The sequence below is a fragment of the Temnothorax nylanderi genome, unplaced genomic scaffold (genome assembly GCF_030848795.1).
Source record: "Temnothorax nylanderi isolate EJ_2023f unplaced genomic scaffold, tnyl_v1.0 TNYL_tig0628_pilon, whole genome shotgun sequence".
Lineage (NCBI taxonomy): Eukaryota > Metazoa > Arthropoda > Insecta > Hymenoptera > Formicidae > Temnothorax > Temnothorax nylanderi.
In genome coordinates, this window is record NW_027249690.1 from 5 (window position 1) to 72,093 (window position 72,089).

General features: G+C 40.0%; 2 protein-coding genes and 3 pseudogenes across 3 annotated transcripts in view; 2 read left to right on the forward strand and 3 right to left on the reverse strand.

The window, feature by feature from the left end:
- Positions 1-2,156: 2,156 nt before the first annotated feature.
- On the forward strand, positions 2,157-9,834 carry LOC139784437 (uncharacterized; annotated as a pseudogene).
- An 8,946-nt stretch (positions 9,835-18,780) lies between these two features.
- Positions 18,781-29,431, reverse strand: LOC139784441 (uncharacterized). The gene is made up of 6 exons (XM_071723629.1): positions 26,634-29,431; positions 24,709-25,030; positions 24,409-24,603; positions 23,053-23,135; positions 22,887-22,959; positions 18,781-18,786 (listed from the first exon to the last, which is right to left on the reverse strand). The coding sequence occupies exons 1-6, from the start codon at positions 29,429-29,431 to the stop codon at positions 18,781-18,783; spliced, it is 3,477 nt and encodes a 1,158-aa protein (XP_071579730.1).
- Positions 29,432-32,788: 3,357 nt separating this feature from the next.
- LOC139784442 (uncharacterized) lies at positions 32,789-36,334 on the forward strand (annotated as a pseudogene).
- Positions 36,335-62,836: 26,502 nt separating this feature from the next.
- LOC139784438 (uncharacterized) lies at positions 62,837-65,595 on the reverse strand (annotated as a pseudogene).
- A 3,759-nt stretch (positions 65,596-69,354) lies between these two features.
- The window catches only part of LOC139784439 (retinol dehydrogenase 12-like), a 4,202-nt gene continuing 1,467 nt past the window's right edge, over positions 69,355-72,089 (reverse strand). Inside the window, exons 5-6 of one of the 2 annotated variants that reach the window (XM_071723627.1) lie at positions 70,308-70,515; positions 69,355-69,598 (exon numbers count right to left, since the gene is read on the reverse strand). In XM_071723627.1, coding sequence (XP_071579728.1) covers positions 69,451-69,598; positions 70,308-70,515 — 356 coding nt within the window. In that variant the 3' untranslated portion in view covers positions 69,355-69,450. The other variant, XM_071723628.1, reaches the window with a different exon arrangement.

Here is a 72,089-nt window from a genome sequence, read left to right on the forward strand (position 1 = left end):
AAGGGGTAACGCCACTCTAGAGTCCCAAAAAGAAGCCAATTTTTGATAATTTTTTTCAGAAATACAATAATCATAAATGAAAATCGGTTTAATTCTATTTATTATTTATATATTAAAGTATTAAAAAAAAATTTTTATTAATTTTTTATTGACAAAATGGCGGCGCCAGAGCCATTGATCCAAAGTGCCTTTTTGCGGAAGTCGTCCAACGGGCGGAATCGAAGCTCCTATAATTTCTGAGCTGGAACAAAAATTCAAAGATTTTTGAAAAATATATAAGATTTTCTATAGAAATACGTATAGGAATTGCGAAATATCATTTTTTGTAAAAATGGTGCATGTTGGAAAAAAATGTTTAATTTTTCGCTAAAAAAATTTCGCACAAAATTGTTTATAAAAAAAGTTTTGTTCAACTTATCGCAAAATCCATACGTATTTCTATAGAAAATCTTATATATTTTTCAAAAATCTTTGAATTTTTGTTCCAGCTCAGAAATTATAGGAGCTTCAATTCCGCCCGTTGGACGACTTGGCACTTTGGATCAATGGCTCTGGCGCCGCCACTTTGTCAATAAAAAATTAATAAAAATTTTTTCTTATACTTTAATATATAGATAATAAATAGAATTAAACCGATTTTCATTTATGATTATTGTATTTCTTGAAAAAATTTTCAAAAATTGGCTTTTTTTGGGACCCTAGAGTGGCGTTACCCCTTAAGAAATCTACAAGACATAACTAAAAGACATCGATCGGTTTGGGTTTTCAACTTTCCATGCAAAGCAAGGTCTATCCCACCCGACCCCTGCTTATAGAGCAAAACGAGGTATATTATTGTTCGATTCGGGTTTTTAACTTTCTATGCAAACCGAGGTCCACCCCACTCTACCCCTGCTGCAGGGGGAGGGTCTACCGCCCCTCCGATTTGTTATATCTTCTAAAACAATACCGTCTCCCACTTTTTCTTGCGGAGAATTACTCAGAAAAACCTCCCCTACAACATATTTAAGTAGCGTTAAAATCGGTAATGTGTAACCTTCTATGCAGTTTTATCCAAAATATTTTTTTGTATTTTATTTTGACATATTTTGACATAGGGGAGACCGGGGCGAAGTCGGCCCCGGGGCGGAGTCGTTTTTGCAATTATCTCGAAATCGGTATGTTGTGTGAACTCGCCATTAAGGATGTATTACCTATACCTTCCCAGCCAAAAGTACAGTAATCTGAGAAATCCAATTATATCGGTTGTATGCATACTTTAACGGCTTACTACTATTTAATATCATAACAAGGACATTAATGTTACTGATTTCAGTGATTTTAACCAGTTTTTATGATTATTAACAGCGTATTTGTAAATATTCTTAAGGATGTATGTCCGTTCAGTCAAAATAAAGGGATCAAGCTAAAATTTACAGAGATTGTGCACTTATATGTCCTAAAAACCTGTGTTAAATTTCAGATCGATTGTCTGACTCGTTTAAAAGATATTAATTTTTTAAACTTAAATTAACTAAAAAACAAAATTAAAAAATTAATATCTTTACTGTCATGTTCAGACGTTGTGTTCAGACATCGGTTTACAAAGTGTGATATACATATATATAATAAATAGAGTATTCAGAGTGTGTCAAGAAATCAAACAGTTTATTTCCTGCCCGTCTCGTCACATCCCGAAGCGTTCTGAGAGATATTTCCAATAGGTTATGGGCCCAGGGCACGATTCCTCCGCGCGGGAAAGCGACACGTGCGTGCATAGTGTGTGAGACGCCGGCGAAGGGCATAAGAAGAGAAAATTAGAAGTACTTAGAAGATTAGAGGGTAAGTAAATAATACTTCTCGTTGCTGACGAGCAAAACGAGGGAATTCCCAGCTAATAAGAACGTTCGATAAATGCCGTTAGAAGCTAGAAGGAGACAAATTCTTTTTGTCTTTTGAGAGATAGAGATAAAGTATAATATAATATAGAAGTAGAGATTCCCAGCTAATAAGAACATTCGATAAATGCCGCTAGAAGTTAGAAGAAGACAAATTCTTTTTGCCTCTTGATAGAAGTAGAGAATGATGAAATTAAAAGAGGATATGTACAATAGAAAGAGATAGAAAGATGCCGCTTGGTAACAAGCCGGCGACGTGCGCATGCAAATCCGATCGTGTACGGCGAGAGTCATTTTTTTAGCGCGCGGAACTTGTTGCTGGGCGCGCACTAACACATCATCGATTTCGACTAACAATATGGCATCGATGCTAGATGGCTAGATTACGATACATGTGTATGTATGTGTATGCGTATATATAAAACTCTATATGACTCTATATGAGTTTATTTTTTTGAAATCGTTATGTATTGGGTCGGTATAATCGAGCAGGACTTGCTGTGCGGTGTAGCTTGATTACTGTTCAGGGAGGCCGCGTAAATCTGTATGGGCCCCGTGCGTGTGCGTGATCAACCCGAGCTCCCATAGATCTTTTCAGCAGTGCTGGGGATCGCAACGGAGAGTGGTGTGCGCGTACGGATAGCCCTGCAGAGGCGCGTGGTTCTCTCGCTTTGGGGCTGTTGTGAATTGCGTTCTATATAGCCTCATAAGCATCGAATTTTTATCGCTGAAAGAGATTGGATGATAGAAATTGTAAATAATTATTTATCAATTGTATAAATGTTGGTTTATCTTGTCAAAAGAAGAATGCTAATAACAAAACTGAGAAGTTGAGTCGCCAGCAAATAATTAACAATTAGCACAGGAGTTTTGTTCGACCAAACTGGCAATTTTATTATTAAAAAGACGCTACGTTTCAACCGCAAAATTCGGTCCTTTTCAAGCGTGTATGACTCGCAAATATTAATTAGTTGGACATAGTTTCCAAAATACGCCGAATCTAAAAACTAAACATCAGATTTTGTAGAACGTAGCAGATAGAATAAGTCTAGGAGCATTATATAAATCAAAAACTTACATATTAGAGTGTTATTTCAAGAAATAGAAAACGGTTTCACTACATTTCCGTTGTCCGTAATTATATCAGAGGGACGAGTCCCTGTCGTGCGATGGTGAAATTGCGACTAACAAGAAAGGACGAAACAATAAACAATGACTTCGAAATGTGGCTGAAGTAAAAAGAGGGAAGCAGATGAGAAGGGGATATTACGTTTCCTTTATGATATGTTCGTAGAGAGCATTAAGACTCTCTGTGTCCTTTTGCATATTAATGGTATTATCCGATTTTTTGATGAAGAACATCTCCGCTAATTCCCTCTTTCTCATCAGCCTCTCCCTATGCATTATCTCTGGATTCCCCCAATCAAAGTCATGTCCACGGGATATTCGATGTTCACTAACTACAGAGTGTTTGCCGGCTGGTTTTTTGATATCCTTCTGGTGTTCTTTCAGACGCGTGCAAAGATGCCTTTTTGTTTGCCCTATATATATAGCATTACAATCCTTACAAGTGATCTATTTCTATTTCTTGAAATAACACTCTAATATGTAAGTTTTTGATTTATATAATGCTCCTAGACTTATTCTATCTGCTACGTTCTACAAAATCTGATGTTTAGTTTTTAGATTCGGCGTATTTTGGAAACTATGTCCAACTAATTAATATTTGCGAGTCATACACGCTTGAAAAGGACCGAATTTTGCGGTTAAAACGTAGCGTCTTTTTAATAATAAAATTGCCAGTTTGGTCGAACAAAACTCCTGTGCTAAGAATGCTAATGTTCAATTGATATTTAAATCCCGATTTAGATGGAAAAAGAGACAGAGAATCTTCTGATGGAAAAAGAGACAGAGAATCTTCCGATGGAGGAAGAGAGTCAAGACGCATTGGTAGACTATGAAAGCGAAGACAGTGTTGTCACTGTAATAGAGAGAGAAAGAGATAGCGAGGAGACAATAAGAAAAGATAGAGGTAAGAGAGTATTTTTTTGAAAATAAAGCAATCTAGAAGGATAATATATATGTGCATACAGAGAAAATAAAAATAGTAATTTAAAACTTTGTATAGAAGAAAAAGAGAAAAAGAAGGAGACTAAAGGAAGTGGTGCAATACCAAAACGCAAAGAGATGCCGAAAATTAGAGAAGATGTAACTTTAACCAGAGCATGGGTAGAAGATCGCCCTATATTACCTATAGAAAGCCGAATGTTATATGAAAAACAAGAACATCTGGTAGCGAAAATGGATGCGGTATCTAATAAATTAGAGACATCGTTGAAAACACTGGAGAAAGTCATGGCCCAAGCTAATTCAATGATGGAAAACATGGTAGAAGTCTCCCTTGCGAATCTCGAATAGGAGAGAGTAAAACTTAAACGTTTAGAGGTAATCAATAAAAATACGCGAAGTTCAGTAGAGAATAATATACAAACGGTTAAAGAATTAGAAGTAGAGTCTAAAAAGAGAAAGTTAGATGAAACAACAGTCTGTTCAGCCGATAAAAATAGAAGTTTAGAGACAATCAAAAGCGCTTTAGAGGTGGAATTAAACAGCCAAAGGTTGCATATTAGAAGAGAATATAAGCTGACGCAAAAATCCAATTTTGATCTTTGGATGGATTATTTAAAATCAGAGTTAATGAATAACGATTTGTTAGATGTAATAGATTCAAACATTGGAGGTCCAGAAAATCTTTCTGAATTAAAAGTTGCTAAGAGAAAGTCTAGTTAGAGATATAATAATCAATCATTTAGATGAAAATTATCATAAAAGGATCTTACATGAAAAAGACCCGAAAGAAATTTTAAAGAAACTAAGAGGATATAAAAAGAGTGAAATAAACGTTACTCACCCTTACGAAAAAGTAGTACTAGCAATCAGTACTCACAAGGGAACGGTCGGAAGTGTCCCTACCCGATTTGGATGCGCTTTGGATATGTTGTTGAGCATAAAAAAAAAACAGACTCGTATTTTTTTTTGTTGCTTATCTCGACGTTTAGGGGTTGAAAAAACCCCTAAAAAATAACGACCGATTTGGATGCGCTTTGGATATGTTGTCGAGCATCAAAAAACATTAAACACGGGTTTTTTTTTGCTGCTTATCTCGACGTTTAGGGGTTGAAACAACCCCTAAAAAATAACGACCGATTTGGATGCGCTTTGGATATGTTGTCGAGCATAAAAAAACATTAGACACGGGTTTTTTTTTGCTGGTTATCTCGACGTTTAGGGGTTGAAACAACCCCTAAAAAATAACGGATTTTATAGTTTTTAGCGAATATCTTCGAAAATATAAGGCGTATGAAAAAAAGTTTGGTACAAAAGGTTTATGGCTTTTTGTGCTCTTTACAATGGCGTAATCAGATTTTTCAAATTTGTCACATTTTTTAATTTAACCCCACTCCCACCTATTATTTTTGCCAAATATAACAATTTTTCCAACGCAAATTTAAGAGCGTCAAATGCCAAATACATCCATGTGTATTTTTATTATGATACCATTATTAGATTTTTGGCAAGACGAGATGATATGTGGTATAGGCGTCGCCCTGTAGGTAGGAGTTGCGTTATTTCTGTTCAGTTGCGCCGTACGCTTAAAAATTTCCATTTCAACTCCGGGATGACCGAAAGCGCTGATGCAAAGGCCAGCGCAAGGCACTGACAGCGAGAGGTTAACGCTATTTCGAGAGTCCTAGACTAGCAACGGAATGTCGACTTCGACAAATTGTAAGATCGGGCGGGCAGTCGCAAATCATAATCTGAACGAACACGTGCGTCACATTAACCGCTACAATAATATACTATCCCGGTTACGGCACAACAAAATCAACAACCAAATTCACGCATTTGAATATCATTTGCTTGTGTCATAATTCCGAAAAGCAAGCATTTCAGATCATAAGTCTAAAGTGTAAAAAACTGTGTTGTACGCTGTCGTTTTGTGAACATGTAAGTGCATTTTTATTGTTAACTTTTATTGGTTTCTTACGCTTGTTACTTTTTTCTTTGATATTGAATATAACTTTTTATTCAGCTCTTACTCAATCTTTGCCAGTCTTGCCAGTGACTATATAATATTTTTTGTTCATAAAATGTCACGTTGTAAGCACCTACTATAGTATATTATGCACCAAGGAGAGAAAGCAGCGTTTTTCAGACGAGTGTGAAGTTTGCCACCCGATCCAAAGGCGAGAGCGGCAAATCACACTCGTCTGAAAAACGCTGCTTTCTCTCCTTGGTGCATAATATACTATAGTAGGTGCTTACAACGTGACATTTTATGAACAAAAAAGATTATATAGTCACTGGCAAGACTGGCAAAGATTGAGTAAGAGCTGAATAAAAAGTTATATTCAATATCAAAGAAAAAAGTAACAAGCGTAAGAAACCAATAAAAGTTAACAATAAAAATGCACTTACATGTTCACAAAACGACAGCGTACAACACAGTTTTTTACACTTTAGACTTATGATCTGAAATGCTTGCTTTTCGGAATTATGACACAAGCAAATGATATTCAAATGCGTGAATTTGGTTGTTGATTTTGTTGTGCCGTAACCGGGATAGTATATTATTGTAGCGGTTAATGTGACGCACGTGTTCGTTCAGATTATGATTTGCGACTGCCCGCCCGGTCTTACAATTTGTCGAAGTCGACATTCCGTTGCTAGTCTAGGACTCTCGAAATAGCGTTAACCTCTCGCTGTCAGTGCCTTGCGCTGGCCTTTGCATCAGCGCTTTCGGTCATCCCGGAGTTGAAATGGAAATTTTTAAGCGTACGGCGCAACTGAACAGAAATAACGCAACTCCTACCTACAGGGCGACGCCTATACCACATATCATCTCGTCTTGCCAAAAATCTAATAATGGTATCATAATAAAAATACACATGGATGTATTTGGCATTTGACGCTCTTAAATTTGCGTTGGAAAAATTGTTATATTTGGCAAAAATAATAGGTGGGAGTGGAGTTAAATTAAAAAATGTGACAAATTTGAAAAATCTGATTACGCCATTGTAAAGAGCACAAAAAGCCATAAACCTTTTGTACCAAACTTTTTTTCATACGCCTTATATTTTCGAAGATATTTGCTAAAAACTATAAAATCCGTTATTTTTTAGGGGTTGTTTCAACCCCTAAACGTCGAGATAACCAGCAAAAAAAAACCCGTGTCTAATGTTTTTTTATGCTCGACAACATATCCAAAGCGCATCCAAATCGGTCGTTATTTTTTAGGGGTTGTTTCAACCCCTAAACGTCGAGATAAGCAGCAAAAAAAAACCCGTGTCTAATGTTTTTTGATGCTCGACAACATATCCAAAGCGCATCCAAATCGGTCGTTATTTTTTAGGGGTTTTTTCAACCCCTAAACGTCGAGATAAGCAAAAAAAAAAATACGAGTCTGTTTTTTTTTATGCTCAACAACATATCCAAAGCGCATCCAAATCGGGTAGGGACACTTCCGACCGTTCCCTTGTCAGTCTGAGTAATCAGTACTCGTAGTATTGAGAGTATTAGTATGTTAATACTCATGTATACTGCAGAATGGCCAGTACTGTGTCTGTCAGTGCTTACAGTACTGGCAGTACTACAAGCAATAATACTCATTAGTACTTCAAAGTATTGAAGTGGTCAGTACTTTATCAGATTAATATTCGGAGTACTATCATGATATATAGTATCCCACGAGTATTCGATAAGTACTAAAAGAGTACTGGAGGGAGTACTGAAGGGAGTACTGGTGGGAGTACTGGAGGGAGTACACTGGGGGGAGTACTGGGGGAGTACTGGGGGAATACTGAAGGGAGTACTGGAGAAAGTACTGAAGGGAGTACTGGAGGGAGTACTAGAGGAAGTACTGAATGGAGTACCAAATGAGTATTGGATGAGTACTGGGAAGAAGTACTGACGAAGTCAGTATGGTCAAACTTAGTAGTACTTTGAGTACTTATGTCTCCAGTACTTTCACCAATACTTTTTCCAGTATTAAAACCAGTACTACTTTTTCATAAGGGCATGCATCGATACGAGCTAGACTTTATCAAATTAAAATGAGAAAAGATGAAAAAGTAAGTGATTTTTGTGAACGGTTTGATTCAATAATTAGAGAATATGAATCATGTGAAGATGCGGTACCTCTCACAGAACAAGAGATTAGATCTGCATTTTATCAGGCTGTGTCAATTAATGTACCAGAGCTGAGGAATGTAGATTTAATTAGAAGACAAACTAATCTTAAAGAAATGAACATAGATGGAATAAAATCTTTTATGATGCAGTTAGAGGCAGAGACTAAAAGTAAGATTGGAGAGAAACCAGAGAAACCCGAAATTAGAGCACGGAGGGCTGCCGCAGAAGAGGATATTAGACAGGTGAAATGTTATAGATGTAACCAAATGGGCCATATGGCAAAGGACTGCCCACTAGCGGAATCAGGGGCCTGGTTGTGCTATTACTGCCAAAAAGTACGAGGCCACAAGGGTGAAAGTTGTCCGAATGCCGGAACCTAGAAGAACAGATTTAGAGGAAAAAGGTATTTAGATAAAACCGTTAATAAGACTGTAAAGAAAAAGGGTAGATTTGAGCAAAAAGACACTAAAAGAGTAAATAACAAAGGGAAAATAACAAAGATACAAAAAGTCAAGAAACCTACACCAACGAAAACAAGAAAAGAAGGAAAATCAAAAGAAGATAAATTATGTATGGTTAAATTAATAGAAGATAGAGATAGTTCAAAAGAGTTAGTTAATTTTATTGCAGATTCGGGTGCTACGGATCATATTGTGAATAAGAATATTATTCTGTCAAATTTTGAAAAATGTAAAAATAGAGTTATTAAATGCGCGAATAAAAATGAGCTTGCAGACATTTCAATAGATGGTAAAGGAGATCTTTTGTTGATTACAAATGAAAAAGAAAAGAGAGTCATTAAATTAACAAATGTAATTGCAACAAAGGAAGTATCCGAAAATTTATTATCTCTAAGAAAGTTGGCTGATGCAGGGTTCAGTATTTATTTAGATGATAAATTGTTTAAAGTTTACAATAAACTGACAAATAAAATAATTTTTGAGGGAATTTATGAAAAACCTAATTGGATTATACAATTTGAGGTCAAAAATAATAATGTAGAGGACAATGACAATGTAGAATGTGCTGTGTATAGATGTAGAGCAGAAATTGTTCCACATTGTGAGCTTCCTGAAAAATCGCAAGCAAACATTCAGAACAATGAATTATCCATTTCGGAGGGAGAGTTAGATGAGAGGGATAATGTTGGCTCTGCGATTGGGAGGGAGAATGAAGGAGAGATCACAAATGTGAACGAAAACATAGAACACAACAATACCGAACTCGAGCAAGTCATTAAGTTAGAGGATATACAGAAAATAGAGAATATAGAAGAAATGTTTGAAAGCTCAGTAATTGAAAGATTAAAGAAATTAGAGAAAATAAATGAGGCGATGTTATGGCATGTTAGATTAGGTCACGCATCGTTAAAATATCTAAGACAATTACAAAAAGTAGAAAAGAGATTAGAGAATGTTAAGTTTGATAACTCCATATTAGAGTGTGAAGTCTGTATAATGGCAAAGATGGCAAAACTGCCGTTTAAAGAAAATAGAAATAGAGCACAGAGACCATTACAGGTAATACATACGGACATCATGGGTCCAATAAAACCTACATCCTATCCAGGACAAAAGAGGTTTATAATCACCTTTATAGATGACTATTCTAGATTAGCGAAAGCCTACTCTTTGAAGACGAAAGATGAATCGGGAGAGGCTCTAGAGAAATATCTAATATCCGCCAGAAATCTACTAGAAAAAGAAGAAAAGCTGTGTTACGTGAAATCAGACCAAGGCAAGGAATTCACGGGAGGTACATTTAGAGAGGTGTTAAAAAGAGAAAAGATAGAAGCCATATTTGCACCACCGTACACTCCGGAACACAATGGAGTTGCAGAAAGGTTCAACAGAACGTAGCAAGAGAAAGTAAGAACATATATGTTCGACTCGGGATTACCAAAGAGTATGTGGGAGTTGGCAGTTGACGCTGCTGTGCATGCGTACAACAGATCTCCACATAAAACTATAGAGTACGAGATCCCGTTGAAGAAGTTTTCATCAGAAACGAGTTGTCATTTTGAGCAAATAAAGAGATTCGGATGCATTGGATATGCAAGAGTACCAAAGCCTATGTCGAAGTTCGACAAGAGAGCTATTAGAGGTGTGTTGGTGGGATATACTGACACTGGATATATACTCTGGCATCCAAGCACAAGAAAATTTATAGAGTCCCGACACATCTGATTCAATGAAAAGGTAACATATAAAGATATATATAAAAACAGTCAAATAGTCAATGACTAGAAGTAAAACCAAAAGAAAACTAGAAGATAATGGAGACACTGATGTGCGGAGACCAATAGAAGATATTAGCTTTGCTAATTATACTACTGTGAAAAATATTCAACAGAATATAGAGAATAAAGATGAATTGAGTCGATGTCTTCTGGCATCATTACATAGAGAGCCCTCGACATATGAAAAGGCGATGACAAGCAGCGAAAGAGAAAACTGGAAAAATGCTGTAATAGAAGAACTTGAGTCTATGCAAACCAATCAAGTATGGACGCTTGTTGATAGACCGACAGAGATGTTAGATGGTAAACGAGTTAACATTATAGATTCAAGATGGGTATTCAAAAAAAAAAAAAGCAGATGGATCAACCAGATATAAAGCGAGACTGGTAATAAGAGGATGTAAAGACAAAAACGTGTATGATCTGAAAGAGACATATGCACCGGTTTCGAGATTGTCATTGGTTAGATCTATACTGGTAATAATAAACAAGTATAATTTATATATCTGTCAATTAGATGTAAAAACTGCATTCCTGAATGGAATTCTAGAAGAAGAAATATATATAGAAATTCCAGACGGAGTAGATGTGAGTGAAAACACCAAGAAGACCAAGGTGTGTAAATTAAATAGAGCTTTGTATGGATTGAAGATAAGTCCAAAAAGATGGAATAAGAGATTTTCAGAAGAGGCTCAGAAACTTGGATTAGAAAATGACTTACATGAGCCATGCCTGTTCACGTGGAGGAAAGAAGGCAAAATAGTGGTCGTACTACTTTATGTAGACGATATGTTGATTGCAAGTAATGACAAGGAGAAATTAGAGGAAATGAAAAAGAAGTTGAGTGAAACATTTGAGACGAAGGATCTTGGAGAACCGAAAAACTTTCTGGGAATAACAATAAAGCGAAACAAAGAAGAAAGATATATGAGCATTCATCAGGCGCGATATACTGAGAACATATTGGAAAAGTTTCATATGAATGAATGTAAGCCTCAGAATACTCCTATGGTCACCAGAAAAGTGAGCAATAAAAACAAAAAGAGTAAATTAGAAGAAAAGAGTATTAGAGAAGAAATTAGAAGGGTACCTTATAGAGAAGCTATAAGAAGCTTAATGTATCTGGCGAATGCTACACGACCTGATATCGCTTTTGCAGTGAACTATTTAGCAAGAAGACAACTAGAGCCCACAAAAGAAGACTGGCTAGATGTAAAAAGAGTCTTCAGATATCTTAGAGGAACTGTGAATCGAGGATTAGTATTTAGAGGTAAAACAGATGAGTTAGAGTCACTGACAGACGCGAGTTTCAGAGATTGCATTGATTCTACATCCACTGGAGGATATATAATCAAATTATTTGGAGATGTGATAGCATGGAGAAGTCATAAACAGACATATGTTACACTCTCTACCTGTCAAGCAGAGTATCTAGCAATGAGTGAGGCCTGTCAAGAAGTAATCAAGCAGTGTGTTGATCAAGGGAAGGTGAAAGTCGAATGGATTGAGACCAAAAAGAATTTGGCAGACATTATGACAAAACCTTTACCTTTAGAAGCATTTGCATATCTAAGAGACAAGATAATGAATATAGAGTTTAAACAAAGTTAGAGATTAATTTTACTCGATAACTAATTCTTGTTATGTTTCAGATAAAGAGGAAACTTAGAGATGCATCATGGATCGCTCGCACAAAGGGAGGGAGTGTTGTGAGAAGGCTTTAAACGAGCGATGTGCTCCCGCCCTTCCATAGGGCAGCTCGCGGTTGGTGGCGCGACTCGAAGCGCCTCGCGTGCGTGCGGGTATCATGGCTACGCATTCGAGCCTTGATCACTGTCGTGTTCAGACGTTGTGTTCAGACACCGGTTTACAGTGTGATATACATATATATAATAAATAGAGTATTCAGAGTGTGTCAAAAAATCAAACAGTTTATTACCTGCCCGTCTCGTCACATCCCGAAGCGTTCTGAGAGATATTTCCAATAAAATTATTTTCCGCTTTCCATTTTTCTACTAAAAAACAATGAATAAAGTGTATTCTATTATTTTTTATGATCAAAATTATGTATCTTTATTTAAAATCCAGTCCGAGAATGAAGACACGACTCCGCCCCGGGAATTTTGACTTTTCGATTTTTGCACCTTTGTCGTTTTTACTCTATACCGGTTGAACAAAGCGACGTAGACCAAAAATGCCTATATAAATTTTGTAGCCAAGGGTTCACTCTTTACAATGGTGTACTATATTTCACTAAAATGATTTATTTTGTTGTTAAAAATCGGCACCGAAAAAAAGGGGCCGATTTCGCCCCGGTCTTCCCTACTATGTCAAATATAAAATGTGAAATATATATATTTGTTTTTTACATTACTTTAATATCTTTATCCATAAAGCAATAAGCTAAATTAATTGTTCTAAAGAAAACATATAGTTGTACGTAAAACGGGCTAATTAAGAGCCAATTGCTGTTGATCGTGCGAAAAACGTTTATTCTTCTTTAGGAACGCTCATTCTTCTTTATTGAATATTAACGTACGTTTCGGTCCCTATTCGGACCATCTTCAGCATCTAACAAGGTTTAAACATTAGAGTTATGGACATAAAATTCGCAATTATTACATATTAGATATACATACTATGAGTAAAGATGTTAATTTAACGGGTTAATTTAACCAACGGCGACCACTCACGAATGACAAAGTATTTGTATAAGGTCTGCTCTAGGTTTTGTTTCTATTAGATAACTCTGCTATCGATGCTTCACATTCGGTTAAAACTTTTTTACAAGACAATCCGAATGTGCTGTTCACAAAGGCAATGTCACTGTAGCTCTTGACAAGGCAGATTATACGGAAAAAATGTCAAGATTATTAGGAGATACGAACACGTACACAGTAATATAAAAAGATCCCACTAAAAAATTAATTAACAATTTACACACAATGCTCACAAGATGGAAAAAGACACGAATACATGATATCATGTATAAATATATTAATTGTATCGATGGCTTATTACCAATAGCTTACGGTTTGCCAAAAATCCATAAAGATGGATTATCCCTAAGAATTATAGTATCATCCACGAATAGCCCACTATATGCGGTCTCTATTTTTTTACATAAAATTATTTATGGATTTATTCCTAAACCTGACAGTTTAATTTCGAATAGTTTCGAACTGGTAGAAAAACTAAAGAACAAATTTATACAAGATGATTACAAATTAATCTCGTTAGACGTGGTATCCCTTTTTACCCACGGCCCCCTTAGAGTTGGCTATCGATAGCATAAATGAACGTTGACATTACATTGAGAACAAGTGTGATATTCCTCGTGATGAATTTATGGCTGCACTTAAATTCGTCTTTGATTCTATATTTTTTACGTTCAATAACATCATTTATAGGCAAACTTTCGGCATGCCAATGGCTCTCTCCTCTCTCTCTAACAATCGCAGATACTACATTACAAGACTTAGAAAAGAAGGCGATTGCGAACTGTACGGTATCTCTCCCCTTTTATTTTAGATATGTTGACGATGTTGTAATGGCTGCACCATCCGACATGCTCGATTACATTTTACAAACGTTCAATTCCTTCCACCCTAGACTACAATTTACTTTGGAAGAAGGAATCGACAATAGATTAAATTTTCTTGACGTTACACTTATTTTACATAATAACTACGTAATTTTCGACTGGTTTCATAAACCTACACATTTTCGGGGAGATACCTCAATTACGAATCGCGACACCCTCTTTGTCACAAAAGAGGCACTGTAATTTCACTTATAGACAGAGCCTTCTGTCTGTCTCATCCAAGCTTCCACCAAAAAAATCTCGAGTTCGCTATCAATAGCTTATTAATTAACGGATATCCGCTTTAATTCATTTTTAACATACTAAAAGAACGTATCAAAACTTTGATCGCGTTACAGAACAAAAATACTATGAACATTGACACAACGATTAACGATCGACATCGAAGATACAGTACACCAATCATATTTTGTTATACCGTATATCCCGAAAATATCAGAACAATTTTCTAACATAGTTCGCGATTTAAATACAAAAATATCCTACACATGCTTGAATAAACTCAGAAGATTTATCCGGATACAAAAAGATGAAATATCCATAAAATCACGGAATAATGTGGTCTATAAAATTTCATGCAAAGATTGCGACGCGTCCTACGCCGGGCAAACAAAAAGATTATATTATTGCAAACGAGATTAACGGAACATCGGAAACATATTAACAAAAACACGGCACAGAAGTCTGTAGTGACTAAACACAGACTCAATAATCATGAGTTTGATTGGAATAAAGTAAAAGTTTTGGATGAAGAACAGTCTTACGGAAGGAGACTAATGCCTGAAATGATATATATTAAAAGACAAAAAAACGGCCTCAATTTACAAACAGATACAGACAGTCTCCACCATGCATACCTCCCCATTATAGACGAGCTATCTAAAATTTAACTGTGTGTGTGTGTGTGTGTGTGTGTGTGTGTGTGTGTGTGTGTGTGTGGGTGCGTGTGTGTGCGTGCGCGCGTGCGCGCGTGGTTGTTTATAATCTAATATTTACACGAATTCATCATGACTTTGATCTTATTACAAACGGACAGTTAGTTTCCGATGATCATGACTGACGGTTTGCTCCTTACGAACTGGAGAGGGTGAGTGGCCTCCATAAATTAATATAATATATATATCGACATATAATATATAAAATTAAAACGATATAACTTCATCACAATAGCGTTTCTCCATGTGGTTGGAATCTAGAGGAGGCCCTCTATACAAATACCTTGACATTCGTGAGTGGTCGCCGTTGGTTAAATTAACCCGTTAAATTAACATCTTTACTCATAGTATGTATATCTAATATGTAATAATTGCGAATTTTATGTCCATAACTCTAATGTTTAAACCTTGTTAGATGCTGAAGATGGTCCGAATAGGGACCGAAACGTTAATATTCAATAAAGAAGAATGAGCGTTACCAGGTAGGAAACACAAGTCATTTTGACGTCAAATTTTGGTCCTTTACTGACCATTCCTGACGTCACTAACTGGCGGCATAATGACGTTAAAATGACGGTCTAATGTCACAGACAATTGACGTCATTTTCTGACGTCTTATTGACGGCAAAAATAGGTCCATTGTACGACATACCGGTTTCTAGAAATGTTTTTTATGAAATTAAAATGTTAAAATGTCTACTTGATAAACGTTTATAAAAAATGTTCTTTTTCTTTATCTAAGAAAAAAAAACTTTTTTAGCTGTTACATGCCATGTGCGTATAGTCGCTCTCAAGGCGGTCACCCATCCTAGTACAGTACCGCGTCCGAGTCGCTTGACTTCGATGATCCAGTGGACAGTGACGATCTTCTCACCCTGATGCTTCCTTATTAACTGTACTTGTCTATAACAGGTACATCTTTAAAGTGTTCAAAAATCTTGTAATGATAATCTTCTTGATAGCTATAACACTGCGTGAAATAGTTATCATAAAACTATAATCACACGCAACTACATCCACTTATACCATAAATTCGCCACTTCAATCATAAAGTTGCGAAACAAACACATTGTAGTTAATTTTGTGGTTTTTATTTTATTATTACTTTATTAAACAATATTAAGAAGTAAAAATAGTTATATTACAAAAAGACCTTATTTGGACGACTTTAGCACGTCCTTAAAATGACGTCTTTAGATGGTCTAAGAAATGACGTCTTATAAACGTCCATTATTAGTCGCCGATGTCATAGACTAACCTAACCAAAAATGACTAAAAATAGACGTCATAATGACGTTATGGAATAACGTCAGTATAATGTCATTTTTAAAGACATAGTCGCTTTTTGGTCATTTGACGTCATTTGTACAAACATGACTAGTATTTGACGTCAAAATGACTTGTGTTTCCTACCTGGGTTCCTAAAGAAAAATAAACGTTTTTTGCACGGCCAACAGCGATTGGCTCTTAATTAGCCCGTTTTCTTTTACGTGTGGATGTCCAACAGAGCCTCAACTTTCTAATTCATATAATTATATTTTCCTAACGCGAGCGTGAAATAGGCCGTTTTTCGCGCTTGTTTTGAGTGAGCAAAACGATCCATTTCTCAATCGATGACGTAAGCGTTGAGAAATGGAGCCATTTCTTAACTAGTGGAGAAATGAAATTGTAAGCATTAAGAAATGGCTTCATTTTATTGATGTCTCATGGTGACCGCGGGTGTTAGCGGCAACTTCACGTTATTTTGCGTCGTGAAGTTACGTTTCATTACGCGTCAATGCACATTTTGCTCGCGTTGTTAATTATGGAGATTTTGAGCAGTGACGAGGATTATTTTACGCCGCCCGAAATTCGCGCGGAGGCTTCTACGGCCCGAAGCAATTTGCTACCGGATGCATCTCGAGATAAATACATCGCGGCCTACAAGCATTTTCTAGAATGGCAAAAAGAAAAACAAACATTGTCATTCTCGGAAGATTGTTTTTTGTCGTATTTTAACGTTAAGCTAAAAGATATGGCCCCCACGACCCTGTGGTCTCGCTATTCAATGCTCCGAGCTGTCGAAACGAAACAAAACGTGGACATTAGTAAATATAAAGAGTTGCGTGCTTTATTAAAAAAGAAAACGAAAGGCCATCGTCCAAAAAAAAGCCAAAGTTTTCACCAGTACTAACATCAGCAAATTTCTGAATGATGCTTCAGACGATCAATACCTGGCAATGAAGGTAAGCAGTAACAAGGAACTGTCCATAAACTTCATAAAAAAAATAAAATATACTTTGAAAATCAAAAAAAAAAATTTATACAGGTTGTAACAATCATGGGCGTGTGCGGAGGTTGCAGATGCAACGAACTAACAAACATGAAAAGATCCGACGTTGAAATACAAGACGAGGTAATTTTGATAAACGTACCCAAAACGAAAACTGGGATTCAACGGTTCGTGATTAACAAAGCGCACGCAGCGACTGTCAAGACGTACATGGCACTTTGCCCTGAATCAGCAACCACTGACCGATTTTTCCTGCGCTTTAATAAAGGAAAATGCTCGGTGCAGCCGATCGGAATAAACACGTTCAGCGGCATGCCAAAACAGATTGCGACGTATTTACAGTTGGAAAATGCTGAATTATACACTGGTAAAATACTCAATTTTTTTAAATTTGATAACTTGATTTTTCAAATTTTTCAAATGATTTTAATGTGTAGGCCACAGTTTCCGACGCACATCCGCCACGTTGTTGGTCGAGGGAGGAGGAGATCTCGAAGAGCTGAAACGTCATGGCGCACAGTGGATCGACACATAGGAAAGAGCGGACATCGCACTTGTGGAGACGAAATACAGCAGCTAAAGCGAAATACTTATGCATACATGATCATGAAGCATTACTTTACCAATTTAAATAATTGTTGTATGCAATATTGTTTAAATAACAATTGTTAATAACAATTTTTTTTAATGTACTGCTACCGCCGACATTAGTATTAAACAATTTGCACCACGAGGAGGTTGCACGGTCGGATTTTGCATATCTTGCGTGTGTGTGTGTGTGTGTGTGTGTGTGTGTGTGTGTGTGTGTGTGTGTGTGTGGTTTGTGGTGTGTGTGTGTGTGTGTGTGTGTGTGTGTGTGTGGTGTGTGGTGTGTGTGTGTGTGTGTGTGTGTGTCACAGCAGGGATAAGGACCTCACGATTCGTCACTCCCGTAATATTTAACGACTCCAAACCCTCTCTGCTGTGCGTGCGTGCGTGCGTACGTGTATGTGTGTGTCATACAGCACACACAGGTATATATACATATACATAAAAGTAACATAAAAATCGCACAGGAATGAGACCCCGCGACTCGTCACTTTCGCAGTATTTATTGACTCCAAACTCATCCTGGTGTATCTTAATAAAATAGAGGGTAAAAATAAAAGGATAATAAAAAAAGAGAAAAAAGGCAGAGTAAAAGAATTATTTTAGAAGTGCTCGAGTTTCAGAGAACAAATCTTGTTTTTTTCCATCACTAAGTTTTGGTCGTAAACTTGAGATGAAAGGATCAGACGTGATTAACAGATGGTTAAGAAGATCTTCATTCGTAGCAGTCCTGTTAATTTTGCGCGTGTGATCTCTCCTATATTGCCTGAATTCTTTATTTCGCGCTTCGCTTGCTTCTTCTGATAGCGCGCGATGCGATCAAGGTGGCAATAAAGATTATTAATAAATGTAAAATTATAGTAAAAAAAATAATTTACAGCAGAGAGGGTTTGGAGTCATTAAATATTACGGGAGTGACGAATCGTGAGGTCCTTATCTCTGCCGTGACACACACACACACACAAACACACACACAGTGTGTGTGTTTGTGTTTGTGTGTGTGTGTGTGTGTGTGTGTGTGTGTGTGTGTGTGTGTGTCACAGCAATATAAATAACACACACATACACACAATCTATGCCTAAAAAAACGTAAAAAAATTACGAAATTAAACAGTGAAGCTTCTCGCCATTATCACTAACGCGTCTTTTCCCCCCGAATTTCTCTTGTATTTCATGAATGGGCACCTACGGGCAGCTGGGACCAATGGATTCGTGAAATAGAAGGTTTACTTAAACATGTAAAATCAACAGAATCTTGAACACTGTTAAACATTTTTTTATATGACAATTTAAACTTGCTTATGATATTCGATTTTTTAGATACAGAAGAATGGCCGCCATTTTTTTACACTAATGTTTACATGTCCTACATAAGCATTTTTCTTCATCGAAAAGGGATGTTACTAACATGTGAAAAATTGGTATCCAAATATTTGGATATGGAAGAGCTATACTGCTTTGAAGTTTCATGTATAAAATGACAGGGAAAGAAATCCATGTGAGTCATGAGGTTCAGAGCGATGTTCGACATGAATATTAAAGAAATTTGTCGCAAAATCGGTTATTTCTAGTTGCTCAGAACTATTTACAACCTAAATTTGTTAATTAGCAATGAATATTATGAAAAAATTTTTTTGGCCCATGTCCGCACATTAACATTGCTCGATCCACTGTGTGGCGGCTGGAAAAGCACCACGATTGCAGAGGGATATGTAGAAAATTCTTTCCACGGAAAAATCGCGACTTCTAATAAAATTACATCGGACTTGAAACCAAACGAGCCAGCACGATCAACATTGGGACCGGTTAATGTGCCAGCGCTTTCCGCGAAACCCTACATTGTTGAAAATCTGTCGGAAAATATAATAGAAATTCCCAATACATCTGCCAAAATAACAGTGCAAATTTCAAATTGTAGCAACTGTAAGATTGAGATTGGGAAGCAATAATTTTAATTGAAAAGATTATACGATTGTGATTAAAACTGCAATTTGTTTTTATTCTAATATAATATAAATAAAATATCATAATTTATGTGAAATTTGTTACTTTCTTTTATTTCAATAAAAAAATCTATTTTTTATTTTTATTTTATTTTTTGTCTTAGTCGGGGGGCTTCGCCCCCCGAACCCCCCCATTTGGCGCCTAGAACAAGGCTTATTTCACGCTCTTGTTAGGAAAAATAGTATGTACAACTCGTGGGAAGAGTGGTCGAGCCCAAATGAGTGTAATGGTCGCACTCGCTTCGCTCGTGCGACCAACTTCACACTCATTCAGAATCGACCACTTTTTCCACTTGTTGTACAATATACTATTTTATACTATATGAAACCACACTACTCTTGATTGCATTCTTTTTCTTAAGCATAATTTTATCGCATCTGTTTTATATTCTTGACAATTTTCTCTATTATTTAAAAGCAATAAGGTATTGTAAGGTAGATATAGAAGTAGTAACTTACTTAGTGCTCACATGAATGATTGCATATGTTTTGCGTGCATTATATGACGCAATAGCAAATGTAAATTATTTTAACACGCTAGTAAAAAAGTACAACTAGAATTTATCATCTGTTATAAACATGCATTTATTATGTAAATGCAGATTATTATATTATTATTATAGAATGTTATAATTTTTTCTAATTATAATTTATTCTCTGGCTTACCCGTTGTAACTCTTTGTCCATTAGTATTTACACTTTTTAACTTCGCTGATGTCTATATCAGGATTGTATGAGAGTTTCGTCTGCGAAAGTTTACATGCTTGAGAAGTAAAACTGAAGAAGGACACAATCAATGTAGTTATCGGTTTAGATAACCCTAGTGATACGTACAGAAAATTTCAGACGATACAAGTTAGCTTTCAAGCAAATGCTCAGTTCCCAACAGAAATGTTTATGTTAATCTTTTATGTATCTCTTCGTTATCGGACGGATTTTGACAGTCTGTGCCCGAATCAAAATTTAAAACCTACTATAAATCTCGTACATGGTTATTTGTGCCTCCGATAATATTCCTTGGCCTGCAAGTTCTATCTTGAATTTGATAACGTCTTCTTTTCGCCTTTGTTTAATCTTGTTGTCCTACAGAATCCATATTTAATGATATTGGATATACAATTCCTTTCGTTCTTACAACTCCTACCTCCTAATCTTTTTTGAACCTTCAAATCTTATCAAAATTTCTAACGCCAATAGAAATATTAATACTCGATCCATATAGATCGGGAACAATTTCTACTATTTTAGATTAAAGCAATTATAATGTTAGAGTATAAAATAAACAGTAACAAATATATAGCAAACAATATTTTATTCCAATTTTTTTTATTGATAGGCATTCTTATGTACATTTGATTATCAATTTTTATATATACGCATACACATTTTAAAGTTTCAATAGGAATAGCTATAAAGTTGTCTGTTTTGTGACATTTTTGTAAAAAATATTAGTGTCGGCTATACTATAATCACACACACGCACGCATGCACACGCACCACAACAATGCTCACGAACAACAAATTCTCTGTGTTCACATTGACAGAGCTGTTTATTGCAATTCTGTTGAACAGTTTTGATAAAACACTTGATTTCTGCACATGGTGTGTTTGACTTTCATTATTTACATATTGCACAACAAAAGATTCAATCTGCAAATCTTTATACACACACACACACACATTTGCGATACATGAATATGTTTTTTTAGTAATCTAAAATATTTTTTAGTAATCTAAAATATTGCCACAATGAGACAGTTGCAGGGATTCTTAAATTGTACATTGCAGTAATAATAATGTTTGGTAATCTCCGTGATTTCTTATAAGTAGGTACCAACACTGTAACAGTTTGGAAATACTTGTTCTATAATTTTTACTTGTCGTTTCTTGCTTTAGCAAAATATATTAATAGAGCCTCTACACATTTTATCAATTAATCAAATCATTTTTATAAACTGCTCATAAACCGTTGCAATTTGTGTTTCAATATGCCACGTTTTCATGCACTAATTTTAAAAGCTGACCATTCAAATTAATTTATTTTTTATTAAAAACGGCTTTGCAATATGGTTCAATAATAATGCGAAAAATTACGTGAATTTTAATAAAAAATAATTATTTTAGTGTAAAACAAGCGTTATCCGACCTGTGCGCAATATTGGATAACTTTGCGCGTCAATAAAAAAATCAACGTACCGTTTGTCGTACGAAAAAAATACAAGGGTCCTTTTTTGTTGCAAATTTCGTCCACAACAAGATGCATACAATAAAATTCGTCTCAAATAAATTCTAAGGCCTGAAAACACCGAAAAACTAAGAATATTCCAAAAAATCAAAATTTTTTGCTTACATAGCTACAAACTAAAGAAAAAGGGTCTAAAAAATTGGTTGCATCATGAAAAGTATTCTTTGTCGTTCTCAGATGATGTGTGATTTTTTGGGGATTTTTAATTCCATTTTAAACGACGGAAAAAAATAACCGGCGCAACATAAAAAAAACGATGAAATCGAGCGTTTTCGGGATCCGAGTCTCGGACTTTGACGACGCGTGCAAGCTAAACGACTGACTTGACGATAAATGTTGTTCAGATCGTTATTGTAGATAATTTTACGCTCTACAAAAAAGGTACATATAGTTAGTTACCCTATCTTGCTTAGTTTTTGAGATATTTGAGAAAAAATAAAAAAAATTGTGTTTTTTGTTGATAATATTGTTAATAACTTTTTATTGCGCGTTAATTTTGCGAAGCAAAATAAAACCCACTTATAGCACCTCAAATCAAAGCAATTCATGGTGGTTGCAACCTTGGAAGATTAATTGGAAGGTTCAAATGTCTAATATGACTGGCCTATATACCATAAATTCACCACTTCAATCATAAAGTTGCGAAACAAACATATTGTAGTTAATTTTGTGGTTTTTATTTTATTATTACTTTATTATACAATATTAAGAAGTAAAAATAGTTATATTACAAAAAGACCTGATTTGGACGACTTTAAGACGTCTTTAAAATGACGTCTTTAAATGGTTTGAGAAATGACGTCTTATAAACGTCCATTATCAGTCGCCGACGTCATAGACCAAAAATGACTAAAAATAGACGTCATTATGTCGTCTTCTGACGTCACTTTGCTACTTGGGAAGGATTTGATTCATGATAACATCTACAAACCTTTGTCTCCTTTTGCATAGTGCTGCCTATATTTTGACTAGTTCTACACTTGTTCATACTCATCTCCACCTTGCTGAGCAATTTATTAAAACTTTTATCTCTCATTCAGTAGTTCTTTATGGAACGAGTTTTATAGTGTATAATGTATACTCACTCAGTCACTTACCTAAGGAATGTCAGGAGTATGGTGCTACGGATAATTTCAGTGCCTTTCGCTATGAAAACCGTCTGAAGTCTATGAAGGATTCCCTGCGATCAGGTTATAAACCGTTGCAGAAGATAGCTAAACGTGATTTAGAAAAAAAAAAAGATTGAAATTATTCTCGATTCTAAGCCTAATCAGTTTGTGCTCTCTTTAAAACACTACATTGCAGATGAAATTATTCGTGGCCCACAATATCGTAAGGTTACTATTGGTAATGTGTTTTTTAAAATAGGTAAAAAGGACTCTTGTTTTAAAACATTAAATGGTAGTGTTGTTTTGCTAAAAAATCTTGTTTACAGACTCCGAACTCTATTTTTTATTGGTTGCAAATTTAAAAAACAGGAGGACTTTTATACGTAGGGGAGACCGGGGCACAAGAGGCAAGTTGGCAATGCGTTCCGTTTATGTATTTATAGCGAAAAGAAACAATGGAAAAGTTATCACAATATCTCTTATATGACATAGATACTTTTCCCAAAGTTTTATTTTAATCAAACATGCTCGGGGGACGGTAGAGCGATCCCCGGATTCGCGATTGAACGAGACTCGAAGGACCAGCGGGGGTGTGTCTCGGTCCCCGCAACGCGAGTGAACGATAAAGTACGTGCAGCGAGTAGTATGCAAGCAAAAGCGACTCACCGTTTCGTTGCCCGGTGCCCTCTCGGGTGTGTACTCGAGTCGTCCGTCTCCAGTAGGCTGGCAAACCCTCCGTGATAGCGGGAAGATGTACGGCAGGCAAGGGTAGAAGCAGGCGGCAGGCAAGAAAGGCACGCAGAAGAGACAGGCAAGCAAAATGCACATAACAGTGGCAAGCAGAGCGAGTCACGGCGCGCGGTGCTCGGTGAATCGGTTCCAGTACAGACTCGATCACTTCCAAAAGTGTGTTGACTCGACGACTTTCAAAATGAGAGTGTCCTGCTCGCGTCGCGCTCCTGTTGAGAACCGGCGCGAGCGAATATTTGTTCCAATAATTGGGAATGCCACCCGCGAGCGGGCAGCACGAGTCGGGTAAGTTGCGCAAATATTGACTTAGATCGCAATCCGCCAACGTTTCGCGCGAGTCACCAACGCGGGATCTATTTATCGACGGCGCGACTTTACCGTCGAATCACGAACACGACAAATTACTGTAACGCGAATGATCGCTAATGCTATTGCGGACGAATTAACGATTAACACTAATATGTACAGCTATGTACAGGGGCGAGCGCCAAACATACCCGCCCACCAAAATACGCGGTATTTTCCTTAAACCGGGGCAGTCGCCGGTGGAACAGGGCCCGTTGGCAAGGGGCACAATTTCACCAAGGGACGCACCAGAGAGCCATCCGCCACCCGCACCGTGGCGACGCGCGGAACGCCATTGCTACCTGGATGTAGCGCCTCCACGCGTCCGCGCCTCCAACGTAAGGGCGACAAGTTGGCGTCCTTGATGAGGACCAGCGAGCCAACGACGATCTGATTAACAGAGGTCCACCACTTGGGACGCTGTTGTAGAGTAGTGAGATACTCCTGATGCCAGCGTTTTCAGAAGTCTTGGTGGATTCGTTGAACGAGCTGCCATCGACTCAAGCGAGTAATCGGCAGCGAAGTCACGTCGTCCGTGGGAACGGATACCAGGGGCTCCATCGTGAGGAAATGTCCCGAGGATAGGACTTCGAGATCCGAAGGATCGGTGCTCACAGGGCAGAGGGGTCGGGAATTCAAAACGGCCTCGATTTGTGCGAGAACGGTAGTAAACTCCTCGATCGACAGGACTTGATCCCCCACCACCCGTCGCAGGTGAGTCTTGAATGATTTAACGCCCGACTCCCAGAGGCCCCCGAAGTGGGGTGCGGAGGGAGGATTAAATGTCCATTTTATTTTCTCCCGCTCCGCAGCAAGGCTCATGTGAGTTTCAAGTTTGCGCGCAGCCCCTACAAAATTGGTGCCGCAGTCACTGTAAAGGAGTGAGCAGCGTCTGCGTCGTGCCACGAAGCGTTGCAGCGCAGCGAGAAATGAGTCTGTGGACAACGAAAGTACTACTTCAAGATGCATAGCTTTGATTGCGAAACAAACGAATAGACAGACGTATGCCTTGAAGGAGGAGACGCCACGAGCTCGGCAAGTGACCAACGAGAATGGTCCAGCAAAGTCGACGCCAGTAATCGAGAAGGGCTTGATCTGACTGACTTTTTCGGTCGGCAGGGTCGCCATGAACGGTTGAGTAGCACGCAGATTGGCTCGAAAGCATCTATAGCAGCGCGAGAGTACGCGGCGGATAGCGCGGTGTACCCCAAGAATCCAAAATCTCTGAGCCAATAAATACTGCATCGCGCGTCGACCCGGATGTAGGTGAGCGCGGTGCACCTGGTCGATCACGACCTCCGTGAGCCTATGTTTATTGGGTAATAGTGCAGGGTGTTTGTTCTCGAATGACAGTGCGGATTGCACGAGCCTACCGCCCACCCTGAGGACGCCCGAGGGATCGAGAAAGGGAGCGAGTTTGAGAAGCGGTTTAGGGATCCCTTTCCCGATCCTAAGTCGGTCTGTTTCTTCTCGAAATGCATCCGCTTGCACGACCTTTACTACGACTAGTAATGCGGAATGCAGCTCGAGTTAATCAATGGCCAAAGTCGCGTGATCGGACTTGGCGTGGAATTTATTTACAAACCTAAGACTATACGCAATTATTCTACAAATTTTGTCCAACGACGAAAATTTATCTAACAACGAAAGTACCGCGTTGGGCGTATCGAGCGCGACAAGAGATGTGACTCTCGTTCTTCCTCGATAGGAAGGACGTCTAGCTGAGGTGAAGGTTCAACTCGAGGTTCGAAGCGCACGAGCCACTCGGGGCCCGTCCACCACATCGAATTAGCCACCAGATCGCGGGGATAAAGTCCGCGGGAGCAATGATCCGCCGGATTGGTCTCCGTATCGACGTGGCTCCAGGATAAGACCGGTACCTTCTTTTGAATGAGAGCAACGCGGTTGCGAACAAACGTCTTCCACCTATGTGGAGACGAGCGAATCCAGGCAAGGACCACCTCGGAATCCGACCACGCATTCTCGGTGTCGATTCCGAGGTGTCCCTGCAGGACTTGACGAACGTAAGCGATGAGCCACGAAAGTAGCAAGGCGGCACAAAGCTCCAAACGAGGGATCGTGACAGACCGGAGAGGTGCCACTTTCGATTTAGCGCAGAGTAAACGAACAACAACACCATCCCGGGTGACAAAACGTAAATAAATCACGGCTCCGTAGCCCAACTCACTGGCATCGCAGAAGCCATGAAGCTCACAACGATCGGCATCGCGTGTGCCAAACGTACGAGGGATGCGAAGCGAAGCTAACGCGTCGATTTCCGCCTGAAAACGATCCCAGCAGCGACGAATATCTGCGGGAGGCTTGTCATCCCATTCCAATTTAAGCGTCCATAGACGTTGGATGAAACACTTCGCGGTAAACGTGAGAGGAGCCAGTAATCCTAAAGGGTCGAAAATACGCGCCACCTCCGACAGGATAGTACGTTTAGTGCATCTGGGATCCAACGGATTAACCTGGAATCCGAAACTATCGGATTGTGAGTACCACCGAAGGCCCAGGACTTTAAGAGATTGATCTTCGCTCGATTCAAACGATAACTGGGATGGGTTACATAACTGCGGGTCGAGTCCATCCAACGCGGCAGAATGGCTGCTCGCCCATTTTCTGAGTTCGAAGCCGGCGCTTCGGAGAAGCGATACAACTGATCCCGAAGCGCGCGAGCCTGCTCCACCGTACGAACACTAACCACGACGTCATCCACGTAAAGCGCCTCGAATAATGCGGCGAACGCTAACGGATATTCTTCCCGATGTAGAGTCGCGAGCTGGAGCAAGCAATAGATCGCCAGGAACGGTGAACAAGTTAAGCCGAAAGTGACTGTCTTGAGAATGTAATCCAGGATAGGATCCGATTCCGAAAACCGCCAGACAATGCGTTGGTAGTCGCATTGCTCCGGGTTTATCCATACTTGGCGAAACATCTGTTTCACGTCCGCAGTGAGAGCTACCGGTTCGGCGCGAAATCTAATCAAGATCGCGAGTAAGTCTTGTTGTAATTTCGGACCGCTAAACACTACCCGTATCGCGACGAGGCGTTGAGTAACGTGTCGTTCAACGATAGCCCGTTCGCGCAATTTGGTGGTAGTGCTATCGAGTTTGTACACGCCGTGGTGAGGCAAATAATAAATATGACCATCCGACGGGAATGGATCACGAATTACTTCCATATGACCGCTATCGAGATAGTCTTGCATGAATTTATTGTAACCGATTCTAAACTCTGGGTTCGATTTGAAACGACGTTCAAGTGCGCGGAGACGACTAACAGCTATAGAACGCGAGTCGACGAATGTAGGAGGATCCGACGCGAATGGATACAAAACCACGAAACGACCCGAGTGGTCACGATATGTGGTCTTGGCGAAGATCTCTTTGCAACGCCGATCTTCTTCTGAACAAGGAGCGTGTTCCGGCACCTCGTCTAATTGCCCAAGGTTGCTCACGGATCTCTCGATCGACTCGAGGGTGGTAGCGAACGAGCGCAGGGGTGCCGATTGCACCGTTGAGGATATCGCACCTGTCAGTACCCAACCGAAAATGGTATTGAAAGCGTCAGATTCTCCCTTCCTTCCCTTACGGCGGCCGTCGCGCAACACAGATACAAACGATTCAACTCCCAAAAGAATGTCAATACTACCGGGCACACAATATTCGGGATCCGCGAGCGGCAATCCTTTCAAATGATTCCACGACCGGACTTCGACTTTATCATTAGGCAACGTCGAAGTTATACGCGAGAGGACCGTAGCCTCAATGGAGAAACGAGTATCGTCCCAACCGCGCGCACAAATTACAAAGGAGGTGAGGCCCCTCGTTGTAGCCGCCTTAGTCTCGTTTACAGCGAATACGGTCGCACTGTGCTTGGTGCGACGGAAGCCGCCTCTCTGAAGGCAGCCTTCTGTAATGAAATTGGCCTGGCTTGCGCTATCCAACAATACGCGAACGGGTAGCGCGTTGCCGTAGGCGTCTATCACCTCAACTCGGACGGTGGAAATCAGGACGACCCGATTGGCTAGACTAGCCATGGTGACAATTGGTTTGTCCTCCGATTGAGGAGCGTTCGCGGAGTCCAGAATGACCGGAGGCGCGGTCACGGATGCGGGCGTAGAATCAGAATTAGCGCTCTGATCAAAATGTAAGAGCGTATGATGTTTCACGCCGCAGGTTCTACACGTCCACGCGGAAGGACAATTGTTCATGCCATGCCCCGGTCGCAGGCAATTGAGGCACAATTTCGAATCACGAGCCGTCGACTGTCTTTCCCTCGGCGAGAGTTTGAGAAATCGCGGGCACTTCGATATATAGTGCTGTTCCTTGCACACCGGGCAATCGGCCGTGTGCGTTACGAATGACGAGACCGACGCAGACTTGGATTTGTTCGACAAGGTGGACGGACCCGCGATGGCCTCGAGAACCTTACAGTGCTCCGAAAGAAATTTCGTGAGTTGATTGTATCGCGGTATCTCTTCAGTCCTATGCGCTGATTCGAATTTTTCCCGAAGGGAGCGGGGAAGCTTGTCTAACAAGAATTTCAATAGAAGAAAATCCCACGAATCCGTCGGGAATTTCATCAAGGAGAGCGCGCGCGTATTCTCGGAGAACGCATCTAACAGGTTGCGGAGGGCCTCGGCCGATTCTGTCTTCAATGGCTTTGAGTCGAGCATTGAATTTAAGTGATAGTCCGCGAGCTTTCTTTTATTCCTATATCGAGAGAGTAGGGAGTCGTAAGCGGTCATATAATGATCCGAGGAAAACGGCAAGTTTTTAATTACGTTGAGGGCTTCCCCCTTTAACGAGGCCAGCAGATATTGATACTTTTCTATCGCGGAGAGCTGCCGGTTCTCGTGAATCGACGTATTGTACAAGGCGATGAAGGACGGCCACAGCGAGAGGTCACCCGAGAATTGCGGCAGCGCGATCTTAGGCAATTTGACAGCCGAGCTATGGCCCGCGGGCTGCGTCTGAGCGTTTCCGTGCGGTGCGCCGGTGATAAGGTGATACCGGCTCTTTACGGCATAGTGCATTTTGTCGAATTTGGCTCTAATCACGTCCTCGGCCTCGAATTCCGCGGTTTCCTGAATGATTTTCAGGTGAGCGTTCTTGAAATCCTCCGCGAGTTTCGCCACGCTCGGATAGTGGGCGAAAAAATTCGCGCGGACCGCCGTGTCGGTCGCGGCTTGCAAGGAGAGATCGTGAATCTCTCGTATCCGCCTAATGCACAATTCGCGACGAGCTTCGGCGTTCTTAGGCATGGTGCGAATAAACGATAAGAAATAGATATATGACTATTTTCCCGCGAGGAGGCAGAGAGGAAGAGAGTGATTCAGCAAACAATTATTATAGCAGAGTATATACGAAGTCAGAACGGTCGAAGGACAGCGAAATATAATCTCGAGTCGACGGCAGCTCGAAACGATCCACAATATAGTCGAAAACAACGAGACACAAAGACTCTGAGTTCGACCGACAGAAAAACTTAGACAAAACAATAACGTCCGCTCGCCAAGGTGACGAGTAACGGATGGCTCCGTTCGAAATATCGGAGCAATGGCACGGTGGAATATTCGCGAAAGAATATTCCTTAATTCTAACGTAATAAATTGTATCGTGCACTCGAGCGACAATGACGATTTGATTGCACAATTAATTCGACGGCAAGAGCGATCAGCGATAATGGCGCGCAAGGCTCCGCATGTGTATTCTCGTCGCGAGCGGTTGCGAGCGAGAGATATCGAGGCGGGCGAGCAAGGCCGATTAATATGTAGATGAACGAGCGCGAGCGAATTAATTTAACGATAGCGATCCGCTATAAGGGATGCTTGTACGAGGACTTTGATATCGAATTTACGAGGTACTCTAGCGAAAGGTCGGCGGTATTCACTAACGCGACAATCCGGCTCGAAGGACCAATTCTCGGGGGGCGGTAGAGCGATCCCCGGATTCGCGATTGAACGAGACTCGAAGGACCAGCGGGGGTGTGTCTCGGTCCCCGCAACGCGAGTGAACGATAAAGTACGTGCAGCGAGTAGTATGCAAGCAAAAGCGACTCACCGTTTCGTTGCCCGGTGCCCTCTCGGGTGTGTACTCGAGCGTCCGTCTCCAGTAGGCTGGCAAACCCTCCGTGATAGCGGGAAGATGTACGGCAGGCAAGGGTAGAAGCAGGCGGCAGACAAGAAAGGCACGCAGAAGAGGCAGGCAAGCAAAATGCACATAACAGTGGCAAGCAGAGCAAGTCACGGCGCGCGGTGCTCGGTGAATCGGTTCCAGTACAGACTCGATCACTTCCAAAAGTGTGTTGACTCGACGACTTCCGAAACGAGAGTGGCCTGCTCGCGTCGCGCTCCTGTTGAGAACCGGCGCGAGCGAATATTTGTTCCAATAATTGGGAATGCCACCCGCGGGCGGACAGCACGAGTCGGGTGAGTCGCGCGAATATTGACTTAGATCGCAATCCGCCAACGTTTCGCGCGAGTCACCAACGCGGGATCTATTTATCGACGGCGCGACTTTACCGTCGAATCACGAACACGACAAATTACTGTAACGCGAATGATCGCTAATGCTATTGCGGACGAATTAACGATTAACACTAATATGTACAGCTATGTACAGGGGCGAGCGCCAAACAAAACAAGTATTATAATAGAAAAAGAGAAAACTCTGATTTAAGAGGTGGCAAGTAAATTTTCGAGCGTTTCAAAATATCGTATTAATGTTCTTCAGCTTGAAAAGTAAATCAAAATGACGTATCATTAGTTAAAAAAAAAGTTTCTGTTACTATTGTATATACGACATGTTATTTTGACTAACAACAGTAATTTATTGTAATAAATGACTGAAATAAAACGTATGTAGGAATGGGGTATGTTGGCTCATATCAAGACACGCTTAGCTTGACTTGTTGTTGTCGCGCGCGTGAGACCTGTTTGAGCATGTGATTTGCTACCTACAATGCTGATAGAAGCTAGATATATATTTATATCAATTTTTTTATGTTGAAAAAAGCTACATCTAAAATAGTTTACAATTGTTTTTCTGCAACAGCATTTTGCTATTCGATCATTACAAAATAACTTTAAAAGATACAATCTTTATCAAGAAGTACGTATCTGTTACCCGTTTTGTGTTTCTATTACGTTTTCATTAATTTAACATTGACTTTTGTCGCATAGCCAACTTACCCTACTATCGGGGCAAGTTGGCTACAATGCAGCATGTTCATATTTCACTTATTACAAAGAAACTTGCGACCCGTTTTCCTTCGGTCTCGCTAGCCGAAGGGGCGCTGCCGCAAATTAACTGCTAATCAGACGATAGCTCGCAATCAATTTCCCCCACAATACTTCCCGTATAAGTTTTTCCCGACGAAACGTTGCAAATGGGCGCCAGGTGCGATTACGCGCACCACGTTCGATAACTCGATATCCGATCTCAATATCTGCCACTCAGGCGGGAGCTCAGGGCGTCGGTAACGTTCTTTCGTGGAGGAGTGAGGAGGAGGCGTAGCGCAATCGACACAGATTAAAGAATAACAATGTATATTTCAGAGAAATCATAGACAAAATATAGATGAAATTAAGGTGTCAGTAAACGCGGTAATCTAACCGGCAGCTAATACACGCGCAGAGCACGTGATAGCGTCATGTCTGCGAGACTCCCCTTCGAGCGGGCACAACACGCTATTCCTGACATAGCGCGAACGCAATATCACGATTATCTCTATTAATATTCGCAAAGACGCAGCACTACACAATATCACAATTATCTCATTAACACTCGCAAATACGCAACACTAACGCAATGCGTCCAATCGCACGACAAATATTCCCAAGTACGCAACATTATACCGTAAACACGTTCGCGAGATTTCCTTTCGAGCAAGCGCGACGATACTTGCCCGCGCAATGCGACACAAAATATCCGCGAGGCTCTCGGTAGGACAACGCAATATATCCAAACGCAATATCTCCCGAAACGCGCCGTCCGCGGCACGCTCTCACATACGCAACACTACACAATAAACGCAATATTTTCCGAAACGCACCGTTCACGGTACGCTCCCATACGCGACAAATATTCAGATTCGCAGATACGCAACACAATACATTAAACGCGAATTGACTGTCGGCCGCGTAAGAGTTTCCGAGGAGGGCCTTCCAATAAACCTTCCGGGTACGATCTCAGCCAGCCCCGCGCACGCGATCTCAGCTAAATGCCACGACAAATCTAATCGGCATCCGCGGTAACGGGAGCCGGTCGCCACGTGTAGAGGTTAATCGGATCGATCTACACGGTAATCTAATCGATACTTGCAGTTAATCGTACGGGGCCGTGGCCGAGATCGAGCCCTTAATATCGCGGCAGTACCGGAGTGGAGATCTTACAATTTGCTGCTCGCTGCTGCTCGGCGGCGTCGGGGCACTTTACAGGGGATGTCACCTCGGCTGCGGCTGGTTCGACAGTGAGGAGTGGCCGGTCTGGCGGGACCACGCTGGGCCCCCGCGCACGCGCCCCAAGCTCGCAGTTTTCCGCCTCGCCGATTGGTCGTGCGTGCCGCCCTGACTCGCGGCGCCGCTCACGATGTCCGTCATTTTCCGCGGCCCATTCAAATGGGGTGTCATATCTGCGGGCCCATCGCCGTTTCCAGCCCGGCTGGCCAGGCCATGGCTGTGCCGCTCGGCCCCTCGGTACCGTCGGAGGAAATGTCTGGGTCGTCCACCCGCGCTGCAGTCGCGGTGGTGCACCCTTGGTTGTGCTGCGGCGGGGCCAGGATCGTGCTGTGCAAGACATTCTAATGCGCTTCCTCGGCGGTGGGCCCTGGTGGCCCGCCCGTCGGCCAACCACTCCGTCTCGCGTTCCCCCACGTGCTCATCCGTCCCTCGCTGCGACATTAGTCGTTACATCTCTCCTTCCTCATCGATCCCACGCTCCGGCACCACCTGTTGTTTCTATAAAATCTAACTTAAAATATAATTAGCGCAATTGACCCTCCCCTACTCGAGTCAAGGCGCCATCCCCGACCTTCCCCTCGGCCGAGCTACCGTCTGGGCGGTGGACGCGACAATGTCACGTCACAAACTATACAGTATACAGGAGCGTTCCTGGCATGAAAATATAGAGAAAGGTTCTCTCTATCATATTAGTAATGTTTAATCATGATAATTAGTTGTATAAAAACTCAAATGCCGAAATTGTGAAAACGGTGCCAACGAGCCCCGGTCTCCCCTATCCACTTTTCTCTTCTGAACTAGGTATTATATGTGTTTCTCAACTTGAGGAAAGAAGAGTAGCATATCCTGTCAGTGATGTTCAGTGCAAGTGCTATTTGATTCCAAATAGAGATAATTTCTTGTGTATGCCATTACTTTCACACAATTCCACTGATTTAAAGAAACTTCATGCAGTATTACACAAGAAAAAATATGTAGATATCACATTTATAGAATATAATATGTTAATACACATAGTGTATTTTTATTTTTACACTTTACACTTTACACTTTTTATTTTCTGTTTCACAATTTGTTGTGCTAAAATTTCTGCTCACAAATGAAGATCCAGATATATACATTAACGTTGGTTTAAGAAAGTGGATCTGCACAGACTTTGACGATGAAATGTGTGGACAAACATATTGGCCCCCTAATCCAAAATCTGTCGCACAACTGGTGAAAACTGAACAATCTTTTAAAACTGATTGGCCAAAACACGATGTGGAAATTAAAAAATTTTATAGTAAAATTTTATTTTATTCTCTTATAAAAATTTTTATATACAGATTGTCACACATTATTATGAGATCGGAATATGTAGATATTTTTTTAAAACTTTAATTTTTCCTCCATTCAGGTAAATAACAACAAGCCCGCGAAGCTGTTTCCGGATTCCTCGCTGATTCAAATTATGAAACAGAGATAGAGCAAAATATGGGCCGAGGGAGAAGAAAGAGAAAGGCTCGGCAAATTGAGTCAGACAGTGATACTGATTCTAGTGTCCTTTCAAAAATAACGACAAAAATTATTCCTGCTTCCCCTGCTATGCCTTTCAAAAAAGTTTCTTCCGATACTCAAAATTGTGATATTGATTCAGATGCCAGCATCTCGTTAAAATTGTTGAAGAGTTCCTCTATTATTAAGTTAAATAACAAAAAGCCTAAAAGAGGAAAAATGACTGTTGAAAGAAAAGAGTCATCTACTTAGCATTCTTACGCGACGGAATTGAAGACGGTAGTTCAAACAGCAAAACAATTGCAGCCTCTAAAATGAAAAGGCCGGAATCATTGGCCTCATTCAGCAAGACAAAAAGTCCCTTAAAATCCTCAACCTCTTGCAATTCATTACTTATAAATAGCCCTGTTAACTGTGACGAAAGTGCTGTTCAGGAAGGGATGACTCTTTCTTCGAACGTACAATCATTGACGCAAGTACCTGACTGTGTGTTCAGTAGTGATGATTCAACTTTAACGAATGATCTTACATCAACTGATCATCAACCAATATCAACTTTTAACATTGATTCTGTGGACACCGCGCGATGCAGTAGCAATGCTTCTAATTGTAATGATACACCAAAATTATCTAGTTCAAGCGCTTCCCATCGACGTACATTTCCGGGAAAAAAAGATTATATATAATTATATATAATTATATATAAATATATATGATTATATGGCGGATTATATGAAATTATATATGGGTCCATATATAATTATATATGGACATATATAATTCCAAATATAACTAGATATGAACAATAGATCATATATGCACTCATATATGGATCCATATAAAATTCATATGGAAGTATATATAACCCTATATGATTATATAATATAATTATATATGATCATATAGAGACAAAATTCATATATAATCATATATAATTATATATAATTATATATGATCATATAGAGACAAAATTCATATATAATCATATATATTTATATATAATTATATATAATCTTTTTTTCCCGGGTTGTTTAAAGAACAGTTGCATGATAAGAATACAGGTAACATTTTGTTGCAATACTAGTGTAAAATAAATGTTTGCTTTCAGTGCCTGTATTACTATAATTTTTCTGTATTTGTTGCAGATAAGACATTAAACACCGAACTGAAAGTTAACAGGACACTAGTTACAGTGGAAGAAATTTCTGGAAAAGTAGACATTCTCAATATGAACGTGAGCAAGCTTATGAGAGCTATAATACCCTCAGAAAAGAGAATTTCGCGTCCTGAGATAATGCCAGCATTACCTTTGCACACAAAACAACATTTAAAAGAATTTGAGACTTTCTTACAGGCGGATCATAATTTGGCTGCTGCTGTAAGTATAATTCATTTCTTTACGTACTTGAAAAAGTTTTCGTCTACGTGTTTACTAATGTTAGTTATTTGTTGTTTGGAATGTCACTACATGTCTAATCACATGAAGCTGAGCGCGAAGAATCCCGAAAGAAAAAGTGCAACAAACATGCTAACAAAATTACTCTCTAACACACTGGCAGGTAAAATGAATTGTGACGGAGGTAACGGGAAAATAGCTTTCAAAACTCTCAAACTATGCAATTTGTTTCAAGGTAATTATTTACTAATACATTAAGTTTATTATTATTATTTGTATGTAAAAAATGCAAGATGTTTTGTGTTATATGTACATGTGTCTTGAACTCTTCAAATAGCCTTTCCGGATAGTGATCTCACTGAAGCAGATGCAGCCTTGGCTGGATGGTTAAAAGATGCAAAATGGCGTAAGCAGCGTGACGGCAGCTTGGGAAATAGAAATAATTAAGGACTCGCAGAAGAACAAGTACTTTCTTTCGTGAATAATAAATTAAATGAGCTTTCAGTTTAGTTATTATGAGTAATATAAACTCCTCTCGAGAAACTATTTTGTAGAGATCGAACAGTATGAGATTATATGTACTTTATTATTACTTACCAAATGATAGAACTTTTGATGAGAATCTACTTTGACAGATTATTTTGTTTTAGAAATTTAAAGAAAGTCATTTATGATTGTTGTGTTATTTTGATATTTAGAAAAAAGACTGCTAGCTGTATTGGGTCATATTTTTTTTTAATTTCACGTTTATTATAGTCTGAGTAGGTATACTCCATCCAGCAAGAGAACATCCACGGGTTACACATAGACGGGCAAAGTGAAAACGTAGCGCGCTATTAAGTACCACGATACGTAAGTACACGGCACGCTCGGTGTGGATCGAGGAGAGCTTTTTGTGGGCGGAATCTGTCCGAAACGGACGAGTTTTTGTCTAATCCGTGGATTTTCTCTCGATGAACGGAGTATAGGTCTGAATTCTGAGATCCTTTTATTTCCTCACAAAGTAACTGCTCCGATAAAACACTTTCATAAAGAAATGTGATAAAAACGTTGTTACTCTGTGTGTTATTCTTTATAGTATATATATATTTTTTAAAAGTATTTTTATAATTAAAATATATTATTTGTACGGTTGTGCATGTGTAGTCTTTTAGTTTAAAAACCGTATAAAGAGCTTTGCATTAATTGTTGTATAACATGTATACCTAAAAGCAAATTTTTTAAAAGAATATTTTCTGTTATACGAAATAATGACCCCAATTTTCATCCATTTTGCGCAAATTCTTTTAGAAAATTTCTTTTACAATTTTTCTTACAAAATTTCTTTGGCAAATTCTGCTCGACAGTAAATAACTAACAATTCTTGACAACGTTTATAATAAATAATGATAACAAAATGTTTGTACTGTCAACATGTATAAGTACTCACTATTTGCAAAAATTACGTTGTAAGACTTATATTTTATTTTTCCATTAATTTATATTATGATATACGTAAATCAAGATCATTTCTTCGTAAAAATATGATAATTACATTATGGATAATTATATTATTAAATTACAAGTATCTGTTCTAATAAATTCAAATTTAAAAAGTTAATGATAATATAATCTAATTATTTTTTACTGTCATGTCCTTGTGTATTTATTCAAGACTTTTTGGAGTGTTATTGTCCTCAGGTAATGGATAAGTCTTATTTTGTTCGTATATTTCTTCTAAATATGACTATATACTGTCTTCATATACCTATAATATGGCGACCCCTCATTTTATCTCAGCCCAAAACACCTCAGCAAAAATATCTCGTCTATAATATCTCAGTCCAAAATGTCTCAGTTCAAAAATATCTCAGTCCAAAAATATCTCAGACAATAATGTATCGAACAAAAATATCTCGAGTAAAATAATAATGATGGGACGTCATGTGATGGAACGTCTGGTGGATTCATCAACGTTCTAAATCGTCGATTTAAACGAGGCACATGTTTCTATTGTTGGCTTATAAGAGATGGCATTAGTTGAATGTGTATACATGATGGCTGGTTGATTCGCTGTTGATTGGGTGGTTCGTGTATTATTGGCTCGTTAAGTACGTTGAAGCTCGTTAACTAATTGCTGATTTTTATTGTTAACATGCCGTTACACTTAGTACAAAATCAAAAGAAAGGATATAACCTTATCCATGATGGCTATATTTATCGCTATTATCGTCAGAGTTCCGATCATCATGTTTGGAGGTGTATTTATTACGGCACCGGAAAATGTCGTAGTAGTTGTAATACGACAACAAAAGACGAAGATGGTAAATTATTTGTTTGCTGTTATTTAATTATTATAATACTTTAATAATAATAATACCTAATAATACTTTAGTTATCAAGCGTGTAATTATTTTTACAGGTAATGTTATAGATGAAATTGATCATACACACGCTCCGGAGCCAGCTAAAGTTGAGGTTATAGTCGCAATGGCAAAATTGAGGAATACAGCCCAGCATAGTAAAGAACCTACTGCAACTATTGTTTCCGCGTCCGTTGCTAATGTCTCTGTCGCTGCTTCTGGTGAGCAAGTCGTCGGGACTTGAGTCGCACGGTAAATCGTATACGTAATGCTAGTCAAAATTTGCCAGCTAATCCTACTACTGCTGCTGAGCTTGTCGTCCCTCAGGAATATTGCATTACAAAAAGTTCCGACTTATTTTTACAACGAGATGTTACGATTACAACTGCCAAGAGAAGTGATCGGCTTTTGATATTCACTACAAACAACAATATGAATATGTTGCGGTCTAGTAGAATTATGTATGCTGATGGTACATTCAATACTGTACCTAATATATTTTACCAAATGTATAGTATACATGGTGCTATTGAGGGCAAACTATTGCCATTAGTTTTCGCGCTGACTACTGGGAAAACACGAAAAATTTATTCCACATTATTGAAAGAGTTAAAAGCTATAGAGCCTAGATTTCAGCCGGAAGTAGTGATGGCTGATTATGAGCGTGCATTTATCACGGCAAGCGCCAAAATATTTCCGAATGCAATTATTAAAGGATGTTTCTTTCACTTCACACAGTGTGTGTGGAAGCAAATTCAAGCGTGCGGATTGCAAGGAAACTACGGCAATGATGCGGAGTATGCCTTAAATTTAAGATTGTTATGCTCGCTTGCGTTTGTACCGCCGAATGATGTTGTGGGAGCTTACGAAAAACTTATTGCTACCCCCTTTTATGTTGATCGCGCTCAAGAATTGGATCGTTTATTACATTACTTTGAAGAGACCTGGATTGGAATTCGTAATCGACGTCAGCAGAGGACTGGGGCTTTATACTCTATTTCATCATAGAATCATTATGATACAACTTTGCAGCATGAAGACAGAACAAATAACAAAGTAGAAGGTTGGCACAGTGGATTTAATAATCGTGCCCAAGCAGCCCATGTCAGTGTATGGAAGTTCATAGAGTTACTTCAAGAAAAGCAAGTATTTACTGATCGTGAAATTGAAAAATTGCTGGCTGGAAATGATGGTACTCAAAGTAAGCGTCGGTACCGTGATCGTGAACAAAAAATTTTCAAAATTGTGGGAAAGTATGATGAAAGAAAAGCTGAAATTATTGTTTATTTACGTGGCATCGCGCATAATTTAACATTGTAGAAGTTGTATTTATTTATTTATTTATTTGTATATTTAGTTTAATCTATTATATTTTCATTATTATTTTTATATTCATTTGACTGGAATAATTTAATATCAATGTACGGTTGTTCATGAATGTGATACTAATTAAATGTAATATCATTTTGTTTCCACGCGTGGAAAGCCCACGCATGTACTTTGGGGGCACACTATGTGTCTAGTTTAACAATAGTGGAGCCCCCCGCAGGAGGGCGGAACCTACTGCCTCCACGCATATACTTTCCACGCCGAGACAAGGTGCTATATGGGTTTACAACTTTCTACGCGTGGAAAGCGTGGACTGAGATATTTTTGAACTGAGACATTTTTGACTGAGATATTATTGAACTGAGACAATTTGGATTGAGATATTTTTGAACTGAGACATTTTGGATTGAGATATTTTTGAACTGAGACATTTTGGACTGAGATATTTTTCCCGAGACTTTTTTGTATGAGATCATTTAGGAGAGACATTTTGACTGGGAACCCTATAATATATATGTGTGTGTATATAGGGGAGACCGGGGCCTAACCGTCGCCGGGGTTGAACCGTCAAATCAAATATCTCGGAACCTGTATATTGTGCGAACTCGCTATTAACATTGTAAACGCTGCTTATGGTACCCATGTGACCAACGGAGTTTCGGCAGGTTATCTGCCGTGTTATGATTTTTACGAGGGCAAACGTGTTTTCGGAAGGTGAAAGTGAAATTTTCTGCGCGTGGAAATTTTGTAATATCTGCAATAATATTTGCTCTCCAAATCTCAAAGTACGTGATTATAAAGAGTAATGCATGCTGAACACGAATCCAGTGTAGTTTTTTCATTATCGTTGATGTCTAATATTTTGTGGGCGATCAAACCTAAAACTTGTGCTTGGTGCTTATCCGTCAGTAAGCACCCGGGGTTTATCCGTCAGTCTCGTCACTGTGGCGCGCCGGGCGCACGACTTCGGCTCACGGCGATTTTAGGTTAGGTTGTGACCGTACGGCACGGTTTAGGCCCGATTCACGCGGCTATCTGTCCGTCTAACGGTCGCCACTCGGTTTGACCTCTGTTCACCGAGAAGGTATGTATACGTGATTCCTAGCTATGCTTTACGAATGTGTCGTCAAACTAATTAATCCTTCTTTATTTTCAGGTTCCCGCCACGGATGGACGACTTCCAGCCTCAATCCTCGGATCATCGACTTCAATCGCCGCTCTATATCAACGCAGGACCAAGATAGCGGACCACCGCCTCATCAGGTAAGTATCAGTACGTTGGTTAACTAACTTCTAAAATTTATTAAATTTTCAGGTTCCCGCAACGGATGGCGCGTCTGTGCCGTCTTCCCATGGATCATAGGTACTAACCACCGACCAGGATCAACGCGCGGCCGAGATTTCTGACCATCGGCTGCCACGGGTAAGTATGCGTATCTTGGTAAATCAACTCGGTTAATTTATTTAATTTTCAGGTTCTCGCTACGGATGCCTCATCCGTGCCGCCGCCCCATGGATCATTGGTATTAATCCACGTCCAGGACCAACGCCCAGCTAAGATGGCTGACCGCCACGCGCCTGAGGTAAGTATACGCAACTTGGTAAGCTAACTTAATAACGACTGCACTTTTCTAGATTCTCGTTACGGATGGCCGTTCTCCGTCCCTCATCGATGAATCACCGACGATAATCTCCGATCCAGATCAACGACTGTCCATGGCTGACATCCGCTTGATCAGGTAAGTGGGATGTAATTAATCGACAACTTCGTATTTATGTTGCAAATAATTATTTTCTTTATTCGCAGGCCTTGGTTTACACACACTTGGTTGTTCACAAATTTATTTCGCACAAGATGGCGTCGCACAATTCGCCAAACGCACGCAAGTCCTTTATGGTATCTCGATACCTTTCGCCTTTCGTTTCGACGATGTTTAACGCGTTTCGCGGGCGTTTCCGATTGTTAGGGAAACCGGTTAACTATTATTATTAACACTCGACTTACGTTCGCGGGACTTAACGCGATCGCGGTGTATAATACGGATAACGTGTTAGCGCGCCGGTTATCCTCGAGAGACTGCCTCGAGTGCCGCTGCTCTCAGTGGCTCCCCACTTACGGCCGCTACCCCCACCGCGACTTCCCGGCCGCTTTCACTTTCTCGAACGTTCACCGCGGCGCAATAACAACTTTTTCTACTACCGGCGAACATTCCAGAAGTTCTCGGTGGAAATTTCCAGTGGCCATGCCCTCCGGTCGACCCCCTCTTTTCGCTCCAGGGTAGCGGTTTTCCATCTCGCTGAGTTTTTGACTATTCCTGGCGCCGACCTGTGCGCACGTCCTACCCCGCGCTCTAATACATGCATCCGGACCGACTTCTCGCAGAAGACGTCCGGGTATACCTAGTGTCGTCGGCCGTCGACGCCGACCCCCGATGACCCATCTGCGTGACATTCTTAACCGGTATCCGCCCCTTGTTCCCGGCGATGACGCTCGGGTGACTAGATCGCGGGCGGTCACGTCACTCGACCTTCGCGTGGCCGGGCTTTGACGCCGACCCGGTTTTCGCGTATACCAGGTGTCATACGTCGGTCACCGACTATCGTTTCCCGCGGATTTCGTGTTGTCCGCGCTTTTCTTACCTGGACGTCCGTTCGCGGCGCCGACCTGCCCTGATCGCTCAATCGGCATCGCCTGTGAATCACCCATGGTCCCGCCTCGCGTGAGACCATCGGTCCACGATCTCGCGAACGCGTTTCCAAATTTGACCCGCGGTCACTCGTGACCCCTCGGTTGGTCCTGTTGGTGAGCCATCGGTGACTCTCTTACCGTTTTCTGGCGTGCCGTGGGCCTGGTAGTTACCTCCGGGCCCCCTGATTGTCGGCGCGACGCATACGGCTGCAAGGTTTCCCTCGAGCGTGATTCTGTCTTCCCTTGCACGTGCGTCAGTTTGTATAGGAGGGAAATGGTACGCACGTATCGTCGCAAAACGGATGTTTTGGCCGACCGAAAAGATGGCGGACCGTTGTTTTCGAGATCGCTCGCGCTCACGGCACGTCGGCGAGGTACGGCGAGGCACGGCACGGCTCTGAGATCCCGCGATTTCCGCGCGAGAGTTGACATGCCGCGCGCGCGGTAGATCGTCCCGACTCCCGGCCGCGGTAAATCGTCGTTGTTGGTCGTTGTGTCAGTGACAGTCGCGCGTGCGACCGCATCGTCTAGCGTTCGCCGCATCGTCTCGGCGTCATTGTCGCCGCCGTTGTAACCGTGGTGGTGTCGGTGGTGGTCGTCGTCGTCGTCGTCGTCGTCGTCGTCGTCGTCGTCGTCGTTGCTCCGTACAAAGCGACGTAAATCACAGAATCCCTGGGTCCTGACGGAGCGATTCCGACGACGTGTCGTCGTCGGCGCGTCGAGGAATCGGCGCGAGGACGCCGTCGATTCCCGTTGACAAGGAGCAACTCAAGAAGGCAGTTCTTGCGGTGAGAAAAGATAAAATAAAAAAATGCCACACAAACAGAACCGCAGCCTTCGACGAGCAGTGGGCGTAAATCGAAATCAAGGAAGCAGCAGCGGTTGGATTCTGACGAAGACTTGGATAATACGTGCTGCGTGTGCTCAAAGAAGTTGACAATAAACAGAGCATATGGGAAACAGTGCATTGCGTGCTAGCGTAGGGCACACAACACATGCGTGCGCTTGTCAGGATCTGTATTCACGTGCCTAAAATGTTTTATGGAATAGGTAAAACAATTATTTTTTAATAAATTTTTATATTTTTCTCTTAAAAAACAATTATTAAAATGTATCCTATCATTTTTCAGGATTAGATGTATGTATATGTATTGAAAATGCAGTGTGACGGATAAACCCCGGGGGGGGGGGGGTGACGGTTAAACCCCGGCATTTTTGAGATTTCAATTTTTCCACCGTTGTCGTTTTTGCTCTATACCGGTTAAACAAAGCGACGTAGATAAAAATTTTCTATATAAATTTTGTAGCTAAAGGTTCACTCTTTACAGTGGTATACCACATTTAACTAAAATTATTTATTTTCTTGTTAAAAATCGGCACCGAAAAAAAACTGACGGTTAGGCCCCGGTCTCCCCTATATGTATGTGTATATATATATATATTATATATTTCTAAAGTGTATATACGTATAAAGTGTGTGTGTGTGTGTGTGTGTGTGTGTGTGTGTGTGTGTGTGTGTGTGTGTACCTTTAAGGAAAAATACACTCAACTTTTGGTGTTAACCGTTAAAAAAACACCAAAGAAAAACCCTTAAAGTTGGGTGTGATTTCGGACCGCCAATTGAAGGTTAACCTTCAAATGATGGTTAACTTTCAATTGGCGGTCCGAAATCACACCCAACTTTATGGGTTTTTCTTTGGATGACGGTTAACCTTCAATTAATGGTTAATCTTCAATTAATTGTTAACCCTTAAAAATGACGGTATAAACCCTAAAAATATAAACCCTCAAATGAAAGTAACACCCAAAGAGAATAAACCCCAGCCACTCTCCGGCGACGCGCGATAAGGGAACGCCGACGCGAACTCCGAAAGCAGATTGCTGACGACCCCCAGGAGGCCAATCCTAGCAGCGCACGGATATGTCGTCGCGAGGCTCCTCGTGTCCGCCACCGACCGCCAACACCAATACGTTTCCGCCGCGTCCGGCGTATGTCGCGTCCGACGATTTGCACCACTGCCAACCCGAAAACCGCTACGCGTACATGATATCCGAGGACGGCAGGTCGGGGCGGGAGAAACGCGGCACTCGCGGCTTCACCGTGGCTGTTATTTACACACCAATTACTGTGGAGGGCAACCTCACCGGTCCCGCTGATTCCCGGGCGAAATCCGAAGCGTCGTCACAGGCGCCGGGGATGATCCATTCGCTCGGAATCCGGATCCTCGATAATACGCGAGAACTTTCTCGACCGAATTGTATTGCGAGACGTCTACTCGAGTCGGCGGGCGAACCAGGAGAGATCGAGCGGTGATCCCCTCGATGTGAAATCGAAAGCGCGCCCCTCCCTGGGGGTTGCGCGGTAATCATGCGTAGTGTCGCGCCCAATCGGGACTGAGCGCGTCGCGGATCACGCGCGTGCTGTCGCAGGTATCCTGCGGGGGTCCTTTGCGCCCCCAGGCATCCTTGGCGCTGTAGATTTTTCCACCCGATGTTTAACGTGTTCGGGCTCGACTCCCCTCGTCCGAAGGTCTCCTCGCAAACCGAGGGAACTCTGACCAGGCGTCCCGGGTCCGGTTGGATGTCCCGGGGTTGATTTGGAGGTAGCTCTCGCCTCCTCGGGGGAGAAAGGCCCTATCACGGCCCTGTCGGCCTTTCGCCGATCAGCTGCGCCGTGCGTGTCCGCCTCGTGCCCCGCGGTCGGACTTTTCACTGGGTCTCGCGATATCCTCGCGCTGCTCCGTCCCTTGCCGTGGGTCTCGCTCCCGTCGTTGGCTTCCACAATCCCGGTCCCGAAGCACGGTGCCTCGGCAAGGTGCCACATTTTCATACAATACAAAATAAAATAAAATGAATAAATGATACGCATTCTAAAGTTTCGGTAGGCCCCCTGGAGATTTCAAAGTCGCTCTCCTGGCTCGCCCGAGGGCGCGAACCTGTGTCTTGTGACGGCGGCGGGGCGCTGCCACGCGCGGCAAACCGTCACGTCACAATATATATATATATATATATAAGGTTTTATTTTGTGTGCCAATTATTTCCACCAATTATCTCAGAAAGTATTGGTTTATTGGTGTTTAGGATCGAACGATCTAAATTGAGTCGGAGCAAAATAATACTTTCGCGAACCACCGAGCGGCGCCACTTCCTGGATCGTCGAGCGTGATCGCGATGTTTCCCAAACGAGACCGCCGCGGCGCGATCAACCAGATCATGTCTGAGTTGCGTGCGATTCGGTTTGAAGCGAACGGTCCGCCGCAATTGATAAAGTTCCGACCGCTACTCCGAAAAGTGTGGAGTCGCTCGATACTCCAAGTTCAACGCTAACACTCTGGAGGACACATCTCTGTACCGTCGATCGTGCAACGCAGGAAATCGAAACAGCGATCGTTTCTCAATGCTAGTATCGATTCCGGGGCTGGCGGCACGCATCACGCGCTCCGATTTGCTGTACAGCGCAACTCAGTGTCTCGCTCGACCATACGCAGACCATCGTAATAAACATTAAAATGTGTTTAACCAAGTGAGGACACTTTCAAATCATTTATCCGGATTTTCCCAGTCCCGAAACCTTATCGCCTCACTCGAGACGAGTTCCGGCATTTCTTTTCCCTTTCCGCCTCCCTCTCGCCCACTCGGAGCGAACGCGGTGGAATTCGCTACAAAAACTGTTGGTCCTTCGAGCCGGATTAAGTGTTTACGTTGCGACTCGGGAACAATACCAGGCGTCTTGAAAATAGTCGCTCATACTGAGTGTTTCAGTTTAACACATAATATTATAGTGAAATTGAAGTGCTTCAAAACTCTAGTATACGTGAAGCAGACGAACATTCGCCATGAGTGAACTCATTGCAAAGCAACAGTCGTTGCTTTATTCTGTAGCCCGAGCGTTAGATAACTTCAAGAAGATGGGCCGAAATAATTACATTCCTGCGAAAATTCGTTCGCGGATAACGTCGCTCAAAGAAACGTGGGCGCAATGCGTCAATGGTCATGCAGCTCTCCTTCACGCTTATCCCGAGGACAAAAGGAAAGCCGTGGAGTACTTCACCACCAACCAATTGGACATCCACGAGGACTACTATCAGGAGGCGCTGGATCATATGGCTGAACGGCTGGAGGAACTGAAGCCCGTCATCAATCCAAATCAATCCTTTGCGTCGTCGACTATGCGATCCGAATCAGCGTCGCTTTCATTAATGCACTTGCCTCCCATACAATTGCCTCCGTTTTCAGGTAAATTCGAAGAGTGGGAGAGTTTTCGAGATCGGTTTCAAGCGCTAATAACACAGCCCCACAAAAAAAAAAATTTTTTCTGTCCGGCGGACCGGACTAGTCAATTCTTACGTATTTTGGGTCGCTGAATCCGAATCCGAGGTCAGAATTCAAAAGTTGGTTCGTGTTTTTTTTCTAATCTCAAAAAACATACTTTTTTAGTACATTTTGAGCTGTAATGAAAAAGCGCGAGCTAGTTTCAAAATTCTGACCGTGGATTCGGATTCAAAAGCTTGAATTACATAACAACTGACTAGATTTTTTAATACAAAATGGCAGATCTAATATGGCGGACCCAATATGGCGGATGTTTTTTCAAATTGATCCGATTCGCTTAAAACTTGGTACTCGGGGGTTTTTGTGGTCGCTGAGTACGAATCTGATGTCAGTTTTCCAAAATTCAAAATGGCAGATCCAGTATACCCGATGAGTTTTTGAAAATTGACCAGATTCGCCTAAAATTTGTTACTCGAGGGTTTTTGGGGTCGCTGAATACGAATCTGACGTCATATCATAACATAATCACACTGAAAATGCAGTTTTTCCCACATGACTCTGAGAAAGTACAAATCTTATATATTTGACGTCCAAGACCACAATAGTCAAAGTATATCCACCCTGGCGAAAATGAGAAGTTTCATAAACGTTTGTTTGATGTTTACGTGAGCGTTTGCGGAAGTTTGTTGAGAGTTTAGAAACGGTCAGTAGAGAGTTCGTAGAGCGGAAATTGCAACGCTGCAGCGTTTGAAAGGCGTTTGTATATAGTGTTGTTGAGACTTTGCACAGCGTTTACATGACGTATGACGTTTGCTGAGAGTTCTTTAAAACATTTAGAGATCCTCTGTTAAGCGTTTAGGCTGCATTCGGAAACGTCACCCGGGTACACACGGGTATACTCCCTTCTCCTTCTAACTCGCTGAGATAGAAAGAGAAGGGAGTATACTCGTGTGCACTCGGGTGACGTTTTCGAACGCAGCCCTGATAAGTCGAAAGCGTTTGCTTTCATCATTGAAAACTGCGTGCAGCCTCTATTGAGCTTATGGCCCTAAGCAGAATGGCTGTCTTGGCAATGTTTTATGCCTTAAGTCTTTGTCCCTAAGTTATGCCTTAAGTCTTGGACCTAAGTCGTCTACAGACGATTCCGAGTCTCGACATCGAACTCGCGAAACTCATGTTCGACCGTTAGACGCCGTGCCGTCGTAAGCGGTGAGATCTCGACGACGGGCAGAGGCGCCGTACGGCAAACCGGGCTCGTGCGACGACCGGCCCGCGAGGACCGGCCGCCTAGTAGTGTGTCACATTGTTTTGAGCCTTTCAAACGCTTGTCTTACGGCGTTGGGAAAAGCATTTGCTAAACGTTTGAAAAATCTGACAGCAACTCTCTGCACACAGCGTTTACTGAGCGTTCTCTGAAAAGCGTTGCCTCAGCTTTTCAGAACTTTCATGAAACGTTATATACAGCGTTTTAATAGAGGCTGCACGCAGTTTTCAATGATGAAAGCAAACGCTTTCGACTTATCAGGGCTGCGTTCGAAAACGTCACCCGAGTGCACACGAGTATACTCCCTTCTTTTTCTATCTCAGCGAGTTAGAAGGAGAAGGGAGTATACCCGTGTGTACCCGGGTGACGTTTCCGAATGCAGCCTAAACGCTTAACAGAGGATCTCTAAATGTTTTAAAGAACTCTCAGCAAACGTCATACGTCATGTAAACGCTGTGCAAACTCTCAAAAACACTATATACAAACGCCTTTCAAACGCTGCAGCGTTGCAATTTCCGCTCTACGAACTCTCTACTGACCGTTTCTAAACTCTCAACGAACTTCCGCAAACGCTCACGTAAACATCAAACAAACGTTTATAAAACTTCTCATTTTCGCCAGGGTGGATATACTTTGACTATTGTGGTCTTGGACGTCAAATATATAAGATTTGTACTTTCTCAGAGTCATGTGGGAAAAACTGCATTTTCAGTGTGTTCGCGCGCGAGCAAGATTTGTCGCGGCGAACGAGAGAGACGCCGGGATCGCTCAGAGAGAGCGAGAGGTGAGAGCGACGGGAGCAAGAGAGTGCGAGAGAGAAAGAGAGATGTGACTTTGGAGCGAGATGTTTTGGAGCGCGTGGTAGGACAAGAGATGTAAATATGATTCGATGGATGGAGCGAAGGTCAATGTTAGATTAACCGAATGTCCGTTGGTTGAATAATAAGTTCAATTTATTACAAGCACTGAAGTCTAACATCAATCGAATGCGGCACAGGCCTTCACAGATTGTCGTTATGCAATCGTATGCGCACAGCGTGCACTCACAGTGTAAAAGTTCAAATTAAGCGTTCGCGCAGGCGTAAGAAGGCGCGTTTGACACCGGAACGGCAGGATGATCGCGATCACCAAATCGGCGTAACTGCGACCTCGACTGCAATCCGAGATTGCCTCGACAGCTTCGCACCGGTATTCGCGCTCGCGTTCTCGTACTTGAGAGCTCGCGTTCGACTTCCCCGCGAATGTTCTCGAAGGCTTTTCGGGTGAACGACTAGGCTAATATTTACAACTCGCAACACGCTCGCTTGAAGGATAGAACTCGTCTAATCAGTTGTCTACCGATGGCCATCGATCAGCCGAAAGTCGGTTCTGAGGGAGGGAGGCGTGTGACGCTCTTATTGGCAAACGTTTTCCGCGAACGCGTTGCACGCTCCTTGGAACGCGTTGAATATATCGAGGCATTAATCGAGAATCGATATATTCTATATCGCAGCTTAGACTCATGAACGTATAACAATGAAATAAAATAAAATAATAATTATAATGGAATATATATACATAAATTGCTAGTCACTCCTAAACACAGTGTGATTATGTTATGATATGACGTCAGATTCGTATTCAGCGACCCCAAAAACCCTCGAGTAACAAATTTTAGGCAAATCTGGTCAATTTTCAAAAACTCATCGGGTATACTGGATCTGCCATTTTGAATTTTGGAAAACTGACATCAGATTCGTACTCAGCGACCACAAAAACCCCCGAGTACCAAGTTTCAAGCGAATCGGATCAATTTAAAAAAACACCCGCCATATTGGGTCCGCCATATTGGATCTGCCATTTTGTATTAAAAAATCTAGCCAATTGTTATGTAATTCAAGCTTTTGAATCCGAATCCACGGTCAAAATTTCGAAACTAGCTCGCGCTTTTTTATTACGGTTCAAAAATGTACTAAAAAAGTATGTTTTTTGAGATTAAAAAAAAAACACAAACCAACTTTTGAATTCTGACCTCGGATTCGGATTCAGCGACCCAAAATACGTAAGAATTGACTAGTCCGGTCCGCCGGACAGAAAAAAAATTTTTTTTTGTGGGGCTGTGTAATCTTCCAAATGCCATTCGATTAAGCATCGTTTGTACTTGTTTGTACCCGTTTTTTATTTTGTTTGTACCGTTAAGGGCATCCTATAGTGGAGGCCGAACTTCCTCGACGTCGGTAATGTCAACATTTCTAATCCTGTTTTCTATGTTATATATCTATATCTGTCCTTGTCTAACAAGAGGCATCTGTCTTTGTTTGATTGCTGCGCTATCTCTCGCTACACGCAATACTGCTTATCCTATCAACCTGAATGTGCTTTAGCTTAATAAACCTTCATTTTAGAAAATCTTTTTTTCTAGACGTTGAATCTTGGTTTTATTTACACAATATTGTTCCTACATGTTGTCCCTACGTCGCCTGGGTGTCATTATATATATATAAACTGCAGTAATTTTGTTATTGTCGTCAGATGACAGCTGTATGTGCCCAAATTAGTAAAATTTTTAATTTTTTTTTGTTCCCGATATGAAATCGTGTGTCGCGATGTAGATTTTTGTGCGTACTTTAATTCTAGACCAAAAACTTGCAATTCTGTAAAGCCAATTCAAAGATTTCTTAAAATGAAAAAATGTCGGTAACTACTGCCACTATAGGATGCCCTTAAGGGGATCCTATAGCGAAGGCCGAACTTCCTCGATGTCGATAATGTCAACATTTCTAATCCTGTTTTCTCTATATCTGTCCTTGTTTAACTATAGTAATCTGTCCTTGTTCAATCGCTGCGCCATCTCTCGCTACACGCAATACTGCTTATCATATCAACCTGCATGTGCTTTTGCACAAAATAGTAGCGAAAGCTCAAACTTTTTTGTTACGTTTTTAATTTTAGTTTTTCATGTACGGTATTCTTTGTTTACATTATACGAATGGTGCGTGTATCTCATTTTGTACATACAAACTGTACAACTACTGTATTAAGCAAACGTTTACGGTAGGTGACAGCTTAAAAATGTATTTTTTTAATTTTTTCCGATTTTTATCTTGAAATCAACAGTCGCACAATTTGTTTTCGTGCATATTTCAATTGTGTACAAAAATTTTTAAGTTCTATACAGTCTACTCAAAGTTGGAACTCTCCCTGTAATTGTCGGTAATTTGGATCAGTTTAGGATCCCTCTAAGGAGGTAAAAATACGAGATATTGAAAATTCGTATAAGGGTAACTTTGTCATTTTTAGAGATATTTTAAATCTGCAAGCGGGTGCTGTTTTAGAATCGTTTGTACCCGTTAGTACCACCGCCAGTTTTGTTTGTACCCTTAAGGGGGTGATTGTACCGAATTTTCAATATTGGGGTAAGAGCAATCTTCGCCATACACACACACACGCGCGCGGGAGGGGGGTGGAAGGGGGGTTTTTGGCTCCTTCTCCCGCACCCACCTCCGCCGGTAGGCAGCGTGGACCTCACTTTACAACTTAAAATACATGCTAAGTTGTAAAGCGAGGTCCACGCTACCTACTGGCGGAGGTGGGTGCGGGAGAGGGGGCCGAAGGCCCCCCTTGCATCCCCCCGCGCGCGCGTGTGTGTGTGTGTGTGTGTGTGTGTATGGCGAAGATTGCTCTTACCCCAATTTTGAAAATTTGGTACAATCACCCTCTTAAGGATACAAACAAAACTGGAGGTGGTACAAACGGGTACAAACGATTCCGAAACAGCACCCGCTTGCGGATTTAAAATATCTCTAAAAATGACGAAGTTACTCTTATACGAATTTTCGATATTTCGTATTTTCACCCCCGTGAGAGTACAAACGAAACGAAATGCGGTACAAACGAGTACAAACGATGCTTAACCAAATGGCACTTAAAAGATTATTGTATCTCAAAGTGGGGTGCTGATGATTTTTTAACCCTCCGTAACTTTCGCCCCTTTGAGGTACAAACGAAATAACCTGTGGTACAATCGGGTACAAACCGAGCGTAATCAAATGCACATACAAAAATTTTTTTTTATGAAAGTCGGGTGCTAAGTTCACAGGGTCTCTTTTGCTCTCCCTCGAGCTTCGATGAAGTCAAGTCCAAGCGCACTGTCAACCGCAGTTTTCCCAGCGGGGATTTAAGGCATTCGGTTATTTTACTCGGTCGATGATTCAAAAAGTTCTATATCTGGTTTCTCCTTATTCGAGCTGGAATTTGCATCCCGTAATTCTTGTGACGGCCTCGAAGTCTCAATACGCAGTTTAATAACAATGGATAATGCAATAATAATTTTTTAATGGAAATTATTCGTGATATTGTAAAATACTGCTAAACATCATTAACTGTTTATTAATAATTAAAAGGTGTTTTGTATTTATGCCTTTTCTGCATTTACCATAATATTTGTTAACGAAAGCGTCTGATATAATTTTGCATCGGTTTTTATTCATTTTGTTTTCGTGACAAGAATCGAAGAAAGAAAATCACGTGGTCAAGTAAAAGATCTATCTAAGGCTTTTCATAAAAGATTATTAAAGTCAGGACTAAAAATATCTTTCGACAATAATTATTACAAAAATCACGAAGAAATAGAAGCGTATTTATAGATCAAATAGGGTAGACCGGGGCACGTTGTCACACATTTTGTTCAATATTTTTTGTATTTTTTACATTTAATATTCGAGAGTACTTTGATATGCCAAAATTTCGAGTGAACCCTCAGCTTCAATTGGACAGTATCGAATTTTGTGTGATTGTTACTCTACAGTTGTTACATAACAATAAATAACGACAGGTCGCTTGTGACAACGTGCCCCGGTCACGGGGCACGTTGTCACATCAAATGTAATTGCATGCAAAATGTTATCCAAACTGTATTCAACGTAAATATCAATATATTATAGTGCGCTGCAATGTAAAAAAGTAAAATCCTTCACAGAAACATTTATTTTAATTCAAAAAAGTACAAAATTTTCGTCTTAATCTAAATACAAGAATTCCACTCGAATGCGCAACTTATTGATACACGTTTTATAGGCGCGCTGGCGAGCATAACGAAATATCGATGAGTAACGACCCTAGAGATAATAAATCCAATCGATAAAGAAGTCGGTAAAGAAGAGCAAGCTAAACACAATAGAGGGTTAGAGTGATATCAAAATTGTATGTGACAACGTGCCCCGAGGGCATTTTTTTACTCCAAACAGCCTCATGGTCGACACGTTTGAGATATTCATAAGGTTAGGTATTGCACGCGGTAGGTAAAAGTACATACTTTAAGATAATATAAAGGTCTATTCTGAAAAAACATAAGCTTCATGTGCAGTACGTTGAATATTAGACAATAAAATTTTACTTACGGTCGCAAAAAACTTTCAAGTTGATTTTACGTCAACACAGCTGGAGCAATCTCAACACTGTAAACATACCAAAGATGGACATACACTAACACGTTTTGGGAATAACGGGTGTAGTCCTCTGATTATTAGTTTTTTAAATAAAGCCGATGTGACAACGTGCCCCGTGTGACAACGTGCCCCGGTCTACCCTACTGTCAATATAATTCTTAGACGATGAGATTATAATATTATAATATGATGTAATTCATGTAAACAACTTGATATGCTGTATTTTACATAATTCTTTCATGCTTTTGCAAAACATTAACGACACTTTCAATTTGTGCGTCAAAATTAAAAGTCATACAATTTATTTAATTCATTGATCCTTATCATAGCAATGTCAAATAACACAGGCCCACAAAATAAAAAAAGTGGTCTGTACTTTTGACCAGACCCACCTATCTTTATGTATTTTGACGCGCTGAATCCGAATCTGAAGTCCGTTTAGCCCAAACACCCTCAAAATTTCGAGTAAATCGCAAAAAATAGCTAAAAATTGCGAAAAATCACGTTAACGAGTGCGAGAAAATTCGGAAAAATTTTTTCTGACCTGGATCAAGTGTGTTTCTTTTGTATTTTAATGCGCTGATTCCGAATCTGAAGTCTGTTGAGCTCCATTACTAAAAAATTTGGCAAAATTACAAATAAAAAAAATGAAAATCGTGAATAGTAAAAAATCCAGAAAAAAATGTTATGGATATAGTCTAAGATCCCGACTTACATCGACCTTCACCCATCTGTTTTCCTAATAAAAGGTATTTTTTATCAAACATAATGAATAAACAAACAAATCGCGGATGGGTTGCCTAATTAAATCAGCTCAAGGCTACCCTTAATTAAAAATAATTTAATTAATTTTTTTTTATTTCTACACTCATTTATATTCTCAAAAAATTCAGTACCAATCGAAAGTACAAAGCATAAGTAGAAAGGAAAAGTTAGGTTGCCTATCTTTTACTGCTCCCTATTACCGGGTTGCCAGGGATAAACAGGTGAGTTGGTATGACCAATTTACACTCATCTTTATTCTTAAGGTAACTATATAGTAAAATAAAGATAATTTTATTGCGAACACAGTGGTATTAGGTTGCCTAAGCAAAATCGATCAAGACTTGCGGTTGCCGCGCTTTAAAGTCCGAATATTTGAGTAAGCGAGCGGGGTGCGACAGAGAAGCGCTGAACGTACTATTCTATGCAATAGAGGAGGACGCAGCATAGCAGTTGTGCGTGAAGCAGTTGCCGAGTGAAAGAGAGTGCGCATGCTCTTTTCTCCGTGCGATAGAGAAAGACAACTCTATCGCTCAAAATCTTTTTTGGAGTAAATAATACTATTTAGAACTTGATCCGTTCACTCGTTATCGAGATCTCAACATCTCGAGTACTCGTAAATCGTCAGCTTGGGCTCTCGCAATACATATTAGTCTTTGGTAATAGAAAATGAACGGTATCTTATTGTGTTGCACTTAAGTCTAATGGCGCTCTACCACTAGACCACACTGCCGCCCAAATTATTTATTATTATTTCAGTTATTTCTTTATTGCGACATGTTAGAAGATTTATATAATTTTATTTAAAAAACACATATCTAATAAAAGACGCATAGTTTATAGAATTTATTTCCGTTTTCAAATTTATCTTCTCGAACAATACAACTTTTTATATATATTTCTTAATACATATTTAAGCTATTATAAATTATTTTACATTGCTCTATCTACTAAATTGGTATATGTACCTATATACAGGGTGTTCTAAAAAAGGGGGGCCAAAATTTAGGGAGATATTCCTCACACCTAAAGGATGAAAAAATGTTATATGAACATGGGTGCGGAAACGCTTTATTCAGGAGTTGTGTTGAACATACTGTTGACTTACACAATTACTTACACAAGAAACAATTTAAGATTAACAACTAAAAACAAATGTAAATAAACCTACTGATTAAACGATTGTCGTCCACAATGATTAATCTTAAATTGTTTCTTGTGTAAGTAATTGTGTAAGTCAACAGTATGTTCAACACAACTCCTGAATAAAGCGTTTCCGCACCCATGTTCATATAACATTTTTTCATCCTTTAGGTGTGAGGAATATCTCCCTAAATTTTGGCCCCCCTTTTTTAGAACACCCTGTATATACACACACACACAACATAGTACTATGCGTGTAGCGATATGTCATCATTAAATTTTTCTGTTGCGTAATACCTATAATTCTTGTAATCTATATATACATATAAAAACAAATGTCTTGACTGACTGACTGACTTATCAACGCTCAGCCCAAACCCCTAAATCTAGAAACTCATGAAATTGGGGGCGCATATTCCTTCCTTCGTAAGCATCCACTAAGTAGGGAATTTTAGAAATTCAATCCTTAAGGGGGTGAAACGAAGTAAAATATATTTTCATGGATTTCTCAATATCTCTTAGGCCCGATGAGATATCGACTTGGTTTTTTTATTTAAAGTAGTTACATACCGTAGCGAGACACGGGTATCAAGCTATATCAATAAATACCTATACAATTTATATTGTCCGTACTCGCGATAAAGACTACTTTGGATGCAGGACGGTTGACGGGTAGGGCGATGGGAGGGAAAACAAATATTGCCGCGTGGGTAATTACTGAGACGACGACGGCGCGGTGGGACATCAATCTCTGGAGTTTGACCGCGCCGTTGCTTAGCTCTTAAATTCGAATGTTCTTTCGGCTACAGTGCTGTATGTGTACATGTACGGCGGTTCCTCTCTTATTTATTTGATGATGGATATTCGCATCGAATTGGAACGCAGCATCACATTCTGTCTCCACGCTTCTTTTCACTCTTAATATATTTTATCTCTGTCCTTGGCCCGTACACCGAACGTCCTTTTCACGAATTCCTCGGCCAATATACCTCGTGTCGATTTTCTCACGTCGAGATTTACGCGCAATTTTCATCATCAGATTCATCAGAAGTTGCAATGTTGTAGTCAAATTGTGAGGGATTGTCATCATTATTATCACTGTTTGTCACGTGCAATATGTCATCAACTTGTAAAGGCGTTGGGTTTCCAACGAATTGGCTTTAAATAGCCATCCATGAACCAACCGCAATTTTCAGGACGTAGTTTGACACAACGAGGATCAGTTGCATTAAGCCACATAGAATTGACGTATATTGTACGTAAAATTTTCTGTTTTAGCGATTTCCAGCATGGTGGGATCATATTTGAGTCGAAGCTTTTAATTTTTTTCATAAATTGTTCATTGTCTTTCTTAGTCGAATAATTTTTTTGAAAAATGCGATACCTTGCGTCATTTACACTAGTGCAATGCTTGATACCATATATAAGAGCAGTAAACTCCTGAATAACGTCAATTTTTTCGTCGATGAAAATGTCAGCTTCATCTGTTAATAACGCAAAAGTTTTTTGGTACGTCTCGTTTTTCGAAAAAATTTTAAAAGGTCTGACTTTTCCTTTATTGTAAAAAGCTGCCGTGTAATCGCAGCCTGTAAATGCATGGAAAGCCGGCAGACTTAGGCATAATGTAGATCTCAACTTCAGTGCTAATTCTGTACAATTAATGCAGTTAAGATCTTTATTATTTCCTTTCTTGATCGTTGAACCTGCTAACCAAATTTCTGATTCTGAAACTTTATGCATATTAGCCAGCAAAATTATTAAAACATCAGTATCAGAGGCTTTTACTAAAATTCTTGAACTTGGTGGCACTTTGTTAACATGAAACATAATTCGCGTATCTGCTTCTTTATGCTGACATATATAATCAACTTCTTCACTTTTTACGACATGATTTTCCTTTGTTTGATAAGAATAGCACTGATCTCCAACTGTTATAAAAATTTTTTTCGTTTGGATTATTGGTACCAAATGGTCGTTCTCCCAGTAATTAGCTAAGAATTGTACCAAAGCCTCTTTAAAATAATAATTTTTGAGACTTCCCAAAAAATCGGTAGGTCTAGGTTGTAGAGGTCCTGTAATTCTATATGGAATATCGAACTCCTGTCGACTTTGACGTTTAGAATCTTTGATTGAAGGCGTTAAATAGCGGTCAAATATAAGATGTATCTTCCCAGCATTACTTGAACAAAGTTTTATAAGGATAGATTCAGCTATTTTATCAAAGGTTTGTGGCATGGAGGATCCGATAAGGTGTAAGTAGTAAAAACCATCTATTATTTCAACGTCGATTTGTGTTGGCTCAACCATTTAGACTTAAGATTTTAATGTCTTGGCTAATGTCGACTTGTTTGTTTTTAACATTTCACCAGTACACGAGAAAAGAGCAGGCGGCATTGGTGCTAGTGGAAACGTCAAACAGTATTCTATATTAATTTTTTTGTCAATGCTAATTGCGAGTAGTCGCCCAAAGATGTCTCGTTCCATTTTTAGTAAGACCTTCTTGCTCTTATCTTTATTCACCTGAGCTTTGGTGGCGCACTGTGATGCGAAATTTAAGATTTTGTTCCGTGGTATCGGTTTTTCAAATCTCTCGGAAACTGAACAGCATTCAAAAATGAAACTTAACTTTTGTTGATTGCCTACTGACTTAACGGCAAGCAGGAAATCAGTAACATCTGAAGATGCTGCTTTACCAGTCGAAATGTTAAACAAAACATTTTTATCGATACTATCATCAAATGGATTGACCGTATTTTTAATCGCTTCAATGATACTGTGAAGACTTTTTTGTCCTTGTTTATTCTGCTTTTTTGCAAAGAATGCGAAGTATCATCTTTTAGCGACAAACCAAGATTCTCTTTGACAGCTGTCAATATTTTTGTCCTCATATTGTGACTGAGAGCCCATCTTTGTCGCGCAGATATAGAGTCTGCAGAAAGATTATTAGCCAATTGATTACTGGCATCAGCATTGATGGTCTGCTCTAGTGTCAAGTCAACAGGTGATCTAGCAAAATTGGCTTTAGTACGTCTAATTCCAAATGCGCCTTGACGAAATTCTGCAACCAGGGGTGAATCTTCAGTATGCAATCTGATTAAATTACTTAAGTACAATAGGGACCATCTAGCATAATTAGGCTGGTTTAATGCAAAAAATAAATCAGACATGTTGAAAATCGAGTCCAAGTACAGTTCAAAGTTACTGGTACGGATGCTTCTCGAAAAGCGAAGGAATAAGTTAATAAACTCACAATACTGATAGTAGTATTGAGCCGTTTTTCCCTTTTCACCCATCAAAGTCTGTTTGCAGAACTCTTTATAGCCATTAACAGTTTGGTTCAATAAATCAGGTAATTCAAACCTCTCGTTGACGTCAGATACAGTCTGATTGGATGCATTGTCTATAAGCGCTTGTAATAATTCACCTAGTATCTCAGGAGATACATTAATTGTGGATAAATATTGTTCAAAATGAAGTATTTGTAACGCAGCGGCGGCCAGCGGGTGTAATCGCTTGCAACGATTAAAGTGCTTGCTGTCTAAAAAGCTGTTCATCGAGCCGCCTGCTAATACTTCTGCCTGAACTAGTATTTCTACTAACCCACTGGAGTCTATGTATTTCCCGATCGCTTTGAAGAATGCCATCTGCATATGGAACGCTCCCAAATTTACAAAAATGTTATCAAATTTGGGTTTTTCACTTTCTTGAATCTGCATTGCCATTTTGGCTATGGCTAAATCGTATGTCACGATAATCAGTCCTTGTTGACACTTTTCAGCAATTTTATTAGCCATAACGAGTGTTTCATTAACTATTGCATAAGACGTTGGAGATGAATTTATTGGAGACAAATACTCGACGTTTTGAATTCCACTGTGATCAGTTGAAAGCATACAGTTGTAACCCAACCACATAGGAACAGAATCATTTCGCGACAAAGACATTATCCATAGTATATCTTTATCAATGGCTATTTCTGTGGCGCTTTTGCATACGTCGATTACATTAGTAAATGAATCAACGGTAAGCAGCTGCATACTTGTTGTCGGTTTTGAGTAATATGGTCGAATACCTCGTAAAATTTTATTGAAACGTCGTCTTTTACGTGAAGAAGGTCCACATTCGTCTCTGTTGTCATCAAGCGAAAGAGTTGAAGAAGTCGTAGCTTCAATATCATCAGGATCTTCATTTTCCGCACGAGGAAATTGATAAATAATTCCAACTGTGTCATGCGTGGTATCTTTTCCTGAAGTCGTGTCAACGAAGCGATCAAAATTATCAAACGCTACGTGAGTGCTGCGTCCATCTACTGTATCGATACCGGTTGGTATTACCTTATTATCTTGGACTGCCGTATAAGTCATTTCTGTCTCAAGCTCTTCAGCCAAATTGTATCCAATCGTATGGCCATATCTGTTGAGTATCGTGATTACTTGCCGAGAATTTGTTAGAGATTTCATAGTCAGTCCAAGGGTTAAATTTTTCGCTGGTTTACATCTACCCTTTGAAACAGCATAAATGATATCGCTACACAGTGACGTTACTTTGACCGAGGTGTCGTTTGAGTCATTACGAGAAACGTCGGGTCCGACAATGAGATTGTACATAAATTCAAGCAATTTCTCAGGAATTTCACATTCTCCGTGGATGATGTCATCAGCAATTAAATGACTCGGCAGCTGTTTGCAATCAATAGCTTTTACAAGATTCCTTAAATGATAAGCTACGTCTTCAAATTTGTTGTCTTCTTTTGTTTCCAAAAATTTAGTGTTATTAGCCATAACAGACACATCGATGTCTGTCTTGTACACTATTATTTTACTACGCGGTCCGGTAAATGCTTCAATCGTTAGACGGTCACCGAAACTTTTTAAAACTTTTTTTTCCAAAGTTTCGGGTCGGTAATCCGCCATGTCATCGGGGTCTATTTTATTTCCTCCAAACTCTAATAATAGAGCTTGATATCTTGAAAATAACTGTGCAAAGTACATAACTTTTTCATTTTCAATTATTTCTTTCGTAATAAAATCTATAAGAGACTCATAAGCTAATTTATGTAGCTGTCTGTTTTCATGCCAACTAGTATCAAGATGTTCCTCGATACACCGCTTTTCTTGTACCCGATATGAAGCGAAACAGGTCTTGTGATAGGCAACAGTTTGATTCTCAAGTTTCGAAAGTATCTCCAAATCATTTAAAGTTTCAGCAATTGTTTTTATTTTTTGTACATTTTCAGACTGAGGAAATATCAGATTAAGCATCTGCTTTCCACATTTCTTTTGTTTGTGGCTGCAAAACAGGCATGTTGTTTGTTTATCAGAAGTTAATGACCTTGATGGAAGAGTTGAAGTGGATGAATCCAGTGTTTGAATCAATTCTAATGAGTTGCTGTTTACTGTTGACGATTCACTAGGTGCTGTAGAGGCAGGATTTGTCGATACTGAATCAAGCGTCTCGTCAATCGAATTACGTGGAGTTGATGTAAATGACGGCACCTGAAACAAATAATTTGTTGAACAAATTTAAAAATAAATTTCAGTTTCAAACATTTAAATTAAAGGTTTAAATTCATCAACAAAACAATGAAAATTAGAGCAATTAAATTAATTAACAATATTTTAATACCTTGTCCAAATCCATAGAAAGTGAAGTTATTGCATCAATATTACTCTCTTCTCTTTCAGTATCTGTTGTACTTAAATGTCCACTAGAATCCAGACATCGTAGATATTCGTCAGTTGCAGACGTACTTGGATGCACCTAGAAATTCAATTTTATTGAGTAAATAAAAGTGTTAAATGTATCATTTTTATTAATTAACGGGTAACGCCACTCTAAAGTCCCAAAAACAAGCCAATTTTTGATAATTTTTTTCAGAAATACAATAATCATAAATAAAAATCGGTTTAATTCTATTTATTATCTACACGGAGAGAATTTTATATTAAATTTTACTATGCTGCCGTACCAACTGCGGACCATCAAGACGCCACAAGTTTAAATGCTATGAACATAGCATTCAATGCTATAACTATAGCATTCAATGCTATACTAGTTATAGCATTAAATGCTATAGTTATAGCATTGAATGCTATGTTCATAGCATTTAAACTTGTGGCGTCTTGATGGTCCACAGTTGGTACGGCAGCATAGTAAAATTTAATATAAAATTCTCTCCGTGTATATATTAAAGTATAAAAAAAAATTTTTATTAATTTTTTATTGACAAAATGGCGGCGCCAGAGCCATTGATCCAAAGTGCCTTTTTGCGGAAGTCGTCCAACGCCAACGGGCGGAATCGAAGCTCCTATAATTTCTGAGTTGGAACAAAAATTCAAAGATTTTTGAAAAATATATAAGATTTTCTATAGAAGTACCAATGGGAATTGCGAAATATCATTTTTTGTAAGAATGGTGCATGTTGGAAAAAATGTTTAATTTTTCGCTAAAAAATTTCGCACAAAATTGTTTATAAAAAAAGTTTTGTTCAACTTATCGCAAAATCCATAGGTACTTCTAAAGATAATGTTATTGTAAAGTTTCACTCAAAATTTCAAGTCAATCGGATAAAAGGTGTTCGAGTTCTGATTCCGCCCGATTTTAAAAAAGCGATTTCGAGAAAAACGCGTTTAAAGTTTCAGTTAATATTCACAGATGCATTCCGCGCCGGCAGACGGATTACGAAAAAAGGATAATAGAGATTTTTCCGAGGTTTGAAACCAAGTGTACCTTATTTCTAAGACCTTAAAGCATCGTTTAAGCAAAAAAAATCGATTTTTTGAAAATTCTAGAGTGGCGTTACCCCTTAATACTGTTAATATACATATACAAAGTCTGCGAGCGAGGAATTTGAACATTCCTGATCGGGATTAGACAGTCTCTGTTCCTGCAAATAATCACAACAGTAAGTCTTGGATATCTGACACATTCAGAATAATAACCAATAAAAAAAATCTTTATAATTTAATTATCATAATTTAAGACAGAATTTAATACTTACTTCATGATTTCTGATAAAATTGTTGAAATCTTCATTATACTTTTTTTTAATACAGTAATTTTTTTATAACATGATGAATGATAACCTAAAGAATCAACTGCGTCCTTGGTTAACTGAACCTCATGATACTTGAAATTTTTTTTTTTACGAAACAATAACTTTAAGAAACAATTCTTAAATGTTTCATCGTTAAAATCAATTATAGAATCGTTTGAGCCGCACAAAAAACACTTTTTCATTTTTCTATAACAATTCACTCGAATAGAGGTTATAAACAACAGAACACGTTTCCAAATACAGAATATATCTGATATATATGAATGCGTAATTACTCCAAAAAAGATTTCGAGCGATGTCGAGCGAGAGTTGTCTTTCTCTATCGCACGGAGAAAAGAGCATGCGCACTCTCTTTCACTCGGCAATTGCTTCACGCACAACTGCTATGCTGCGTCCTCCTCTATTGCATAGAATAATACGTTCAGCGCTTCTCTGTCGCACCCCGCTCGCTTACTCAAATATTCGGACTTTAAAGCGCGGCAACCGCAAGTCTTGAACGATTTTGCTTAGGCAAACTAATACCACTGTGTTCGCAATAAAATTATCTTTATTTTACTATATAGTTACCTTAAGAATAAAGATGAGTGTAAATTGGTCATACCAACTCACCTGTTTATACCTGGCAACCCGGTAATAGGGAGCAGTAAAAGATAGGCAACCTAACTTTTCCTTTCTACTTATGCTTTGTACTTTTGATTGGTACTGAATTTTTTGAAAATATAAATGAGTGTAGAAATAAAAAAAAATTAATTAAATTATTTTTAATTATATATATATATTATATTTATTTAATCCTTGCCTTGCGGCTTAGGATGACTTCCGTCAACCCTTACATAAATTTACGCTTTCTCCTTTACATACATACATTTATATTTCATTTACAAACAACTAGCATTCTGTCTTTCCATTTCCCCTCCCACTATTCTTCTTCCGTCCCCTCCCCCCTTCCGCTTCCCTTCTAACCTTTTCTATCCATTTCATTACCTCCAGTCCATTTCCTTCCTCTCCTAAAAATACATTTAACTGTATCTCATTTTTTGTCGCTTCGCATTCTTTTAGTATATGTTCTATATTCTCCTCTTCTCTTTGGCATATTCTGCATCTTCTATCCTCTTCCCCTCTCCAATGTTCACTGCTTTTTACCTCGCTCCCACATCTGTATCTGGCTATCAACATTCTATCTTTTTTCTTCTTCTTCCCTAGTAAATACTTTGGTAGCTCCTCTGTTACAATCTCTTTATAATTGCTATTGTATCTTGACTCGTTTATCCTTATTTGTCTCTCTTCCTTCTCTTTTTCCTCTATTCTCCTTACGAGGTTCTCCGCCGCCTCCCCGTCCTCTGCCTCCATTTCTCTCCCTAGCTGCTCCTTCTCCATTCCTGCCTTCTCTATTAGTTCTCTTCTCTTCATCTCCCATTTGCTTTCCTCTTTCCTTGGCCTGCTCCTCTCTAGATCTTTTATACATGCTTGAACTATTTTCTTTTCTGACTGTCTCGCCTTCTCCTCGTACCTCACAGCTCTCCTTATTGCCCTCATTTTTATTTCCTTTATTTTGGCCTCTTCCGATATTATGTAATTCGGGGTTCTTCTATCCAATCCTAAAATCCATTTAACGTACTTTCTTTTTATTTTATCTAATCTGCTTTCGTATAACCACCCCCATATTTCGGCTCCATATAATGCCACGCTTTCTACCAGTGCCTCAAACATTTTCATCCTTCTCCCGAAATCCTCTTTAAATATTCTCTCGCCTATGCTCCATGTCCTCTTCATCGCTATTGTAGCCTTTTTCATCCTCTCCTTTATATGACTCTCCGCTCCTCCATTCTTCTGTAGTATATATCCTAGATACTTTATTTCTTTGACCTCCTCTATTTCCTCCTCCCCCCATTTCCATGCCCTTTTCTTCCTTCTCCCCCCCGCTTTCTCGAACACCATTATTTTTGATTTCTCTGGGCTCACACTCAAGCCTTTTCCTTCCAAATACTTCTTGAATCTTCTCATCATTTCCTTCAATTCCGCCTCTCTCGTCGCCATTAACACTACGTCATCCGCTTATGATACTGTCCAGAATTTTTTCTTCCCTATCACCAGTCCTCCTGCTTGTCCTTTTTCCATTCCTTCCTCTAAATCCATGATGTATACATTGAATAGATTCGGGCTCAACGGGCATCCCTGTCTCAGTCCGTTTATTGTCCAAAATTCCTCTGTCTTCTTGTCTCTTATCTTCACTACATTTCTCGTTTCTTTATATGTCTCCATTATTCTTCGCCTCAAATTATCTTCAATTCCTATCTTTTTCATTATTTCATTCAGTTTTCTTCTATCCACTTTATCGAAAGCTGCTCTGAGATCTACAAAGAATGCAAAAATCTTTCCACTTTTCTTACTCAGCTCCTTATTCGCTACATAGTTTACTGTATATACTGCATCCATCGTTCCTCTATTCCTTCTAAACCCGAATTGCACTTCCCTTAACTTAGACTCTATCTCTTTCTCCAATCTGGCATTTAGGATGCTTGCATATATCTTGTACGCCGTATTCATTAGCGTAACTCCTCGGTAATTTTTTGGGTCGTTTCTCTCTCCTCTTTTGTATATTGGGCTGATCATACCTTTATTCCAATCTCCCGGTATACCCTCTCCTTTCCAGATTCTGTTAATTAGCTTCAGGAATTCTTCGCCTACATCCTTTTGCATAAACCTCCACGCCTCGTTCTCAATCCCGTCCTCTCCAGTTGCCTTTCCCATCTTCAGTTTCTTTAGTACTTCGATCACCTCCTCCCTTGATATTTCTTCGACTCCGTTTATACTCTCCGTCCTCGTGCCGTCTTCTTCTTCCTCGTCTTCTATGTCTAGCACCACTCTTTCCTCCGTCCCTCCTAACATTTTCATGAAGTGGTCTCTCCATTCCTCCATTTGTATCTCCTCGCTTATCCCTTCATTTTTCTTTTTCTTATATTTATTTATATACTTCCAGGCTTCCGCTTCGTTTTTAATGTTCCTTATCCTTTCTTCTTCCTCGCTTTCGTGCCTCTTTTTCTGCTCCTTACACCATTCCTTGTGCTCCTTTCTTTCCCTCACAAACTCTTCTTTTTCGATCCTTCCCTTTTTCCAGTTCCTCATCGATTTTCTCAGCCTTCTTTTCCTTTCCTTCCATTCTTTATTATACCATTCTCTTCTTCCTAATCTCCATGGTATTATTCTTTTCTTATGCTTCGTTATAGCGCTCTTTACTTTTTCTTTCATCTCCTTCCAGATATCTTCCGTATCTGTTTGTGTACTCGCCCATCCTTCACATTTCTCATGATATTCTTTCCTCCCTTCTTCTGTCCAGTCGCTTCTTTCTAATTCTATTTCTTTCTTCCTTCCACCTGCCTTCATCACCTTTGGTCCCATCAACTCCACCTCCAGCGGAACATGATCCGATTCCGTTCTGATTCCTTCTTCCACCATATTTATTTCTTCTCCTGCTCTATCATTCCCTAGGACATAGTCTATAACCGATGATCCCAAATCTCCTATATAAGTCCATCCCCCTTCTCTTCCGAAACTCCCGTTTAGTATCGCCCATCCTCTTTCTTCTATTTTATCTATTAGTATACGTCCTTCCCTATTTATAACTTTATCTACCGAGTTTCTGGTCTCGCTCCTCTTTTCTATCTCTTCTTCCTCATTCATCGGTCCTCCTCTGCTTCCCGTTCTCGCATTGAAATCACCTCCTACTAGCAACCATTCTTCGTCCTCTTCTTGTATCTTCTCCCTTAGTGTATCCATCGTATCTTCCATCTTTTGACTGTATAACGTGATTATTCTCCATTTGTTTCCATTATATTCTACTTTTATTTCTGCCACTTCGTCGCTAATCTCCCTAGTCTCTACCAATTTCAAATTCTTGTTGACCGCTGTTATTATCCCTCCTTTTGCTCTTCCTTTTCTGTGTTCTCTTTTCGCTGGTATACAATTCCAAATAAATTTACTGGACAGTTTGTTTTTAATCTTCCTCCATTTATCGTCCTCCACCCATGTCTCCACTAGTCCTATCACATCAAAATTTTCCAAATAATCCCATGTTTCCTCACATTTCTTAATTAGTCCCGCTACGTTCCAGAAGCATATCCTTAATCCCCCTTCTTTTTCCGCCTTATTTTCTTCTTCTCCCTCCTCTCTCACTCTCCCTCTCTCCCTCTCCCAGTCTTTACTCTTCTCTACTCTTTCTGAAAAACATCTCTGTTTTCCAGCCTTTCGGTGCTTTCATTCCATTTCTTTTCACAATTGTCTATCCATATTCTTTGGTATCCTACCGTTGCTTTCTTCCCCTTCTCTCTCTCCGCCTTTACTATACTCCATAGCTGCTTTTGTATTTGCCTCTCTGTTGCCGTCAGATCATCATCCATATATATCTTTCTTGCTCTTCCTATCTCCTTCCTCTTTGACATTATTTCTTTTTTATCCTCCCATCTATGAAATCTGACTAGCGTCATTTTGTGTTCACCCCGGCCAATTACCTGCACTTCATCCACTTCCACCTTCTTTTTGGAGATTTCTTCAAGTAATTTCACCATCCTCTCCCTTCCTTCACCTCCACTTTCTACTTTTATTCCTTTTACAATTATGTTATTCTTCCTTCTTCTCCTTTCGGCTAATTCAGCGTTTCTTTCCATCTCTTTCATTCTCTCCATTAGTTCTCTGCTCTCTAGCTTTTCGCCTCCGCAATTCTCCGCTTTTTGTGCTTTCTCCTCCAACTGTTTTATTCTGTTTTCTAAATTCGCTTTTTGCCCTTCCCAAAGCATTTCTCTCTTTCTATATTCCTCCCTCAGGACGTGTATTTCTTTCATTATCTCTTCTTTATCCTTCTTTCTTTCTCTTTCTTGTTCCTCCATTTTCGCTAAGATTTCTTTCAGCATTCTTTCCGCCTCCATGCCTTCTTCTTTCCCTTCCTCTCTTTTTATTTTGTTTGGCGGCGATCTTATTACCCTTTTTTCTTTACTAAAATTTTCCAGTATTTCCTTTTCGGCCCTATCTGCTATTTCTTTTTCTTCCTCCCTTCCTCTTTTTTTTATGTATTCTACAATTGTTCCTTGGCTTCCTGTCCTATCTTTTACTTTTGACAGCTCCCCCGCTCTCGTGGGCCTGCCTCCTGTAGTTCTACCTTTTTCTATCGTCCCCTTCTCCTTCTCGTCTTTAGTATCTTTTTTCTTGCTTTCCCCCTCCTTCTCATCCATCTAAGTCTTCTTCTCGTTTTTGTTATCTCTTCAGCACCTCTTTCCTCCTGTCACTCTCTTCTTTATCGACGCGTGACGCCTCGCGGTGCTCTGGCTTCGGTTTCTCCGTGCTTGTTTCCGCTTCTATCACCTAACCTCTAAATAGTCGCAGCAACACAGAATCCCCGAAATTCGGCCGCAGCTCAGCCTCCACAACGCCAATTTATATCTGCAGTCCGTCCTGCATATCTGTGCATGCAAATTACCTGAAACAAATTCGCCCCACGGCGAAGGAACGGCAGTTAAGCTCGAAAAAATACTGCCGCGTTTGACCAGCGTGTTTCTCTCTACTTACTCAGTACCGGAAGCCAAATTATTTTTAATTAAAGGTAGCCTTGAGCTGATTTAATTAGGCAACCCATCCGCGATTTGTTTGTTTATTCATTATGCTTGATAAAAAATACCTTTTATTAGGAAAACAGATGAGTGAAGGTCGATGTAGGTCGGGATCTTAGACTAATATGAATTACTTCAGAACAAATTGTACGGAATCAGGTTTACTTTGATGTTCTTCTTATACTGTTCTTTTCTTGTAGCGAACTCTTTTCTCTTCGAATGACCTATGCAGTGGGATTAGTGTCCAACAGTAATCTGCCATCATGTTGATATTCCATCTTCCTTGGTATCGATTTTCCATTTCATGTATATCTTGATAGAATCGTTCTCCTTGTTCTTCACTGTAGTTTCCAAGGTTTTCAGGAAAGTAGTTAAGATGAGAATGTAGGAAGTTCAATTTGAGATTCATCAAGCAACCTAACTTTTTAAAATTTTTCAACAACTCTTCAACCAAATTCTGGTAATTACTGGACTTCCCGTGGCAGATTACTGTTGGACACTAAAGAGAGAAACGAATCAGAATGGGAAGAAGAGAAAGAGAAACCCACTGCATAGGTCATTCGAAGAGAAAAGAGTTCGCTACAAGAAAAGAACAGTATAAGAAGAACATCAAAGTAAACCTGATTCCGTACAATTTGTTCTGAAGTAATTCATATCCATAACATTTTTTTCTGGATTTTTTACTATTCACGATTTTCAGTTTTTTTTATTTGTGATTTTGCCAAATTTTTTAGTAATGGAGCTCAACAGACTTTAGATTCGAAATCAGCGCATTAAAATACAAAAGAAACACACTTAAGCCAGGTCAGAAAAAATTTTTCCGAATTTTCTCGCACTCGTTAACGTGATTTTTCGCAATTTTTAGCTATTTTTTGCGATTTACTCGAAATTTTGAGGGTGTTTGGGCTAAACGGACTTCAGATTCGGATTCAGCGCGTCAAAATACATAAAGATAGGCGGGTCTGGTCAAAAGTACAGACCACTTTTTTTATTTTGTAGGCCTGTGTAATTAATGCAATGACAAATGATAAATACTATACAATGGAACAACTTCATATCTTAATAAGAGATAATAAAAGAACGAGAATGTTTCACTTCTTGAAAAAAAAATAAATAAACGATCTGTCCATTATTAGGAATTATCTGGACATTTTTCATAGTTTTCGATTTTTGAGTTTAAGGTGGTTCATGCATGTAGGTCACATGTAGTTAGCCCGGAAAATGTGATATGAAATGAAAGGTTAACGTTCCTAGAGTGTGTCTGTAAAATTTCGGATTTTTTAACCAATTGGTTCCGGAGATATATGTCCGTAAACTTTGCCAACTTAACGCGGTGGGGAGACCCCTCTTGCAAAAAACGAGGCTAAAAGCGCTTATGCTGCAAAAATTGCAATACTTCAAAAATAGATGATTAAACCAAAAACTGACGAAACGATGCAATAAACATTTTGCAAGATACTGGACAAAAACCCGAGTTCATTGACCAAACCATATAATAATAAAACGTAATTTTCGATTGACTAAATCGACAATACGGAACTGATGGCTGGACTCGAGCGGCACTAGCGGCAGCTTGGCAACGTCGCACGTGTCAGCTGATGAGTATAGCGCACGGAGGAATAGATTCTATCAATTTTTCGTTTCGTCTCGAAACGTCCCTTACGTCGAGGCTGCTCGCTCCAGCTCATATTTCACACTTGTATCGCTTGTACGTACAGGTTATGTAGATCGCGACGACAAAGACTGCTGACTCAGCTGACTGCAACGTTGCCGCGCTGCTGTTGTACATATATTCACAGGGCTCACAACTCTAGTAAAGATGTGACTTTCGTCTCAATATTTTAATTACGTAGAGGTCGTATAACATTAAAGATGTCATAAATAATAAATCTAATTATATGCTAATTTTTACGGACAAAAATCCACTTATTTATCACTAATATTTGCAATTGTTTTATTAACACTTTATTTGTTAAAAATAAAAACATAAAACATTATTTAGTAAAAATTCTCATGATATTCTCTTAAAACTAAAGAAATCTTTTTAAAGCATTTGACGTGAAACGGTTTCCAAAAATTTGGTAAAATCTTCTTCTAGTTCCAGATGCAAAAGACGACAGGATACATTCCACAATTTTTCGGCGTACTGACGATTATTTGCCTTCCGATATGTAGTAGCAACGCCGCAGCCTCTATATATATATATATATATATATATATATATATATATATATATAAACAATGCGGAATTATGTTATTATGTAAAAAAAAAGATAAAGATATATACTTTATTTACCCCAAGGGGCCTTAAAGGGCGTTTTTTTGAAGGGACGTACCCAACCCTATTCACTATTCCATCCTATTCTATTCCTCCATTCCTATTTCCTCCTTTTTGGACCAACGGTTTAACGTCTCTTCCGAAAGACGGAGCCCAGTTTTCCATCTAGGAATACTGTATCCATTTGGGATCTATCCGCCAGATGGGGGGGGCAGCGTTTTGCTGAGAAAAATTCTCATCGGCCTAGCGGGATTCGAACCCGGTTCTCCGGATTACGAATCTGGCGCTCTACCCACTAGACCAGCCGTCTCCCCTTACCAGGAACCAGGTTCGAGTCCACTAGAGCCATGTAAACATGGAATGTTTTTTCGAAGCTGCGCCCCTCCGTGCAAGATAGGCTCTTGTGCGGAGCAAACTGGGCTCCGTCTTTCGGAAAGAGACGTTAAGCCGTTGGTCCAAAGGGTTAAAGTGAGAGGAGAAAGGGTAGTAGTGTAAAGGTTTGGGTAACGTTTCTTATAAAAACGACTTGCAAACCCTGCGGGGATAAGCAATAAAGATAGTTTATGTTATTATGTAATATTATGTATAAAAATAAGTTTGTATAGTATGTAGTATATTCTTACGAGTAATAAAGACCGCTATCATTAGCCGTCTTTTCATCCACAGAACAATATATTGTAGTTTGCGCTCCTTGTTCAGCGTTTTTAAAAAACAATCGTGCTACAGTAAAACAAAAATTTGGTAATACTGCATTATTGACATTCCATAATACTTCGGTCGGTATAATACCAGGATGTATAGAGTACACATTTATTCCGTGAATATTTGCCTCTGAAAATCAAAACTTGCTTAACTTTTTATACTCTGTATAACTATTTACAACTATATTTTGTACAACTAAAGTCTATCTTCTGTGGATTTTTCTTCATTGCGTAACAAACCGTAAACAATTGATTAATAATACAGGCCCACAAAAAAAAAGTATATTGCTCTGGGGTTGAGACCACATTACTCCTATGTATTTTGACCCGCTGAACACGAATCTGCAATAAAAAAATAGGGGTCGCCCAGAGAATTTCAAAGATAACCTCAAAAAACCGTAAAAAACCACGTTTTTTAGTGGTAAAGGCTTAAAAAAAAAGAATATGATTTGTCTCAGGTCAAGACCAACCAGAATTTTATTGGTAAACGCACAAACACACTTGTGTCAGTCTTTCCTGATGTTTAGACTATAAGAAAAACTGAAGACAACAGCAGGCTGAAGGCGAATGGTTATACCTCTGAGAGCGGGAAAATTTGGCAATACTCGCACAGTTATCGTCTGTAAGTCCACTTTGGTGATCAGAAGATTTTATACTGTAAGGAAATTTAGTGACTGAAAACCTGCATGAGGCCTTAAATAAAGGTGATCTTATGAACGAGAACTAAATTGGTTTACGCTTGCGTGTGCGTTTGTCATCGAACGACCTATGTAAAGGACTAGCTGGTTACCCGGGCTTCGCCCCGGAGGACATATGTAATAAGACACGCAAATAGTCTCTCTCTCTCTCTCTCTCTCTCTCTCTCTCTCTCTCTCTCTCTCTCTCTCTCTCTCTCTCTCTCTCTCTCTCTCTCTCCTCTCTCTCTCTCTCTCTCTCTCTCTCTCTCTCTCTCTCTCTCTCTCCTCTCTCCTCTCCTCTCTCCTCTCTCTCTCGCTCTCTCGCTCTCTCGCTCTCTCGCTCTCTCGCTCTCTCGCTCTCGCTCTCTCGCTCTCTCGCTCTCTCGCTCTCTCGCTCTCTCGCTCTCTCGCTCTCTCGCTCTCTCGCTCTCTCGCTCTCTCGCTCTCTCGCTCTCTCGCTCTCTCGCTCTCTCGCTCTCTCGCTCTCTCGCTCTCTCGCTCTCTCGCTCTCTCGCTCTCTCGCTCTCTCGCTCTCTCGCTCTCTCGCTCTCTCGCTCTCTCGCTCTCTCGCTCTCTCGCTCTCTCGCTCTCTCGCTCTCTCGCTCTCTCGCTCTCTCGCTCTCTCGCTCTCTCGCTCTCTCGCTCTCTCGCTCTCTCGCTCTCTCTCTCTCTCTCTCTCTCTCCTCTCTCTCTCTCTCTCTCTCTCTCTCTCTCTCTCTCTCTCTCTCTCTCTCTCTCTCTCTCTCTCTCTTTTCAACATGACACAAGTGTGTTTGTGCGTTTACCAATAAAATTCTGGTTGTTCTTGACCTGGAACAAATCATATTCTTTTTTTTAAGCTTTTACCACTAAAAAACGTGGTTTTTACGGTTTTTTGAGGTTATTTTTGAAATCCTCTGGGCGACCCCTATTTTTTATTGCAGATTCGTGTTCAACGGGTCAAAATACATAGGAATAATGTGGTCTTAACCCCAGAGCAATATACTTCTTTTTTTTGTGGGCCTAATTGTTAAATATTAATAAGCCA

Bases quoted from the DNA above. Each gene is read 5' to 3' on its own strand.
- LOC139784441 (XM_071723629.1), bottom strand. From the start codon at position 29,431: ATGCCTAAGAACGCCGAAGCTCGTCGCGAATTGTGCATTAGGCGGATA. The intron at 23,136-24,408 runs GTGCGTCCCTTG...ACCTGATCGCAG, and splicing joins GGGTGGCGGATGGCTCTCTG to GGAATCCTTCATAGACTTCA. The intron at 22,960-23,052 runs GTAAGTGACTGA...TAAATTGCTCAG, and splicing joins ATACTCCTGACATTCCTTAG to CAAGGTGGAGATGAGTATGA.